Raw genomic sequence first — 64,858 nt, 5'->3', positions numbered from 1 at the left:
AAAACTCTCTGTTTTTTGTAATAATTTAAATGAATAAAAATCATTTCTTTGAAAATTTTGTTTGTTTGGTTTTATCGTCCTTCCTTGTAGATATGTAATTTTGAAGTGTCGTTAAACGTAGAATTGATTCTGGGCGGACTAATATCTAAAATGTCAGAACCTTCATTATAACCATTTCAGTAATGTTTGGGACTTTTTGTATAATTAATTTTTGACGACCTGAACATTTCGAGAGACATTAGACGTCCGTTACTAATCTATAGACATTTGTACATAAAAGGAAGAGTGTTGCATAACTGATGAACGACCATTGTCTTGATCATTGATTCTAACGAAATGCAATATTGTTTAAATGGAACTATATTGAGGCAATGCATATTTTATGAAAAATAAATATACGTGACGTGCTTTCAAATGGTACTAGTTTGATATGATCTGCAATAATACAGCTTTAGGATGCATTCCATAAACTATTCAGATAGCGGCGTTGCTTAGCAGCTAGACTGAGAACAAAGTAATAACTCTCAAAGAGGTGGGAGGTGGGGGAGGGGCAGTGGTGGAGCCCGCGATCGCTTGGTTTGTTCCCGTTTTGCACACATTTGAAAATTAGGTATCGAAAAAATGTGTGCAAAGCGGGAATTTTACCAGGTGAGTTAATTGCTTAATTGCTATAGTCTATATCACAGTTCCAGTGAGGACAATTGACAATAAAATAAATAAAACATATCTACTCGCAATTGATATTTACATTTATTACAGGTTACAATATAACTTGCATAAAAACACGTTTACATATAATTGGCATCCATGTTCTTGAATTTAATTTCAGACGTCAATTTGGTCACGAACAATTTCATTAATTTATTTAAACAAGAAAGATTACTGCAGAACTATTGTATATGTAGTGCTTTTGTTTAACTTGCTGTCTATATGAAGTACATGTACATGTAACAAGTCTGAAGAGAAAATATATTTTAATGTTCAATTATTGCTTTTGCTGACATAAATGGAGGAAATGTCTTTAGTGAAAACGCTGCTCAATATTTTTCAGTTATGCTATGGCTTGAATAATCGAAGAAAATAGACAAATTGTATGATGATAAATTGGCAATTTTTTATGCTTCAAAAACTGTAAAGATATTTTCACAAAATCTATCAAATGTAGACCTACATGTAATTCATGCATGGTCAACCTTCTTCAGTTTGAAGTTTATCGAATCCATGTTAAAATTATTATTTTTGTCGAAATTTTTTGAGCTTCATGTATTTACATGTAGCTACTGATTAAAAAAAAACCCAGAAAGTGGCCTGTGATATACTAAAGCGGTGATGTCATAAGAACTTACCGTCAATATTAAAATTATTATTTTTGTCGAAATTTTTTGTGTTTCATGTATATAGCTACTGATTTGAAAAACCAAAAAGTGACCCGCAATATATACTAAAGAGGTGGTGTCATAAGAACTACTGTCAAGTTGTAAAAAGAGACACGGAGTACCCCATGACTGTACGTGTAGTTTTCCCCTTCATCGTTTAATTATACATCATATATATAATTATCCATTGAATCAGCTTCCGGGTGGCTTGGAACCAGAATTTTCCCTCAATATTCATTTAATTTTATATTTTAGATAAATGGACAAAAATGTAGAAGTCATATCATCTAATCATTATTTTTCTTATCAGTGAGCGGAAATTAAAGACTAAAAATATCATTATCTTTATTTTATCAAATGAAAAAAATGGTGGGTTATTAAAAATCACACATAAAACACAACAAAATATCTATATTCTTTTTGTTAGCGTTGAGCCACTGAACTGTGAACTCTAATCAGAGGGCCCTCTGAGCCCATTGTCAACAAAAGACACCTGTAATTCTGTGATTCTGTATTAAGACCTTACGCTCTGCGAGTGTGTATGTGTTGTTTCCCTTAGCGGTCAGGCTATTTATTATTAACTATTAACTATGTCCAAATCCAGTGCAAACACCTCTGTTAGCGACACAGCAAATCTGGTGTCCCAGAGTCACGCCATTATTTACGGGAACTCAAATGACAATATAGCAATCCCCGGTGAAATTACTTTAGACAATATTCACTCTCTTCTACTACTTATAATTCAAAAACTAAACAGAATAGACTCTATGGAAACGCGTCTCGGGGTTATTGAAACTCAAATTTCAGACATCAAACAGGTAACAGATTCAGTATCCTCTTTGACGACAAGGGTAAATACGATGGAATCAGAAGTGAATACGGTAAAGAAAACAATGTCGGATGTAGAAAACAGCACAAAAGCTATGAGTGATATATTTGATGATGTAAAGAAAAATTCCGATCTTAAACTCTCTACATTAAGACAGGAAACACTCATCAGATAAGAGACCAGTTTAAGGAAGCAATGGACACAATGGAGTTGTGGACTTAAAGTCAAGGTCAATGCGTGACAATCTTGTCTTCAGTGGCATCCCCGAACACGATGATGAAGACTGTGAAGAGGTCATTCAGAACTTCCTGAAAACCAAGCTCAAGCTAGACAACGACATCTCGTTCGAACGAGTGCACAGAATGGGGAAACGAGACGAGTTCCGAACGAAACCGAGGAGAATTGTGGCTAAATTCTCATTCTTCAGGGATAGGGAACTGGTACGTCTACAAGCACCAAAGAAACTAAAAGGATCCAACATCTGGGTTAATGAGCAGTTCCCACCGGAGATAGAGGAGAAGAGAAAGACATTATACCCTGTTATGAGGACGGCCAGAAAGAACGGTCATCGAGTTAAACTTGTGAGAGATAGCCTCTACATAGACGGGCGTCCTTATGTGTCACCAGCGTTGACACAGGACGACTCAGATCAGGCGGAATACACAGGACACAAGACCGATTATGCATCAGTGACTAAGGCAGGTGGGCATAAATACGACCCCAAAAGCATCCCAAAGGCAAAGATACAGTGAGTCCGACTCGGAATATCAGGACCGCAAGAGAGCATGCCGCCGTCGAACACCGAACAAAACATAGGGGCGCGTAGGAGACCAGCCAGATCGTGATCTCAAAATACTGACTCTGAATGTCTGCGGAATCAACAAACGCCTGCAGTATCCGGAATTTACCGATTTAATAGCGCAATACGATATTGTAGGACTAGTCGAAACCAAGACCGATGACTCTGACACTACTCATCTACCTGGTTTCACAGTCTTTACGAAAAACCGGTGTAAACTAACAAAGGTGCGATCAGGAGGCATAGCCGTGGCCGTGAAAGATACACTTATGAAACATGTAAATATTATAAATACTGAGTGTAAATATGTATTATGGCTCCAGTTGAAGAATGTTTGACTTGCTGATGTTGATAATATTCTTTTTGGTATTGTCTATATTCCCCCCGAAAAAAGTAAATATTCGTCACCTGATTGTTTCTTACAGTTCTTGTTACGAAAATATTGATGTTATCGAGCGTGTACATTTAAGGTTTCTTAAACACATACTTAACTTGAAAAGTAGTACCCCCAGTTTTATGGTTTATGGGGAGACAGGTCGTTTTCCATTATATATAACAATTTATACGAGAATGATTGGATTTTGGGCAAAGATGATGTTATGCCAGGAGAATAAGTTATGTAAAACTATGTATATGTATCTTTACAATTGTTACATTAGAGGTGAAATCAATAATAAGTGGCTAGTTTGTATAAAAAACATTCTTGATAGCTGTGGCTTATCCTTTGTATGGCACCAGCAAAATCCTGTTTGCGTAAAACGGTTAAAAAATATTGTCAAACAAAATCTTAAAGATCAATTTGTCCAAAAATGGAATAGTGAATTAGATCGTTCGTCAAAAGGTGCTATATATCGTATTTTTAAATGTAATTTTTGTTGTGAAGACTATTTATTAATACTTTCACGAAAATTAAGAAACTTGTTTGTTAAATATAGAACTACAAACCATCACCTCCCTATAGAAATTGGTGGAAATTGGTAGGTGGAACAATACTCCACGTGAAGACCGCAAATGCGGCTTATGTGAAGCCAATCAAATTGGCGATGAATTTCATTATGTTTTAGAATGTAGTGCACTGTCACGTGTAAAAAAAAAAATTGTTTAGTAATTATTATCTTAAAAACCCAAACATCTTAAAATTTAGAACACTTATGTCATCTTCAAATCATGTAATACTTATGAAAATGTGTACTTTAATTAGAAAAATATTTGATTTGGTCGGTCATCCTACGTAACAACTACAACAAATTCATTGTTTACCTTTATTCTGTTTCTTTTTGTAAATCCTGCTTTTCTTATACTTTTGTATATAATTCTTCTGCATCTCATGTAACATTATATGTTATGAGTGAAAAATAAATGAACTTGAACTTGAACTTTTGGTTTTTCCTCATCACTCAGACATATGTTACAGAATTTTATGCTCCGTGTATATATTTTGTTTATATTTTTATATATCACTTACCCTGTATATTTTGTGTATATTTTATTCATATCAAATGCTATTTTAATAATGTTATGTTCTTAATTTGTAGATAAATTATTTTGTATATACGTTTTTAAAATAGAAAAAAAAAAAAAGAAAAAAAAGGGGAATATTCAAATGTCACAATAATGATTTTACTTAATAATTAGTCAATATTATTTTTTATGTCGAAATCTTTAATTACTTATTTCTTTAATTTTCAAATTAACGTCAATTGTTAAATAAGCCTCACAGGACCGCTTAGTATTTTAATTACATAATTCAACCTGTTTTGACATCTTACCTGGCACCTGTGAGCGTTTTAATTACATAATTTGAACAGTGGTTATTAACACTAATTATAATGATTGTTACCTGTTCGTTTCATTTTTATCCACGCCCATAAGTAATTAAATATCCAATTATATTTTATATTTCGGGATTAACTTTATGGGCGTGACTTTGTAATTATCGTCGAAATAAAACCAAAAGCCAAACGCAAATTGTCACCTTTGACATTTGCGATCTAAATTAATAAACTTTATATTTTGGCCTTATTTCAATATTTGGTTTTATTTCGAAGGTAAATATATTTTCATTTTATGTTATTTTTAATTGTCAATTTTAAGAACTGTTTATATTGTGAGATAGACCTTTGACATTTGCGATCTAAATTAATAAACTTTATATTTTGGCCTTATTTCAATATTTGGTTTTATTTCGACGATAATTACAAAGTCACGCCCATAAAGTTAATCCCGAAATATAAAATATAATTGGATATTTAATTACTTATGGGCGTGGATAAAAATGAAACGAACAGGTAACAATCATTATAATTAGTGTTAATAACCACTGTTCAAATTATGTAATTAAAACGCTCACAGGTGCCAGGTAAGATGTCAAAACAGGTTGAATTATGTAATTAAAATACTAAGCGGTCCTGTGAGGCTTATTTAACAATTGACGTTAATTTGAAAATTAAAGAAATAAGTAATTAAAGATTTCGACATAAAAAATAATATTGACTAATTATTAAGTAAAATCATTATTGTGACATTTGAATATTCCCCTTTTTTTTCTTTTTTTTTTTTTCTATTTTAAAAACGTATATACAAAATAATTTATCTACAAATTAAGAACATAACATTATTAAAATAGCATTTGATATGAATAAAATATACACAAAATATACAGGGTAAGTGATATATAAAAATATAAACAAAATATATACACGGAGCATAAAATTCTGTAACAAGGGAGCATTGTTACAGAATTTTATGCTCCGTGTATATATTTTGTTTATATTTTTATATATCACTTACCCTGTATATTTTGTGTATATTTTATTCATATCAAATGCTATTTTAATAATGTTATGTTCTTAATTTGTAGATAAATTATTTTGTATATACGTTTTTAAAATAGAAAAAAAAAAAAAGAAAAAAAAGGGGAATATTCAAATGTCACAATAATGATTTTACTTAATAATTAGTCAATATTATTTTTTATGTCGAAATCTTTAATTACTTATTTCTTTAATTTTCAAATTAACGTCAATTGTTAAATAAGCCTCACAGGACCGCTTAGTATTTTAATTACATAATTCAACCTGTTTTGACATCTTACCTGGCACCTGTGAGCGTTTTAATTACATAATTTGAACAGTGGTTATTAACACTAATTATAATGATTGTTACCTGTTCGTTTCATTTTTATCCACGCCCATAAGTAATTAAATATCCAATTATATTTTATATTTCGGGATTAACTTTATGGGCGTGACTTTGTAATTATCGTCGAAATAAAACCAAAAGCCAAACGCAAATTGTCACCTTTGACATTTGCGATCTAAATTAATAAACTTTATATTTTGGCCTTATTTCAATATTTGGTTTTATTTCGAAGGTAAATATATTTTCATTTTATGTTATTTTTAATTGTCAATTTTAAGAACTGTTTATATTGTGAGATAGACCTTTGACATTTGCGATCTAAATTAATAAACTTTATATTTTGGCCTTATTTCAATATTTGGTTTTATTTCGAAGTCCCCGAAGATCCTTTATTCCCCGGTACCTCAGCAAAGCGAGTACATACAGAGAAAACCGTTATAACACATACTACCTCAGGTGTTCCCCAAGGATCTGTTCTTGGTCCATTTTTATTTTTATTATATATTAATGACATGTCTTATGATATATCAAACAATCTTCGTCTTTTTGCTGATGACACTTCTATATATGTTATTGTTGACAATGACACACAGGCTGTAACAAATTCACTTGTTTCTGATCTTGACAAAATATGTAAATGGTCTGACATATGGGCAGTTGATTTTAATCCCAGTAAAACCAAAAACCTTGATTTCAGTAGAAAAAATATATCTCATCCCCCTGTACAGTTTGGTGTCCATGGTCCATTTATACAAAAAGTTGATAGTCACATCCATCTTGGTGTATATCTCCAATATGATGGAGGTTGGAAACAACATATTAATTCTATTCATGAAAAAGCTTGTATAAGGTTAAACCTATTGAAACTTGTTAAATATAAGCTATGTAGATGCTCTCTAAAAAAAATATATTTTTCATTTATAAGACCAGTTTTAGAATATGCTGATATAGTTTGGGATAATTGTTATGATAGAGAAGTCAAACTTCTAGAAGATATTCAAGTAACTGCTGCAAGGATTATATCAGGTCTTAGAAGTAACTCATCCAGGTCAGCTCTATATGATGAATTGGGTATTGATCTACTATCAGATAGAAGAAAGGTTCATAAACTCACATTATTTTATAAAATGGTCCATGGTCTTGCTCCCAAATATCTACAGGATTTACTTATGCCATGTACACCGCAAAATAATTACTCACTAAGACACCAAGATGATTTTAAATTTGTTATACCCCAGATAAAAACAACTGCCTTTATGAACAGCTTTCTACCTTCATCTATAAAATTATGGAATGAATTACCTCTTCACATTAGAATTTTACCAACTGAGTCTTCATTCAAAACAGCCTAAAAACATATTCTTTAGAAAGCCAAACAAACTTTATGACTTTGGAAACAGAAAAGCAAATATTATACATTGTCAGATAAGAAATAATGCAAGCAATTTAAATGCTGACCTATTCAATCATTTTTTGTGTGAAAATTCTATTTGTGATATATGTGGTTATGCATCTGAAAATGCTTATCATTATTTTTTTGTCTGTCCACATTATGATGCACAGAGGCAAGTATTTATACAGTCAATAAGTAATTTACACTTAGATATCCCCATCTCTCTGGACTTATTGTTATATGGGGACAGTAGTTTGCCTTATAACGAAAATGTTGCTATATTTAAGATTGTACATGATTATAAATTAGCTACCAAAAGATTTAAGTTTTAATGCATTATTCACAGTGTCACTCAAACAGCTGAACTGCTAGCTTTCTACAACTATTTTTCATTTTGTACATAAATAATACCCGGTACCAAGCATTTTGATTCCACTTATTTTTTCCTTTATTTTTCTCTACTATATTTTATTGTTACATTGTACCATCAATGTTTGTCAAATTGACTGTTAAAGGAGAGGGCTCAAATAGGCAGATTGCCTGCTGCCCAATCCTATTATGTGATATTTTTTACATAATAAAATATTGTTTAAATAAAAACTTTTGCTAATTCATTGTAGGGCGCTGATAAAACACAGGTAAAAATCCAGGTAAATTCTTTGATTGAAAGCAGACTATAATTGCTATCACAACACAGATCACACCTATTGTTCTTTACCCAATTATCAAATGTGTGCAAAACGGGAACATGGCGATTATACATATAATTGTTACGAAAATGGATTCTATCGAATAAACCAGTCTAAATATATATGCTATTATTTCGAGCTCCTTGCAGAAGGAATGTATAATACTAAGAATCATAGCTCGGTGACGATAAAAAATATGTATGTATAATTATACACATTAGAACTGTGTCAAAAAGGGAATATATAACGTTATCACAAAGTTCTAACTTTTCTATAAAAAGAAATCAGTGTTTGTTAAATATGCTTAATCATCTCACCGACTTCAAATAGCACAACGTCGCAAAATATCCAGACTAAAAACAATGTATAAAATGTATAAAATTGACCGAAACCTTTTACCCAGTTATGTAATGGATATTTTTCCAAATAAGCGTGCTAATGTATCTAACTATTCTACCAGAAATGCACATAATTACTTTATACCAAAATGTCGTTTGGAATTGTATAAATCTTCGTATATTTCCTGTTGATGAATGGAATGCGCTTTCAACGGATGTCCGTGGAAGCGACTCTGTTCGCATTTATAAGGAAAAAATACATGTTTCTGTCAAAAATGAAAATGTACTTACATGTAGAACTATACCTAATTTTTTTTACATATGGGGATAGATTTTTGAATATCATTCATACTAAACTTCGTCACAATTGTGCACTAAATAATGATTTATTTCGATGTAATATTATCAACAGTCCACTCTGTTCGTGTGGTAAGACAGAAGATACGTACCATTATTTTTTCACATGTATAATAAATATAAAGATGCTAGAAATGTTCTATTTAATGACGTTTTTCAAATTGTAAATCTTAACATTGTCAATACTCATGTTTTACTTTGGGGTGACAGTTCAATAAGTGACAATGAAAACAAGCATTTATTTGCATTAGTTTATAAATTTATAAAAAATACTGAAAGATTTAACTGATCTTATAACTACTAGTACACCGTTTTTAATTATATACGTGTCAATTGCATATATGTATACGACCATTCTATCCACTGACCTTTATTTATGTTGCGTACACATATATTGTATTATATCTTTGTATTGGGAGAGGGCGGTCTAAGTTATGGAACTTGTGTCCAATCCCAATTGTATTTTTGTACAATAAAAATATTTTCAAATCAAATCAAATCAACGTCGCATTATCGCAACTTCAAATAACGCCGCGGCACAAATAATTAATAAACACCATCGCACTTGAACATCCGAAGATAGTTACAGCGCAATGGCGTTTTGTGCAAGTATTGTAATTGTCTTTTGTAATTAGTCTATGAGATCAATAATTTACAATATGTAGTTTCGATTAATACATAATGAAAATGACCGACATCCTTATAACAATGACACTGATATCTTTATCAGAATGTGACGGACGCTGTCGGCGACGTTAGTCCCCCCCCCCCCCCCCGCCACTATTTGCTTTTCACCATGAACCTACATGTATATGTCCTATCACCTCCAACTCAGAGGCTTTCGTTCGAAATCTTATTAAAGCATCATAGATATGCATTAGCCTACAACATGTACAGTTCTACAAAAACAAGAAACGAAAGAAGTATGTGCGTGTTGTCTCATCAATGAGTGCTTAACTTACTAACACGTGTGTGAGGACCAGAACTCGATAATATGCTTTTATGATATCACTTGCGAATTTTGTGAAATCTGATAACCTTGCAAATGATAAAAATTTTACTTATGTGGACGAAGGAAAAATTTACTTTGCTTATCTTACCACATCATTTAAAATTGACGTGACAAAATATAAATATAATATGTAATTCCATTTTCCTTTGGGGCTCAGCTTTTAACTGTCATAATAATTCAATTTTGGATAAAAAGTACATGAAATTATATACCAATATATAAATTCCTTGCCAATGTTATTGTGTTGGTACGCTACAAATGTACTTTTACATCTTCCTATCTGGAGCTGTGATTGCGGACATCGAATTTCAGAACAATTTACTGCCGACTACAAATCTTTCAAATGATACCATCAGAACTGAACTCTTTTACAAATGAAAAGACTGGTGCATTACCCTGCAATTCAATGAAGACGAATCAGCTTGGGTTTCTTTAACACTAATGATGACATGAAGTGAATTACGCCAACGGGTAAATTGTAAATTAAAGATTTAAAATTTAAAAAATGTTAAAATATACAAAAATATTGTTGATATTCATAGTTTTCAAAGGAAAGCCAAAATCAATATTTTCATTTAGCGATGTCTTACATGGCGACCTTTGGGCAGAGAGAACAATAAATCCCCTGGTTAATCAGCCCACCCACGCGTTACCGACACACGGAATACTAACCAGGTCTCCCCGAGCTGGCGGATATTATAGGACGCCCGATCCGAGAGAGATACCTTTCCCCGAGGGAGTAGCCCGAGCTGCTTCAATTTAGAATACTTTCGACTCAATCTGATCACAAGATAATAAAGATTTACGATTGGAATGTCTATTGAGTATATTCTGTAAGGAGTAGAATTTCGACGCTCAGTTAAAGTTGTTCCTGTCCAATAAATGATAAAGCAACAAATCTTAAAGATGGTTCTTTGTAGAATTCCGTTTCTCTTTTTAAAGAACATCCGTGATTTCGAGTAGACCGTTTACATGCATAGACTGACAGCATATTGTGATTTGAATAACATTTTCCCCCAAGAGGCAGTTTTGCAACTAGGAACACGACATATTCAGTCAATAGAGTAACGTTTTATTCTGGATTTATCAATGGAATATTTTGTGATAGCTGGATTCTTGGTGCGGGTCTTTTAGAGGTTGTAATAACATACGACCAATGGCAACCTGTGAAACTTTTGAGATGAGCCCACTTGATAATTATACTGGAGGTTCTAAACAAACCATATGTAACATTTGTTAATATTCAATAGAAAAATTCATAGACCTAATGCGTATTATAAGCCTAGTTTGGACTCCGGAACGTGTTACAAATATCCTTGTACCAACACGTTACATTCACCACTTGTTTAACGATGGACGGCCTAGGACATGATTTCGTAAGTAGAACCGTTAACATTTTCATCGCCATTTTCGCTGTCCTGATTATTATCGGCACCGTGTTTGGAAACAGTTTGGTGATTCTGTCCATCCTGATGGACCGTCGCCTCCATCGCGTGGGCAACATCTTCATCGTCAGTCTCGCTCTCAGCGACATCCTTGTGGGTCTGTGTGTCACCCCCTTCGCCTTGGTCTATCAGCTCCAAGGGGTTTGGAATTTTGGCTCAATCTTTTGTGACTTTTGGATCTCCATGGACATTATCTGCTGTACTGCAAGCATTGTGAATTTGTGCGTCATTAGTTACGACCGATACAATGCAATATCACAGCCTCTTCACTACGCACAATTTCGGACCGTCAGACGAGCGCTCTGTCTAGTCATCCTTGCCTGGACCTACTCCATTGTTATTGCCTTACCCCCTCTTCTTGGGTGGAAAACGCCCAATCAAATGACGATAAACTCCTGTGTTATTTCCCAAAACGTTGGTTACACGTTCTTTTCCACTATCGGGGCCTTCTACCTTCCCTTGGTCATCATGTTGTGTTTTTACTGCAAAATTTTTCAAGTTACGTGGTTAAGAGGTAAACAGTGGGTAAGAGGCCCTGGGAATAGTTTGATAATCAAATTCCGTCAGAAAAAGGGACTTAACTCCTACAATACTTTTCGATATTGTTGTGACAATGGAAAGAAAGAAGGTAAAAACTTGTCTATCGAAAAGAACAGTGATGAATCCAAAGAAAATCATATTGAGAAAGTGACTGTCGACAACGGTATGCAACCAAGCTTTGATCACCAAATTAATATTGAGAAACCTACATGTACCAAATCAAAACGACCGACTCTGGTTCGTCAGATTTCCTACCTGTCAAGCACAGATTCAGGATACACTACTTCCGGTGAAGCTTCAGTATCAAGTGATGCGAGGGAAGACCAAGGGTGCATGCCGAGCATAGCAGAGGACGAAATTATTACAGAAATAGTTGACATAGAAACCGGAAAACTGATCATTAAAGGTCGGGATGGTCAGGACACTAACGGCGTCAATATTCCAAAGAGCATTCCCAAACCCAACGTCACGGGGAAAAAAGGTCACGTGACAACTGCTCGCAAACGGCGCCGCTTAAAGCGCAAAGATACCATATCTCTGCCCCAAGAGCGCAGGGCAGTCCGTACACTCGGGATCGTTGTGGGCTGCTTTCTGGTCTGTTGGCTTCCGTTTTTTATCATTGCCATTCTGGTACCGTTGTGTCCCCACTGTGTGTTCCCAAAGGCTGTGCAGAGTTTGGCTCTTTTCCTTGGGTACTTCAACTCGGCCTGTAACCCTGTCATCTACACCTTCTTTAACAAGGAATTCAGGGCTGCCTTTAAGAAAATACTCTGCTGCAAGTTCAACGTATCTGCACCAACTTATTTGTAAAACTTAAATTCAGTTAGTATATACGTCCCTGCTCTGCCTAAATGTACATGTAATAAGAACAATTATTATTTAAACATGAATATGAAAAATCAGTTAGCTAAATATTTACACACTGGCAATATAACGACAACACTATATCCCCTTTCATCGACAAAATCAATCTTTGGTATGAAAAAATGAGTTTAAATTCCACAAATGTAATTAATAGACATGCTATATACTAAACATCATATGATAAAAGTATTGACGCTGCCCCACTATCCTTATTGGTGGAGGGGGGCCATATTCATTGCTGTATTGAAAGAAATAAATGTTACAAGATGCAATATTCCAATTCTAATTTACCTTAATAGGTAAATATCACTGTAACTACTGATATATTGACAGATAATGCAACCATGCAACACTATACATATTCACTGCACTCCAAGTTTTTTTTTAAGGAAAACTGCTGTCTCTCTCAAAATAGCCAAACTATATATGTTTTTATCTGTCTGCTGTGTATCATTCCGTTGCAAACTTTTTGATTCCATGATGTTTGGTGTTGTTATTACATTATGTACAATTATTGTAAATAAAACATTAATTTTTATTTTTGTATGAGTTTTCACTTTGTATCAACAAATCTACAACTGTAAATACTGTATACCCAGGTACATATAAATTAGTCTTGTAAAATATTTATATGAATCAATCTCAGCTGACAAGTTAATGCTTTCTGAGTTAGCAATCGCTTTCACTGAGTCTTGATCAATGTTTGTATCAGTCAACCTGATTCACACTGAACAATAATTTGGGCACTGATTTCGTTTTTGTCCTCCTGGTCACAGATACTGAGAATCCTTGCTGTGGCCAAATCGACTGTTCAGGTTCTGAGATTTCTTTATTATTGCCTTCCTCTGAGCATCATCGAATCTGTTAGCTTGTAGGTCAAGGTCACGATCAAATGGCCTCCGCTCCTTTGGTTGGCTGCTTTCTTCTTTCTATACGTATACAGACACACACTGAGTAACTAAAAATCACAATTTGCTTTGTATTTTGGTCAGTAGATAGCTATCAATTAATGAAAGTAAAAGTGAGCAGCCTCACATACCCCAGGCTCCAACTTTACTTGGCAAGGCGATATGTAATAATGAATGGCAGGGTATCCATTTAATAATTATGAAAAATAATTAAAATGCATGTGAATACAAAATGTCTTAACACTTACCTGTTGTTTTTTCATCTTCTTCTGGTGCGTATTAAGCAATGACTCTGTTCCACGTGCTTTCTGTTAAAAAGATGAAATCAAATGTTAATTATGCATGCTTCTGAGAAATTAACTTTGTTGAGATTGCTAAATATTTAAAAGAAAATAACTTCGTGTAGCAATAAGGTAAACGAATAATTATATCAATATTTCAAATAGCTGCAGAACTGAAGCTTAATGGGAAAGAGGTATAGCGCCTTTTTCCATAATTTTCTTACACCCATGTTTGAACGGAAAGTAACTGTTACTATAAATAGATACAGGTACATGTACCTGTTGCAATTTGATTTTCTTAACCTAGGTACTGATTTTATAATGTTGTCTATAACCACTGATTTGTTATAAACTTTGGAAACCTGCATCAATAAATAAAAGTCAGTTAATAATCTGAACCATAACTTCCAGCAATCAGTGTATTAGTGTAAATAGAGTACATTTTGTATTATATAGTTTTAGTGAAGTGCTTTGGATTATTGGATTTGCTTTTACATGAACTCAGAATTAAACAAGAAAATTTTAAGAAACAAAAGATGTTTGTAAAACACTTATGCCCCCCTCCCTTGGAAACATCTGTGAAGAAAATAAACAGAAAGTACAAATAATTGGAATTTTTCTACGTTCAAGGCACATAACTCTGTCAAAAAATGCTTGACCGTATGCAAAATTAAACTTGATCTAGATATCATTATGAGAAACCTGTATACCAAATTTCATTTCAATATATGCATCCTACGCGAAAGAAAATGAACTAAAAGTTTTAGTCTAAAACTGCAAATAATTGGAATTTTTATAAGTCCACGGCGCATATCTCTGTCAAATATTGTTTATTCGCACCCAAAATCAAACTTGATCTAGACATTGTTATGATAAACCTGTATATCAAATTTCATTTCACACGACATGCAGACTTCATAAAAACATTTGTAAAATCTAATCTATACACAAACTTCAAGATTTGAAGAAATATGAATTTACAGCACATAATATGACATGTGTGTTACTATGAACAGTTGAACCCTGTGAGTTGAAGAATTGCATTATGTTACTTACATTGTAGCTTTCCAGCTCTGACCGGATTTGCTGATCCCTTCCTGAGGGCCCAGAGCCTGGGTGTGGTCTTTTTCTGGTATCTGTATTTCCTTCCTACAGCAATAGACGTCAATTCAAACCCAATTAGTTCTTTATTTATATCTCGACATACTGTGATACAAACAGTATTAGTCAGAGTAGTAACACAGCTAATACAACGCAGTTTTAAACTCTGAAATTAAATCATATTCAGCATGAATCTAATAATTTGTTTATAAAATTGATTTTCAATTAAATATTGAAGCCAGAGAATACTGTATGATACATGCAATATATAATTGTTTCCTTACCAGTGCATATATGTACTATAATTGGCCCAATGTATTTTATTTTTTGTATTCTTGGACTTTTTAACATTACTTATGTCCAAAAACAAATATTAGTAGTTCAATCAATGAATATATGGCAATCAACAAAAGATGGACTAAACTGTGATTATCAAATGAACTGACTTTCTCTTTCCTTGCTCTGTCAGCCGGACTGTCCGTCCACATGGACCGATCACTGAGGTCCGGACCAGCATTGACGCGGAAAGTCCGAGCTGTGAGTCCAATGTTCTGGCCCATACAGTCTGGTAACTCCATCATCCATGCCTCACGTTTTGGTTGACCATCTGACTGAGTCTGAATAAAGAGAGATGTTATCGTACATTTTTAAAGAGTTGGAGTCTCGCTCTAAAGGCATAAAAATGTGTACTTTAACTTCTTTAGTTTACTATGAAAATTACGCTTTCAATCAAACATAAAAATGATAAAAGCAACAAAAATCAAAAGTAAAATTTATACTTTTCCATCCAAGTGATCTTTCATTTTGCGGGCTCTTCTTTCAATCTCAGCAGAAAAATCTGACCCAGAGTTCCCAGCTGACATCTCTGAAGGAAGTGGTCCAATGACATCATTATCATCATCAGCATCATCATCCTTGACATCATGAACATTTTCTCTATATGATGCTGAATGAACATTTCTCTGCAAGTGAGGGGGTAAACTGGGGCCAATAATACAGTCCTGTTTTGAACTTTGACCTTTGGATACACATGCCCCACTTTCATTGTCCTTTACATCACTACTTTGAAATTGTTTCTTGTATAAATGTGGAGGAAGGGCAGGGCCGATCACTGAGGAGCTGTCATCAGACTTTAATAGTGAGGTTCTACAAGGGCCAATATTAACTGAGCCTTGCGTTTGGTTCAAAGATGACTTCATGTGTGGGGGCAGGGAGGGCCCAATGCATGGTCCCTCCTCTTCTTCTGATGTGGAATCTGGTGATAATTCTTGAGAATTCTGTAGGTGGGGAGGAAGCTGAGGTCCTATTCCACTGACACGTTTCACAGGTGCCTCTTTCTGTAGATTCTTTAAAGTGCTTCTTTCATTCAAACCTGGAGAGAATAACCAAAGTACAACAATGAAATCATTCTGTTTTAGTGATTTCTATAGACAACATGTACAGACGGAGGAAATTTGAGTTGAAATCTGAACATTGTTTAAAGAAATTTAATAAAAAAAAATTGAAAAATTCTAAATAACCAATAATACTTCACGGTGCATAGCAATATGGTGGAAAAAAGATAAGATTTCTAAGGAAAATTTTAACCTGTAAATTCAATTTTTATCAACCAAGTTAAAAAATTCTAAATTACAAATAATACTTTGTAACACTGCATTAACATAGCAACACAATGGGGAAAAAGATAGGGTTTCTAAGGAAAATTTTAACTCATAAATGGTATATACATGTATCTTAAGTTAATAAAAATTGCTTTAAAGATATTTAAATCAGCATTACAATATCATATTCAAAAGATTTTGAGAATACAGCAGATCTTGCACAAAAAGTTAAAACTTAAATTCAAAGTAGGTTGCCATTAACATTTGGTGGCTCTCGATCTCCAACAGTCTACTTTGAGCTCTGTCTCTAGACTTCTCATACATTTTCGGAACATTTCAGTCATTATATGGAGAATTTAAGTCATTCAAAAGTAAACTTCTGTTGCTTTAGCTAAGTTTGGCAAGTATCTAGTACATTTCGGAATGATGTGTTTATTACGCAGCATACAGATGTTGTCAGATGATAGGGATAAGTCATTGGATCATTTTTTAACCTAGATCTCATCAGAAATTGCTGGAGAAATTGGAGAACTTGTTTAAAACATAGCTTGAAATGAGGACCCCCTATAAATCCAAGATGGTGAGTATCATCCCTTTACCATGTTTACTTTTTTTTTAATATAAACAGGTATCTCATAATATCGCCATACTTATTTTTTTCCCTAAAAAAAAAGATATTCCAAGTTGTCATTTTCAAAAGTCATTAAGTGTTGTTCAAAGAGCTTGTATTATACTAGCTTTTCTGAGGAATATCAATTTCCCAACTTACTTATTTTGTTATTTTGTGTGTTATTTTTAAATCACAAGTCTTATTCACCTTCAAAATTAAAGAGTTCCAAATTATAGCAGCATTGAAAATCTGGAAGTCTAGTTCAGTTATAACAGACAGTTTTATTTTTTTTTAAATTAAAATATGATTCTTCATAAAAGCAAAGTCACTTGTTAGGGAATAAAATTTGCATTTTATTATACTTTTTTTTTTTTAAATTCTCATCAAATACATTCTGGTCTTTTGAACTTGCTTTTGAAGTTGGTGCATAAACTTTAATTGCAGAATAAAACGGGAATGCTATTCATTCAAACATACTGCGATACAACGGAACCCACAATGTAATCAGATGCACTTTTTTAACATGATTGAAACTGGGGTTTTCAGTGAACTTATTTCTTGCAATACCCAGAAATACACCTAAGGTAATCTTCACTATCCAACTACCAGATCCAGTACAATCACTTGATTTAACTATGTATCTTGATTTACCTACAAAGCTTTTTTTGCCTACCTGAAGTAGGTTTATTTAGCTACTCAATCATATTTTTTGTTAAATGGACATTTGTACTAAAAGTCGCACTCAGGTACAGTAATAATTTTTATCTTTGAACTGATCTGAAAACAATTCATTAAAAATTCACTTTTAAAAATGTTGCTCTTTTTGCGCAAATGTAGACTGTCAAAGTTCTTAATGTTTTGGGGCTATGTATAACTGTTTATGTTACCAAACAGTTACTTCTAAAATGGAAAAACAAAGAAAAACAGTTCTGGTTGAACATGATAATTGATTGGTAATATATATAATTCAGCAGATCGTGAATTAATCACACTTATCCATGCCTGATCGCACACAAGGTGTAATACAGTTACTAAAGCAATAGAAATGCATGTTTTCCGTAGAACAACTCAAAAACAAGCAATGTTTTAACTATTTTTGCTCTGGATTGCTTTCATAAAACTACACAGTACAAATATAAGGCATAATTGCATAAAGGTAGCTAAATTAACCTATTTCAGGTAGGTAAATAAAGCTATGTATGTAAATCAAGCTACGTAGCTAAGTCTAGTGATTGTGCTGAACCTGCTGAACGACCGAGCCCGTGCGTCTTAGAAGACTTTTTCTATTCATAATAAACACTCGGCACTGATAAAAAAAAAATAACTACCTGGAGGTAGCGCTGGACCAAAGCAATCTTCATCAGACATTTCTGAAGCTAAATGACTCTTATTTTATGAGAAATGTGGCTTAGACTGTATTTTTTTTTATTTAACTTGACCAGACGTCATCCATATTGCATTATTTTCCAACACATGTATGAGTCTGACAATCTGATTGGTCAAGGTGACTTACTCTATCCACAGCTGATCCAATCATAATATATATTGCAATTAAATTTTCTTAATCTTTTGAATGTTTAAAATAACATATTACAACGACTTGATGCAAATTCTTATGTTAACATTGATTATGTTGTGACATGTGGATGAATGGTAAAAAACTGTAAACATTAAACAAGAACAACGTGAAAAATGCCAAAAAATAAAGGAGGAGGCGGAGGGGGTAAAGGAGCTAAAGGCGGGGGCGATGACGATTCATCAAAAAAGCAAGCAAAGGGAGGGAACTCTGTAAAGGTGGGACATTAAGTCGATAATAGAACCCCACAAGGACTTGGTTGTTGGATAGTGAACATGGTGAAGTTTCTAATTATTTGTTCACGAAGGCAAAATTGATTAAAATCGGTAATCTTAGGTGTAGTTCTGTGTATTGAAATAAATGAATTCACTGACCCCCCCCCCCCCCCCCCCCCGGTTTCAACAATCATGTTAAAGAAGTGTGTGTATTCAATGTATTCCCGAGTACCAAAATTCCGTCATCATAAGCAGAAAAGTTCCGCGTTTCTCTGTACATTATTTTTGCGATTTTTATCATTTGCAATCACTAAATATAACCTGAAACGTTATAATTTATAAACTTATTAACTAAAATATTTTTATTATTATTCAAAAGAGCCCTCTGAATACGACGTTTATCACACCTGCTATCATAACTTATGATCCTAACTCCGTCACCCACATGATCTATGATACGCCAGGGAATGGAGACACATTAACAATTTAGTTAAAACTCAACTTGAATCTAGGTCAAGTCATAGTAAGTAAAATTGGTGTATACAATTTAAATTGTATTTAAAGCTGCTTGATCTGATTTATTTGTTATTACAGTATAAAATGTTTTCTATAAAAACCATTTATATTAGAAAGTTATAGACTTTCTCCTATTTACACCAGCAGAATCAGTCTCCTTTCAAAGTTAGAAACATTCAAAGTTCTTTTTGGGCAAACAAAAAAAAAAAACCAAAATGCATCACGTGTTTAGATGTTTAGAAGAGGAAACCGTTCGGTTTCGTCCCCCGAATTATTGGGGTTATTCAACCTGCTTGCTATGCATCGATTGTAAACTTCAAAAATATTAGCGAACAAAACATACACGTTTATTTATAATTTGTCTAATCATTTCGACCATTATTTTAAGCGATGTCAAAGTCTTAATACAACCATACCCGTCTGGTCATCAGGGTTGAACTTTAACATGAGGCGAAATAATGCAGTACCCTTTTATGTCGTTTGTTTTGTTGGCAAACTTTGTATGTATTTTTCTTCATTGAAATTTGGTTTAATTGACTGGGAAAAATAACTGCAATGTCTATTATTATACATATACTTTTAATAACCATCGTTTAAAAGCGTGCAAAAAAATAGATATAAAATCGGACCAAGCAGCTTTAATTTCATCAAAGTGAAATGATCGCCAGAATAAAAAATGGGTCCCTGTAACACCAATCACAATGACCTTTTCAGAATGTATGGATGCCGTTTGATTTCTGTCCTTACATATTTCAAATATAACAATATTGATGAGTAAATTAATGATCATATTATTTATTTATTACATTTTTAATAAATGTAGCATGTTCTAAATACCGACATACCAATATACGTTATCTGTAACCCTGTATAAGGCAAAAATTACGGCATGAGCGATTTGACGTTATCATCAAGTGTAGTGCATAAACGCTATTGCGGACTGAAAAAAATGTATTAATAACCTTAATAAAAAATAAATTACATGTGAAATGTTTCATCTTGACCTCTCTTAGAATGACTGACCACCATAAATAATCAAATGGGCCCGCATGTCAGAAATATCATTATTTTAGTGCACTCGTAAAAAAGTGTTAGCTGATTAGGATAGATTATGCAACTTGTGATACTTATGCACTCCACAAGCATGGATGCTGAGTCTGAGCAATAGGTTTGGATGTTGGACACAACATGAACGTGTCCCATACCTCCTTACATGTAAATAATGAATTTTCCAATTATCAAATTAAATCTATTCATTTAACAAATTTTTCAAAAGAGCAGTCCCTATACAACTTGCCTCAGTTGAAATCAGCCAGTACTGGAAATACATGCTTCTAGATTTACTTTTTTGCATACTACGTCATCAAAAAGTGGTGTATAGAGCCACCATAGGTCTCCAAAAGATTGGTTCCTTATTTTTTTTCCATCTAATAATTTATGTGCATGACACTATTCGTATTTCTTAATAAAAGCACTGTGAAGATTTGTATAGTTTGCACAATCATTTTTATTGATTTTAATTAATTAAACATTGGAAAGTTTGTAATCAATATTTGGGGAAACAAGCATCAACATGTGGCAGTCATTTAATGATCGTGTTACCGGTATCTTTTTTTAACAAAATGGCGGTCAATGTGGTGGCACCCAGGGCTAGAAGAAATTTTTTTGGTTGATAGTACCGCTGATTCAACTCTCATTTTTCTCTTATTTTCCTAAATACTATATATATGTGACCATTAAGCTTCACATCGCGAGTCGGGCTTTGCCCGTCATTGCGTTCATTTTATTCATATCTATTAGCCAATGACTAGACAGTAAGTCATGAGAAAATGCTGCCTTCATCAAATCAGAGTTTGTCATTTATTGCCCAAAGTCCAAGCTCTTGTTGAAATGGTTCTATGTTATATGCTGCATCCATTTGGGAGACGGCAACTTATGTTGTTGAATACACCCAGGAGCTAACGTACTGTCATTATGATGAATTAAGAAATCAAGTCGGTTTACCAAATTGATGCAACATTTTTCGTAAATAATTTAATGTGTTGATAAACTAGACACGAAATGGTCATATCCTAGATAGAATGTTCTATCATTAAAATGACACGTCCTACGGTCCTGGTTTAACGATGCAATTCATCCCCTACACTTGCTTTGTAGCAATTGAAAAAAAAACTATCACATTGTATCTTCCCTAAATTTTCATATGATTGGTCTAAAACACCTCTATTGTTGCTCTTATTTTACCACATATATTGTTTTTGCAAAAAAATCACTTCTGATTAACATTTTGTTTGAAAATTCTCTGTTTATAATTGCAATTTTAAAGATAAAATCTGAAATATTCTGTGTGCGATTTCCAGCAAATTCAAATGTATAGATCATGTACATAGTAGAAATATATCCACTTTGGTATGACCAATTAAATGGATATTTTATCATGTTTATGGACTTAGATACATGAACATGTTCAAAAAGGTTTGTAATGTATATCTATACTGTACATGTTTTCCCCCTGCAGATTATTTTTAACAATTAAGCTTAAAATTGACACATAGCAAATCCACTTCGAGGCTGCTAACATTGCAAGTATATGGGGCGAATTCTTACTGTGACCTAAGCCCAACCTGGTCCCAGTTAGACTATTCTTTCTAGTCACATCCCTGTAGATCGACCTATGAAAGTAAAATTTAATATGACTGTATTTCATCCTTTTTATCAAATTGGTAAGTCTGGTTGCTTTTTATTTTTTCGTTTGTTATATGAGGTATTTTTGGGGGATTTCATTGTGTGCCAAGATGTTTTTCTACATTATTATGGGCCAGATAGTGTACTTTATGTATAATAAATACTTTTTATGTAAAATTACAAGGACTAAACACATGCACTATTCAATGTAACTGTGAAATAGTGAAATGCTATCTTCCCATGATGAATAGTCATTGCATGAAACTATTCACCAACTTCATTAGATCTCCCACATTGTAAAACTCAGAGAAGAGTAATTCGATTTGATTCAAAGTCCGATAACTCTAATTTGATTACCATCAAGAAAATCTGCACGAATTAAGTTTCCATAGGTATAATAAAATAAAGCTATTCGGAGGATAGCATGTGTAGATGTTTATTGAATGTGTAGTATATATATTTACTCAGAGAGTTCACAACTAGGGCCATTCATAACAAACAATAGGAAATTTCAGGTCATACCAATAATGTCAATACCGGTAATTGAATTTAATCAAAATTGAATTGGATCGAAATGGAGAACACAAGAGAACGTGACTGCTCTGTCACAGTTTCAACATTATACTCGTGCTTTATTTACATATACAAAGACTATTGACTTGGTGCATTGACCTCGCACGTAGACTATTGAGACAGTGCACTGTGCTTCTTACAACACAAAATGACCCTAACTTACTCTTGCAGTCTTGGCAAACAAAATGAATGAATTGAAAACGCATCTTGTTAGACAAGCCAAGTACTTGGTAAACATGAATTAATGTATTTAGGCCTACATTTTCCTCATTGTCACTATAAAGAAAAGCACACACAAGTGAACACAATAAGTAATGAACTCATTTTTTATTTTGCTATCTTTGCAGTAATGTACTGGTATTTAATTATATTGTTTAGCAAACAGAATGGGTTGGGGACCAGCTGTTACCTTTCCAACATCTCCAGAGTCATCATTGCTCTAGAGAATATTTACTCAGGTTAATTGTTCAAGGTTACACCTTTTTAAATATGTTAAAAGCTGTCTAGCCAGTGAAGCTAAGTGAAGGGAATACCTACAAATATAAGACTGTCAAACAATTGATCAATAGATGTTGAAATTGGTCATGGTATTAAAATAACAATACATAAGGCTATGTAAACTGTGTATGTGTATTGAGACTCAGTATAATTCATAAGAATTATTAAGATATTAGAAGCACAGTATGTAGACCATATTAAGAAATATTATTTTGTGAAACCAAATACATTTAATTTATATAGCTATAGCTACTATGTACACAGAAAATTAAAGGGTTGTGTAGCATCTGTAAATTTTTATGCAAATTAAGCCAAAGCCAAAAACCAATTTGTAATTTTTCAGCAGTTATATAATTATAATGCTTGAATATAATTGTCAATATCCATATATTATTTTACATTACATATCTGTATTCAATGACATGTTTTATATTTTCAAAATGTTATGAAAATTAAAAGATATCTGCAAATCCGATAAATTGATAAAAATATTGATAAACTAAAAAAAACCTTCATAACATTATGCAAATTACATGTAAGACTCTGCTATTAAAATAGATAGATAACTCAGATTTTCATTGTAACTGAACACCTGTTTCCTTTTCATATATGATTTATATAATGTTATGATTGACCTTAGTTATTTTTAAAATATCACTGGGTTTTTTTAGTTTTCTTTGAAAAAGTAAATAGACACACAAGATCTTTAAGTACATACATTTGTATTAAGATAAGTTTTTCATGAAAGAGAATTAATCGATGGATTTGAAAAGTTTTCAATTAACTTGTTTTTGTTAACCCAGGTATATTGGAGTATAGTCTAAGATTTTTACTTCTGTCACATTTTATTCTGTTTTTAAACAATTTATTAGTAATTATCAGAAACAGACCATGAGATAGAGAGTATGTGACAAATTGATTGTTTTTCAAATTGAACATTTTTAATGTACATACTTTCCCTGTAATTGTTTATATATCATCAAAATTAGTTTTAAACTTTAACAAACTCTGGCAAATCATTTAAACTTGAAGCTTTATGCATGGGCATGATTACTTTTGACCAAGTTTTTCGCCAGGCTTTGTGATGCCGGTACGCTGATTATTGAATTTGCTGTAGTGGTTGTTTTTTTGTTTCAGGTACGACATATACTGTGTGAGAAGCAGTCTAAATGCCTAGAGGCTTTAGAGAAAATCAAAGGAGGAATGAAGTTTAACGAAGTAGCTGCTCAGTACAGTGAGGATAAGGCCAGATCAGGGGTATGTAAATATGCTTCATGTATGTCAAATGTATAGCAGGTAATGATTAATGAAGATGATGATTTATTGGTTTGTGTCAATAAAAAACCCTTCTGCCTGTATATGTACATCAAGTTTAATGTCTTTTACAATCCATTTTGATAAGGTTCTCCGATTCTTCAGCCTCAAAATTTTTTTTTCATGAAAAAATGTTATCTGTCCTTCAAACTGTATAAAATAAAATGAAAAGAAATTAATTGATGGTATCCATGCATTTTACAAAGTTATTGCAATTTCGCCCACTATGGATATGATGAAATAAATATACAAGTTGAGATCAAGTTAAAAAAAATTAAAAGGTTGTACTGGTGCATCAGTGACCCAAACCCCTTTACCTAGATGCAATAGATTTCTGTGGTACCACTAAGCCAAGCATTTTGTTGAATAACTGATTGTAAATTAACACTAAAAGACTGAATGAAATTGTTTGTATAAAAGGCAGATTTATGGTACAAATAAAAAGATTCCAGATAATTTAAAGGACTAAAGGCGGTTTTATGCAATTTTTGCCCCCCAAAATCAAAGTTTTAGAAAGAGCTTTAAAATAAGGTGAAAGATAGTTAAAATCATATTGGAAATAAAGGTGTAAAAGATTATCTCCACAGTGACGTCAAAATGTAGAAATGACGTCATGAAGATTGCATTATTTTGATAAATTGATGTTTTGTAGCAAAATATGGGTGTTTTCCGATGGTTATTCGACTGGGAAACATCGAGCGCAGGCTTGCTCAAGTACCATTTTTTAGTATAATATGTATAACTATCTGAAGAAAAACATATGTTAAAATCGCACTTGAGCAGATCTGCACTCTATACTTCCGAATGCAAAATATAGAGCAAAAATGAGAATATCTTCATTTGTTTGCAAATTTGCGGGAATTAGGTCATTTAGGTGACGTCATAGATAAACAGGGAGTGAGCAATGATGACTAAAATCATTATTAAAGTTATAGGCATCCTCTTTACAATGATTTGTGAAGATTTCATTTTTATACGATACTATTTAAAAATTGGTTGAAATCGGGGGCAGATATTTGACCATACCGCACATAGTCCTTTATGGAACACGGCTGAGAAACCATCCTCTAAAATTTGCATCGTTTCTTATAACCTGTAAATGTATTGATATATTGCAAAGACATGTAGGTATCTGTGTATTGAAGAGAGACAATTGGCTGAATTGATTACCTGGATTTTTACCTGTAGGGAGACCTGGGATGGATGACCAGGGGCAGTATGGTGGGGCCTTTCCAGGATGCGGCGTTCGCCCTGCCCACCAGCTCGCTAGCCAACCCAGTGTACACTGACCCACCCGTCAAAACCAAGTTTGGTTATCACATCATCATGGTGGAAGGGAAGAAGTGAAAACTAGAGATCCATTTTTATATCAGTATATATGAAAACCTATATGAATGATGAGTAAAACTTGAAAAGGATTTTCATATGTTAATGCAGACTTTGTTTATATCATGTTATTGATGTTTATACACATTAAAAACATTCAGATTTATGTGCTAGTGATACTTGTTTTGGAGAATTTATGTGACGTTGTAATTTTCTAATCTGGTTGATTATGCCATTACCAATACTCTTGTGATTTTTTGAGAAAAACATTTATGCCCATACAATGCAAGACAATGAAATAAATTGACTGATGTAGGATGTATAAAAAACATGATTTTACTTGATTACAAATTTTGAGAACATTATTCAAATTGAGAATGAACTGGGAAACAATCAATTTAATTTCCTTTCCATTCCATCAAAGGGGAAAACTAAATGAATGTCTTTATACATTATATTTACCTGTGTTTGTTTAATAAACTGTAATAAATACCAGTTGTAATGGAATTTGCATTAGGAGTTATGACTCTTGTGCGAACACTGTGCACCTTAACTTACTTGAATTTATTCATTCAGAGTTTTTTCCAAAGACATTGATACCAGGTATCAGTACATGTAATAATTATATAACAGAATACTTTACTGTAGCATAAACTAGACAACACGTTCAACTATTGACACATCTGATGGTTACTTTTACAGTTAAAGATGTTGGCACATATGATAGCGTTGACCGATTTGGACATGGTAGCCCTGGGTTCAAGTCTGGTCTGTCGCTATTGCTGTAACATTGTAACCTTGGGCAAGTTACTTTACTCTACTTGTGCTCTCTCTCCATCTGGGGTTAAAATGGGTACCTGGCACATGAGATGAGCTGGCTAAATGGCAGCTTTGCTTGTATGCTCCCATGGTAGTTGAGGATGCTATGGATTGTACAGGCCTCAGCATCATGAAGGAATTTCAGCATTAAGTCAAAATTTCAGTCAATCATTAAATTATTGTTTATCATAATATGACAATTGAAATTTTTAATTAACAACTTTATACTTAGACGATTTTAGTAGCATTTTAATTTTGTCAGTGTTTTCAATCTAGAGACATTAAGACAGTGTACAATGTTTTAATTAAGAGTGCTATTATCAACAAGTTTGTTCAAAGAGTACAAAAACCAAATGATAGAAATTATTTGGTAATCACATTGACATTTATGGGCTCTCGGTTATTTTTGATGATTTTTGTTTTCGGTATTTATTCATAGAAACTGGGAAAAAATGTTTTAGTGCAAACAAAGTATCTTTGCGCCTAAAATTTCGTATCAATTAATACAATATATAAATTAATCTGATAGTAAATGCTAGGAAATCTTTGTTAAATACAAAACAGAATCAAAAAAAAAAATCTTTCCATGTTGATAATTTAAAACCCATGAATTTTTTTTTACAAAATACTAGACAAGTACTTACCGCATAAATCTATTAGTAATTACTGATTTGAAACTTGTGAATGGGGTGTTATTACCAGTGGTAAGCCATGACCCTATCCCCCCCCCCCCCAACCCTGATCCAACAGTGGAGTTCCGTGGGCCTCTTGTTTTATACGCTGATAAAAAAAAAACCCTCCTAAACGTAAACTTTGTTGCAAATTAGTGAAGTTCTCAACCCAACAGCAACACCGTGTTAGTTTGAAATTACATAACCCGCGATAAACATGATAAAAGTGTTCATACACTTTTATCATGTTTATTGCGGGTTATGTAAATTTTTTCTGCAATGATCGCCACCTTCATAACCCGCATGAATCATTAAAGAAAGCATTTTATTGTTTATATTAACATCTTTCTTTTAACCAATCAATTGAATAAATTGAGCGTAAAAAGTAAGTAAAATTCACTAAATTTAACTGTTAATGTACATATGTACGTTAGCTAAAAGAAACAGCCAAATCGTCTCTTGTGAGACTGACATCATCATAGTTATTTCGTTCAGTCCGTGTTTTTTCTTAGGTATTTGTATGTCTCTGTAGATTTCAGTGTGGCTGTTTTTATAATGCTATGAATTAACTATAAGTTTCTGTAAGAAATAGAGGTAATAATACTTGGTAGATGTAAATATAATGATTTTACAGTGACAAATTGTCAATACCCATATATTTTATAAAAATAAACATCATTATGAATATAAATATAAGCACTGATTGCTTATTTTTAGATGTCGTCGGTCCTATGACACGCCAATGCGGCGCAGACAAATTATCATTACGCGCGGTATTCAAATTGTCAGCATCGCATTCACGGTGTGTCATAGGACCGACGACATCCAAAAATAAGCATTCAATGCTTAAATATTGTATATCTTAATAAACTAGTAATAATAACAACAGAAAATAGTGTTCATACGACAGAAATCAATTATGACATATTAAAATATACGGTAATCTATAAGTGAACAAAATGTTATATCAACATACATTTAAAAAATGTTTTAAAAAAACAGTTTTCACCAGTAGGATTTGAACCCAAAGCTCTGCATGCTTGTATTCAATAATCCAGAACGAAAAAAGTGAACCATGCAAGACTTAGCAATATGAGGTATAAAGTAGTGTTTGAAACAACATTGTCATATTAATGGACTTTGGGGGTTTTTTCCTCCAAAAAATATTTTGAAAAAGTACATGATTAGTCACCCCTCCTTTTTTTTTTTTTTAAGCGACATTTTTAACGTTGAAATGTCATCTTCACACGTTTCAAATTTGTGGAGAAAAGACCCAGGGACAACAAAATCATTTAAAAACAGCTGTAAATAAGAAAGATTTTGCATCAATTGCATCGCTTTGCTATATTTAGACCCATATTATGATAAAATCGTTTGCATTACAAACATTTTTTTACCCATTCCACGTCCAACAGAAACAAAATAACGGTTATAATTTTAAAAATGTGCAAAATTAATCGATGAAATTTCTACTCACTAAATACAGTCTTTATGTTGACATTTTTAAGGAACAATGACACATTCTTTTGGTATATTGTGTGAAAAGCCCCGACAGTTATCACCTCCTAATAGTCAACGAATGATTCCTTATTGCTTATATTTACAGCAATTGTACGATTGAATATTAAAATTGTTATTGATGAAATGTATTGGACAATATATTACAAAAATCGATTCGTATTTTTATCTTAGACAAAGACGCTGGAATATGTATTTCTTAAGGAAAATGGCTGCAATTCATAGCTCTGCATGGAGAAACTGAAAGGACTGAAATCTACACGCCCTGTTTATCGATTATTTGAAACCTTCAGCAACCTAGGATAAATCACGAACGATATTGGATTTTTTTAACTTTACAAGTGTAGCACTCGGCCACGAAGAGGTTGTCTCTGGTGTCCACACACAAACCCCACGGACCTTGTAGACCACAGAGGAATTGTCCGTCCTGATCCAGGATGTGGATACAATTATTGTTGAAATCTGCTATCAAGATCTGACTTTGGCTGTCTCCGGTTATGCCGCGCGGACTGAACGATTGCTTGGTAGTAGAGGGAGAACCTGTGTACATAAATCGGAGTTCCCCGCCCTGATTGACGACCACTACTAAATATGCGTCACAGTCTGACACACAGATATCCAGATTCTGATTCTCACAACAACATAAGATGCCACCGGATGAAAAGAGAGATTGGCCTTTGTCATTAAATTGAATTTGTTGCTTCTCTGTGGAACCAGAGTAGCGCACCATTTTTGTTTTCTCATCATCAGTGTCCATGATTACCAAGAGGTCACCAGAGACGGTACTACAGACACTGCGAGGACTCCACCCTTGTAATCTGATGTAAGTGCAATCTGTTAGTGTATTCTGCACTATGTTTACAGTTCTGTCTTTGTAATCGATATAAATAAGATCACCACCATGGTCCACTGCAATGTCTTCTGGTCTGTTGCCCGACTTGGTTTTTACTGAATTTACCTGTTCTCCCTGCAGGTTGTAAAGTCTTATCATTTTGTCATTGCCACAGGTCCAAATATTTTCATCGTTCAGACAAGCCACACTATTTAGATGGCCATGCCCTGTATCTATCACTGCAGTTACCTTGGATGTATCTATAGCTGCAAGGACCTTGGATGTATCTATAGCAGCCACAACCTTAGATGTATCCAGAGGTGACCTGTTTGGGTGAAAGAACTCAGCGGCTTCCTGTAGGAACGGGTTTGTATATACGTCTGCTGTTGAAGATGACGAGGACGACAGAGAATCAGTCTGCTCAGGAAGTCGGTGTTTGATAAATTGTCTTTCTTTTCTTGGAGGTTTTCTGAAAAGTCGACAACACGATGACCAGAATGCTGTTGTGTCACACATTTCACACAGATAGGAACATCACATTGCTCACAGTGAAGCTCACATGGTTTGGTGACGTGTTCTCCACATTTTGGATAATTTTCAGTTGTACAGTGTTGTTTTAGTGAAACCACACTGTGAACGTTTGATGCATCAAATAGATGACCGTCTGCACATTTTTTACATAAACTAGAAAACTGACCAGTCAGGAAGGGCCCCGCTATGACAATTAATATAGAGAAGTGAAAAAAACTTTGAATTCCATCCTCTTTATATTAACAATGATGAAAAATAAATGCCCGGCAGAAGATGTAAAGAACTGGAATATATAGGATCTCGTGATTTGTAGTTGGATATGATTTTCATCCAACAATTAAAGTGTTTTTTTCTTGAGCCTTAGTGAGGGGATAAAACACACAAGTTGGATAAAAATCATATTATACTACAAATCATGAGATTCTATTTATCCCATATTTTATACACCGCAATCAATGTTTACACTGTTTATAAAACTCTACATTATTTTTACTTCATTATGCCTAGGCAAATCCCATTGTAAAGTCACAACTGTGGAATATCAAAAAAATATCCAATGAGTCATATCCACGGGATAAAGTGGGTTAACATGGGATGAAATAAGATTTGTTAAAAAAACAAAGAATTGATACCAATGCAATGATACCTAGGCTTTGCCTCTATTCAATAAAACTATCATAAATCATTGTGTACGGTATTTTAACCAAAAAAAATATGAATATTATATTTCAAATCCATATTTCAAAGAATGTACACAATACTACACATCATTCAAAATTGACCTTAACTTCAAAACAAAGTTCATTTGCAGACACAGGCAGTGCAGTAATTAATCTCAATGTGACAGATAAAGATAAAGCTTAGGATTTTCTTCCTGTGGAAGGTTAATTAATCCCAAAGGACAAATATTGCACAGCCTTCCATGTATACAATGGTAACATTCTCAGCAGTTATCTCTCTTTGCCCATTCATTCTCAGCAGTTATCTCTCTTTGCCCATTCTTCTTATGCATAGTTAGGAATCTACCCCACCACCCCAGCTCCAAACCAGAAGACATAGAGAACCAAACTTAGCATCAAAATATGTATTTCTGCCTACTGAACTACCATACCAAATTTGAACTTGATTGGGCAACCATAAAAAAAGTTATTAGAAAAAAACAGGAAATTTGTGGACGGAAGAGTGACAGACGGACGGACGGACAGAAGGACGGACGGACAGAGTGATTACTATAGGGCACCCGCAAATCCTTGCGGGGCCCTAATTAATGTCACAAACTTCACAGAACAACAAGGCGGCAGTTTCACACAGACTGCAGTGTGCAACATCTTGGGCGTTGTTAGGAAGGGGCTCCATATGGATGGTCAGGCGTCGACGCCAGACAAGAGAGCTTAAATTAAAAAAAATATGCAATAAATAATGCAGTAAAGTCGTTCGTTAATTTTAAACAAAGTTAATCTTAAAAATCCACCAAACAGGACACCTTAATTAAAAGAGATGGAATATTGTCATTTTCGATGTTTTTGGTAATCAAAAATCAGTTAACAAATAGTAGTTACTGTACATACCTTCTATTTCAGCCATAATATGGCTAAAAACATATTTACCATCACCTGCCCGACTAAATACCTTAAACATATCACATTGCTGATTTCTTGATGTGGTGTTATACGGATTTAGGTCATGAAATGTAACACAGGGTAATTTTTACATACCTGGGTAGACTTGAGCACCCGTACAAAGTGCACTGACAAAAAACACTGACTTTTTAAAACATCATCACTGGTTAACTGTTGATAGCATTTGTATACAGCCAGACGATGGACAGAAAAATTGATATGTTCACTTTGAACATACAGATAGTAGCCATTTATCCTTTTGTATTCATTTTTGTATACATGTATACAGAATAACAATGGCTACAACGCATGAGAACAGCAAGGCCAAACTCCTATCAACGTAGCTTACTCGCTTCCATATTCATTAAAGATCAAATCAAACCCAAGCATTTGGCTCCACGCTTTAATTTATTTTTACTCTATTATGCTTCAAACTATTTTGCATACACATACAATCATTATATATGTTCTGATTTCTTCAGAATTTTTTTTTTATATGTTGTTCTGCAAAATTTGCCACCACCTGTGGCCTTTGAAGGACGTTGGACTATTCTCACTACTACATACATCTAGCTTTGAATGTGGTGAACAAAAAGGGGGTTACTGTGAGAACAGTTTTAATGTTCACGTCTGAAGAAATGCGATAAAGGACAGACATACTGGCAATGTGCTTTCTAAGGAACTCCTGTGATGATTTTTTACGTTGAAAGCTTTAAATTTATTCTAAAGGACACAATTTAAAAATAGCACAACACGCTATTACCAAAAAATGGCCATATGAAATGATTTTCTATCATAAATTACACCCAGCTGAAGTATACAACTTCCCATATTAATAGACTGTAAATGCTAGGCGTAAAGTAAAATTATGCGTTTTAACTAAATACGCATTTTTGCAAGTTCGTGATGGTCACTGCCTCATCTAAAAACTCGAATTTAACAACATTTGGGATGGTTTCCATATGTTGAATTTTTTTTCAAGGAAACTAAACCGACATCATTATGAGAGAGAAAAAGTATCTCAACAAACGAATATAATTCAGTCTTTGTTTGAGATGACCCCTGACATCTGATATTATCCCTCGATTCGGAAAATTCGCTATGTATATGTACACATGAACTGTACGCCGTCATGAAATGACACAACAACATTTCTGCATTCGAAGAAGACCACATTCTTGTTGAGAAAAAATAACGCTAGGGGTACAAAGTTAGTCTACCTAATTTACACATTACACTTCCATATCATATAACCGACAGCGACTCCTAGCTTACGGTCTCACACAAGTGCCCCCGCCCCCCCCCCCCCCTCTTCATGTATAATTTGCATTTTCCTAACAAGCTGAGACTTTTCTTTTACACTCTGGATGTGGGTTTTATTCATATCGTCCATGTATTTTTGCCTCATATTCATTAAGCTGTCTTTAAAATGCATTAGGCATGCTAGAGGGGATAGGAAGCGTTCACGAGAGCTGTCACCATTTATTAGTCATCTACCGATAAAACCGGGGGGGGGGGGGTACTACTGTATACAGAGTCATTCTATCCCAAATTCGTTTTCCATATTTATTTGATATGGTTTGGCAAATTGATTTCAAACATCCTGTGTAGCTTCACAATGACGCTCTGCTGATAAATTTTGATTTCTGTTTCCTTGAATTAACAGGTATTTACGTTAATAATATTTCATTTGCGATCGGATACCGTTAGACCGTTAGTGCTACACTCGACAAGTGTTCCAAATAGTGCAGGTGAGAGAGGAAAATGTACCAAGCAGACCCCACTGTTCCATTCCATCCAACACATAAAACGTTATCCACGTGCACCAAGTTCGACTTTTGGTACTTTTTTATCAAAAGGTGTTAAAGTTATTAATTTTTTTTTTTAAATCTCTCGTATTTATGATCGCGTTAGAGCTATGCCAGTGCATCGATTTACCGAAATGTACCCATATTATACTTAGCCACTGTCAAAGCCCACTCATACTGTAAACAATTAAAATAATTATGTTCTCCTGCTAATATATACCGGTATTTAAGGTACCTCACTACACCAACACTTATACTTTTCAAGACACTACGTCACAAGATGGCGATTTAAATGTTTTGTTAAACTGTTTATATCGTTCGATTGAGTAGTATATCGTCGTAGCTCAATATCAAAGTATTGGGCTTCTGAACCGCAGATCATGAGTTCGAATCCACCTGGAGCTTTTGTTCATGTTAACGTAATTACATTTTTGAAAATGTAATTTTTCATCCAAAATTGCACATTTTTTGCATATTAGATTTAAACACTTCTCATCCATTATGATATTTATCATAATCAAGTAAATTTCTGCTGATTTGAGAAAATATTTCACGGTGTAGTTAGCCACCGTAAGCATTGGATGCTTATTTTTAGATGTCGTCGGTGCTATAAAACAACATGCAGGCCGTGCAGACAAATTGAATACCGCGCGTTAGTTCGGTATGATGATTTGGTGTGTTTTGTAAGACCAACGACATCCAAAATTAAACATACAATGCTTAAATATCCGCCTTTTGTCAAGGATATGAATACTTGTAATAGCTGGAACATCTATAAGACATGTTACATAGTTCACTCCGCTGCCAAAAATATAGTAAGAGATTGAAACTTTGACAAGATTAGATAATGATAAATATGATTAAACGATTATTATTTTTTACAAGTACATATCAAATTGGTAATGTAAGTTTGAACTTGAATAATATATTTATTCAAAACGCAGGATGACGTTTACTTGTGCTCATACGCCGTGATAAGGTTTAATATGTTATTGAAAATTGAACCTCACAGATTTCCAATGCAAAGATAAGTCTAAGGGAAATATACAAGTGTACTGAGTGTAAATATTTAAACAATAAATGCATTTTTTGTGATTCATGCGGGGAATGAAGGTGGCGACATCGCAGAATTAAAAAAAAAATCTGAAATGATCGCTTCCTTCATAACTCGCATGAATTACAAAAGAGAACATAATTATTATTGTTTATATTTACATCTTTCTTTTAACAAATTTTAAACAGTAAGTTAAATTTACTCTATAACTGTTGATTTACATCAGTACGTTAGCTACAAGAAACAGCCAAATCGTCCTCTATAGGAATTTAAGCGTGTCATGATTATTTTCTGCAGCCCGCTATTTTCTCAGGTCGCTATAGGTTTCGACCAATCGATAAATCATGTCAGTTTCAGTTGATGTTGGTTTCAACCAATAAATTAACAGGATGTAGATTTTACAAACTAACAATTAAATTCCGTAAGAAATAGAAGGAATCACACTATAATGGAGATAATTGCTGGTTTTCTCTCTCTCTCTCTCTCTCTCTCTCTCTCTCTCTCTCTCTCTCGCAATCTCTAACAGAATCAAAGTACTGAAGTACTGACGGGAGTTGATTTTTTGATTTTTATCGATGATTATTTATTTTACAATCAACGATACGTTATTTTGCATGGCAATTAGTTTTTATACCAGAGACATAAATATTTATGTCTCTGCTTATACATGTATGTATTTGAATTACGCACATTTTTATAATATGAATACTCGGACTTTTCAGAAAATAATTTCGATAAAACCCATATGAATCATGTCGTGTAATATTTAAAGATACTATTAATTCCATCAACGTACATGTTTGTATCAGTAATCGAAATATTTCTGAAAAATTGTATGGATCCAAGCAAAATACTGGACTCTAGTTTCGTTCAACCAGACGCTCGGCTTTCTCCGTTAATCTCCGACAAGCAAGAGAGATTCTCTGCTTGTCGAAATTTTACGGAAACCACCGATCGTCTGTTTGAACGAGACTATAGTAATCTCTAGCGTAGGAATACATACCACCACAAAAAGTATCTAAATTGTTCCTACCATTTATAATCTGACTATTTTCACGGTATTTATAAATAAGTTTCCTTGAAAAACAGTGCTTCATAATTCATTACAGCGAATTTATCGATTATTTTCGAGAACTAAGTCTTGTCAGCGGTGATGATTTGTGCTTAGGTCCAAACACTGTTTCACTTTCGGTTTGCCAGAGTAACTGCATAGGAGAGTTGATTAAAATCAACTCCCAAAAATGACGATCTAAGTAAACCCACAATTGATTTACTTTATTCTCGACGAAAAGAAAAAACCCTCTTTAATGGTAATAATTGTTTTCCAATCTAATAACCAATGAATTTGAAAGTTTATCCAATGAGTGTTGTATCAAAGAGTCTGAAAAATGAAAAGAGAAACAATATGACTACCGAAGAATTCGCTTATTTCCGAAGATTTTTTTTTTAAATCGCAAAATCCAAAAAAGGGTCTGTTTTCATGAAAAAATGGGTGCTGCTGAATTTCGTTACACAAAATGACTTCCTTTACTTATGGCTTTCTCTTAAATTCACAAGACAGACTTTTGCATTCTCGGTATAACCACACTTTCATAATTATTAAAAAAAAACTCGTTATGAAATAAAAAAAAAAATACTTAGTAAATAAACCGTTGATTTCGAAGCAAAAATTGTAAGGACTAGAATATAAAACTAGTAATCAAATTGTACGTCATTATGAAGTTTGACGATAAACTACACAGAGAGAAAGAAGCCTCACTCTTTTTCACAGATGAAGTGTTTGAACTCTTCACAGTCGTCGTCATTCCACAGCCAGTGGTGGCCCGCCTCCAGCTCCAGGCAGTGCTCGTCTAGGTGCTCCACCCCATTGTCTGGCTGCCCTGGGCCCCAGTGAGAGAAACCCTGAGAGCCAATCACACTCCCTGTCTTGGTCCAAGTCCACTCCCCCTCCTGAAGAAGGTCACTACCCCCAACCCAGAACCGGGGAGGGTCAAAGTTGGCTAATTAATTTGGAAAACAAAATTTGAGTGGATAATTATAATTTCTTTTTACTAGTTAGATACTTTCCTGTTGTGTAATCAATGATAAGTATTATTATTTTAGGACGGGAAAATATCTATTAATAGAAATGATTTCATCATTCTGTCGTCATGTTGTAAATTTTGAATTTACTGAGTAGGTATAAATACAAAATTTACAACATGACACTGTGCCTGCTATGTGGGTTAATTGATGTAGTACAACATGTAACTAGTACTAGTAACAATTACAAGTTCTTGTAATATTTCGTTTTAAGATAAAAGTGGATAGATCTAAATACATGTATATACGATTGTTTTAATTTCTGACCGTACATCCATGGTTCTGTAGAAAGTTGTGGAGAAATGTATCCTCATCCTTGGTTTCTATGGATACAAGTTCTGCTTGGATTGCATGACAGTAAATCTATTTAAACAGAATTAGGAAATGAAATATTGAGACTAATAATGCGTGTGTACTCGTGAGTACATATTGTCAGGCTGTTGACAAAGCAGAAACAATTTAAGTGACAATATCACGGTTTCAAAGAACCGCTTTACTATTACAAAATTAAAAGTATCTCAAAATTCATATCGACATTTTTTCCCAAATGAATACAAAGGTATCTGTACCAATTATATAATATTATATAAAAAAATTGAATTTTTCAAAGTCTCATGAAAGTGTGGTACATCTATTTCACCTAGTTATCAAAATGACGTCGCTGCTAATTTAATTTATTATTTACAGCTTGCATGGATATTATTGCTCTCTTAATAACACACTAAACTGTGCAGACAGACTGCATACATACCGCCCTATTGACTTATCTGCATAGCCTGGTGTGGTTTAGGGCCGACGGTATCCAAAAATAAGTACATGTTCTAATATTTTATTGCATGGTTTGTGGCAACGCACTTTGAAAAAATTACGCACTTTGAAAAAAAAATCAAGGGAATCCTTTAAAATTAATCTTTACTCAGGGAAGAAGGATATAATCTATACGGATTATTACGACCTGTGCTACATCAGACGTGCTACCGTTTTTCTGATGGGATCAGACTTTTGTCATGTAGAATAATATTTCCTCTGTTAGAATTTCAGACGTTGCAATGGCAGTATACTCGTCTCTGCAGTTTGACCTTCAAAAGGTTGGAATTTTTCGAAATTTGTTCACTTAATATTCCAAGGATTTTTGCCGATTTAGAACGGTATAAGCATAAGAAAATTATCCATACAAACACGTCAACCAGACATTTTCGCCACGTCACTGTCGTGTACCTATCTAAATCAACAATCTCATGACGTTGTTTACACGATTTACGCCTACTTGGTTGTAGACTGTAAATTCGGATTTTGAGGTTCGTGACATGAAGCATGCAAAGGTCAAAATATATTTATTGTTCGTTTGGAATTGCCTCTCGCCTCATTGAAATATCCCCCGCTAATGAAATTTTATTAGCAAAAAATAAAGAACTTTTTTTTTATATGGATAATGTATATTTATTTTTCCAAATTTCAATCAGTTAAATTTCAAGTTTGAAAAATTAAAAAAATAAATCCCCCTCCCTATTGGGTCTAGTAACCCCCAAGTGACAATTCCAAGCAAGCATTTTTTAAAGGATGGTCCAAGATATTGAATTTAGTAGTGTCACAGGTAGGACTTACGTGGAATCTTAGGACCTGCATAAGTTATACTTAAGTTTGGCTTATACCGTAACATAAAGCAAACTTAGCAATATCTTGGCTAAGTCATGCTTATGTAAAAAAAATTTAAAAATAGTTTTTCATGTCTTATATCGAATTCAAATGTATTGGTAATAAATCATTGTCTTAGGTTAATATATTGTTTATACATAGATGCAAGCGATTGATATCTTTGATATTAGATGGGGATAAAAGTCAATGTACGGACACAAAATTCAAGGTAACATAAGAATATTTAGTACCTAACATTTTTAAAAAGCTTAAAGCGACGAATCTCAGTCAATGTATTTACTCTACTACTACTTCTTTTTTGACGATTATTCACTAGTTTAGTGTTCTTGAAGACTGCCTGTGGCGTGGTGATTTAGGTAATGGATTTCTTTCTATCTTTTGTTCTACATCTTACCTCACTTAATATAAAGATATTTCGTGTAAATTATGCGATTAAAATCCTGTATTCAATTGCTGAATCATGAGCAATCATTAGCAATAAAACTTCTATATTTGTGTAAACTTAAGCTAAGCTTTTAAAGTCACCTCTACCGGTCGCCTAGGTGTTAGGTAAATTGTCCTAGCTAAGCACTCTCCTAGTTACAGACTTAAGTCTAGGAATGTACCCAAGTCCTACTTAAGCACTGTCTTATACCTAAGTACCAATTATGTTACGAGCCTCTGCATAATGGAGAAGTAGGTCGAAATGTACTCACACTTGCTTGAGCCCAAGATGCCTGGACACGGTTTATGACGTAACAGGAGTTGCCATGTTGAGTGTAACCACTAGGACAATTTGCAATAACTAAAACAATAATGCATCGAGTACTGGAATCCATGCATATACAAACATCAAACATGTGAATGTATTTGAGGATTAGATTTGGAAACCCCTGGAATGTCATTATATACATACTTAGTATATAATTATGGTCAAAGGGATTCGGTCGATTTTATGTTTGAACACCTCAAAGAAACTAGAAATCGTTTTAAACAAAATCATCTTTTTTGTCACACCCTTGACTGCACTTCCTAAAAAATTAATTTAAATTCATTGTTATCACCTAAGAATTTGACTACAAGGCGTTTCCTTTATTTCTCAAGTGGTTACATGCAGTTTACATACCTCCTGTTGCCCAAACCAAGATAAACAACAGAAAAGAGACCCCGCTGGCCATATTATTCCTTTATGATAAACTATGGATTCCATCTTATCACATTGACCCATATTCCGTAATTAATTTCGATTCTTTGTATAAAGTCATGCCCGGTTTTGCTAGTCCCAGCCAAAGTTTATTTAGATAAAAGACATTAAGTTTGACTGCAGTACAGTCAATTGGATTGTGTCGTGTCGAGACACCTCGCGTTTCGCGTTTTCGGAAGTTTGAAGTGTGCAATGTACAAAGCATCAACAAATGTAACATTCCTCCCCTCCCCTATATTCCTTATCAGCCATATAAAAGTTATCAATATACAAAATTTAGAAAGGAAATATTGTACATTGATAAAACAATTTGTGATTTGTAATGTACATACGCTGACCTGGATGGAGGAAATATGGATTGTGAAAACGATGTTCAATACATGTATTTCTCATTAATGTTGTAGCTTTAATGATCAAAGAAAATTTACAAACTTTCTATTGATTTTATATTCTTTCAAGACCTGTTAAGGTTTTACACAAAACCTATCAAATAAAGACCTAATTCATGCACATGAATATATATATATATATATATATATATATATATATATATATATATATATATATATATATATATATATATATATATATATATATATATATATATATATATTATATATATATATATATATATATATATATATATATATATATATATATATATATATATATATATAGTCAAAGGCATGGATTGTGATATCTTTACTGTTTTTCGAATGTAGAGAAGTAAGTTGAACTAATTCGTTTACATGTACTATATTATTTCTATTGGACTGTTGTGCCAGTTGAGCTACTAATTCGAAATACTCGGAGGCAGCACTGCAGAAAAAATACACAATCCGCATTTTGTAATTTTTTTTTCTGCAAAGATCGCTACCTTAATAACCCGCATGAATCATCAAAGAAAGCATTTTATTGTTTATATTTACATCTTCCTCTAATTATTTGAATTGATCGTACATGGCTAATTTATTGTTATTGTACATCAGTAGGTTCTATAAAAGAAATAGCCAAAATCGTCTTATGTGGGAATTTGAGTCATATATCATCATGATTATTTCTTTCAGTTCGTGATTTTTCTTTGGTTTCTGAAGCTTTCGACCGATTGATAAACTTTTTGCGTTTTAATTATTTTATTAAAATACAACAGACTGATGAACACAACTTTGTAAATATGTCTGCAAAAACTCAATCTTTTCCAGTTAATTTTAAAGAAATCGCTCGTGGTCGTTCTCTTGACGCTTGCGTCAATCTTTTCCTATTCGCATGTTGATTAGTATCTGTTACAAACAAACGTCTGTTTAGATTATGACAAATGCTTATCTGAAAAAATGAACTTTCGAACTTTTACTAGTCTGGTCTAGGACCAACGCATTAAGTTTTTTCTCGTCCTTTTGCTATAACGGTTGGTTTCTTTACATGTTCGTGAAGAAATAACGCCGATCGAAACTTCTCAAAATAGCTGTTATAATTGGTAAAACTGGAAAATGAACTGGGAAGTTTCGCTTTTTCATTAATGTCCATGAAAAAAATGATTTTAGCAAGTTTGGCCATTCCCAGTAAGCGTCGGCGAAACTTGCCGTGGTTTTCCAAAGATGAGATAACAGAAAAGCCGATTCTTGATTCTATGATAATGTTATTTATTGGTTTTTGTCTTTTCTTTGCTATATCAAAACATCCTAATATAACGTCGATCATAAAAAATCTTTAAAACAAAATGTAAAATAAAAGATTATACAATATGTAAATAACAAGTTGTTTGTTTCTTGCTGCAGACACGTACACTATGAAAACTGCAACAACAAAAACGGAAAAGTACACTCTTTCTGCTCATTCATGCGAACAAAATATCAAAACCACGCAGGACAAAATTTTAGCAAAACAAATTGAAGTTGATTGGATCATTGGATCATTGGATTCAGATCGCTAGCAAAGAATTTTTAATGAATAAATAAAAACACAAATGAATTAATCACGATTAAAACAAAATTATTCTTGATATTACATGCAGTTCTATAAAAAAAACATTGAGGTACAGAAACATATGAAAAATGCTTTCATTTTTCTTCATTAGACTCATACAAAAAATATAGAACACAGATAATTCACATTTATCGTTTATACTGTTTGAACAGTCGTGTCACTGCATCAGTTGATGAACCACCATCACTAACAAGCAGACGATCATGATCGGTGACGTCAGTAGTTTCTCTATAATCATACAGAAATAAAGGTAAATATCAATAATACTGTTTATAAAATCGTTAAGTAAAGGTAATATTTATAAGGAACAGTCCTCACAAGCGTGTATATATTAAGCATTTATGAACTTGTACCATATATCCGATATATAAAACGTTACATATTAATCCCAATTTGCAAAGTTTGTACATGTGACACGCTAAAAACCACGAATTTACGGCAATTACTTAGTATTTATTAGTGATCATAAATTGTTATTTTTTACTCTCTGTGTACCTGAACTGTTTTCTGCACATTGAGCAATGACAGCTCCGGGGCAGCCGGCATATCCGGTCGTTTCGTCACTTCCGTCATCACAGTCTGACGAACAGTCACAGATAAATGCCTTGTCAATACAAGTAATTCCCCCCGATTTACAAGTAAACCATCCGGTTGGGCAAAGCTACAATAGAATAAAGCCTCCACCTTTTGAAAAAATCTGTGACATGGAAAGATTGTTGGTTCCATATTTGTATAAAGATGATTAAATATTTACCAAATGCCCTATACAATACACGATCGTGTTATTAAAGTTACCAGTAAAGTTATTGTTATAGTTATAGTTATTTATAATACATGTACAAGCAATGATCAATGTAGACTTCATTTATGTCTTCTGTGATACTGATCAATATATGTAATAAATTATCGACGATGATGGCTCCGAACAATCTGGAATTTATATCGGAAAAATATGATACTTGATATGATATTTGAAATCTACAACTTGGAACATTTCAATCTGTTGTAACCACAATTTGCGTTGTTGATGACTGAGTTAGGTTTTGTTGACACATATCTCACCTGAACGTAAACTCCAGCTGCTGGTGTTGGACACAGTTGTGGGTTACAGTCTCCAAGGTCACTTAGTGCACCAATACACTCTTTCCCTCCATTGGCTGGTGTAGGGTTGCTACAAGATCGGGCACGTGACCGTTTCCCTCCCCCGCACGAGACAGAGCACGTGCCCCAGGACCCCCACTGACTCCACGCACCGTCAACTTAATGAAAAGCAAGATGGTTAAATTGAACATGTCTTATTCTATATATGATTTATATGTATACATGATTTATGATTTACAAATTAAAATTAATTGTTTTGACACATGCAGTTTATGCATGTAGTAACTTGTGATGCATTTATTAATTATAGAAAACAATGATATATGGAATGTTCAATAACATGATTCAAGGATGGCATTAAATATCAAAACATTACATGTGTTTAAGTACATTTATAAATGTTAAAGTTCTAACAGGACAAATATCTTGTTTTGTGGAAACATACTTATGCACACTTGGGTATTGCACGCCTGATTCTGAGAAGTGGTTCCAACACAAGTAGCACCGCCATACTGTGGAGCGGGATTGCTGCAACTGCGCGTGCGCACCTGTGTTCCTCCGCCACAGGTTACGGTGCAGGTGCCCCAGGATCCCCAGTTTGAAAAACCGCCATCAACTGAAACACATAAATAATGTCCGATTCATAACTATGATAGATTACCACTCATTAAAATTTCTATTTCATATATAACCTTATTAGATTGAAAATACATGATATCACTTAATTAAATCCACGTATGCAATTTTTCTATCTGTGAATTATTCATTTTTAACCTATGCTTCGTCCAAGGTATGCATTTGATTGGCCAAATATCTTCTAGCTTTTGTGTTTTTCCAGTATGTTCTTATTTGAAATTTATATACTCTCTGTCTTATGCAAGGCGGTAACCATACCCATCTAAAATACTTGACTAGTTGGATATTGTATATAATAGGTCGACATCTTTAACATTATTTTTTTCTCAAAACATTAGGCCATCACCAATAGGAGAATACTATCTAATGATGTATAGTTATGGTGGTAGCTATCTTGTACATTTGAGAATAAGAATATAAACATTTCTTTAATTGCCTTGTTTCTGCGCTAATCTTGATGATGTGAATGTGAGGCTTTATATGTTGTTTTACATGCAAATTATGCATACAAGAACAGAACAATGCCTTTTTAATCTCTTACAGCTGTAGAACAGCTGTACAACTGCATAGCTGCAGATTTATTTTGAAGATTTAAAAATCTGAAAAGCAAGTGAGATTCAATCATATCCTCTGTAAGACCATTTGTTGAGAAAAAGGTTGAATCTTGCACATTAATGACTGCAATAACTCTGCCTCAAAATAGGGTACCCTATTTTTATCAGTCGGCATGGGATCTATTTTAAGAATAAGAAAATTCCAGGCTATACTAATAACTCCTGTGTCTATGTAGGCATACTGGCATTATATTTTCATAAAAAAATTAATTAATTTCAATTAAAAACAATCTTTGTTGACTGTGACGGACATCTCTATACAAGTTCCAATGGTTTGGTTTTTTCTATTCATTCTATATTTTTCTAATTAATCAAATTCAAAAAGCCGCGTGGGGGTCCAAAAGATTAATTGCCTTACATAAAAAATGAACATATATTTTCAATGAAAATATAATGTACCTCCACAGACAAAAAATATCGTGCATTTATGTTTTTGGGATCCATTTTAAGAATAGGGTATCCTCTTTTGATACAAAGTTACCTCTTAAATAAGCAGGTTTTTGGCCCTTTTCTGGGCAAATGGTTGTAGAGTGGACACTAATGAACTCCTTTCATATATTTCTGGAATATTTTTGGATATATAAACCTGAATTTTATTCTGAAGTTGCGCAGTTCTAAGTGATTAAAAAAAGGCATTGTTCTTCTTTTGTATGCGTAATTTGCATACAGAACAACATACAGAACCTCATACTTACTGTTCTTTTATCTTTTTTACAATAGTTTTTGTCTGTTTTGGCCAGAAAGTTAGTTCAAAAGATGTTTACATTTTTATTTTCAAATGTACAAGATGGCCACACATCCCCCTTCTATGAATAAATAAATATTCCTTGCAAAATTTGAAGACTTACTACATGTATAACTTTTCATTTTATCAAGCTTTATCAAATTGAATATGCGAAGATAAATGACCAATGAAATAAAGTGGCAAACACTTTTTCATATCAATGTATCTTATTCCCGTATAGACCATGATACATAAACGTAATGGGCACTTAACACAGAAAAAAAGAATTTTCTAATGCAAGCTATATAAACTTGTCTAATGCTAGCTATATAGTATTAATTCTAGACCTTACTTGGACAGTGCTGTGTGTTGCAATTTTGGGTCGATGTCGTGGATCCCGTACAACTCAAGCCACCATACTGAGGGGCGGGATTGGAACAGCTTCGTGAGCGTGTCTGTGTACCTCCCCCGCATGTCAGTGTACAGGAGTTCCAAGACGTCCACGTACCCCAGCCACCATTGACTAAACGTTTGGTAGAAAGCTTATCTTAGCCAAACCGAAATACCTTGTACATGTATTGTATGCAGTTGAATTTGAATATAATGTTGTCAGAATAATACGTTCCATGTAGAAGTGAGAAACAAGCACATGGTTGATGATGTAAAAATATGAGAAACAGTTCAAAAGGTTAGATAGAACACTTACTGGGACAATTTTGTGTGTTACAAGTTTGAGTGCTTGAGGACATTCCGGGACAGTTAGCGCCACCATATTGTGGAGCGGGGCTGTTACAAGATCGGGTTCGGGATTGCACTCCTCCTCCACAAGTCTCGGTACACGAGGTCCAGGATCCCCAGCTGGCCCATGATCCGTCAACTACATGAATCAATTAAAATACCTACGCTACAGTCCCTATTGTTGAAAAGCGCGTTTACATAAACATGTAAAAGATACCAAAATTTAACATACCCGGGCAATTCTGGGTGCTACAACTCTGTGAAGACGTGGAACTACCCACACAGTTGGCCCCTAGATATTGGGGGGCGGGGTTGGTACAGGTTCGACTCCTTACTTGTGTTCCTCCCCCACATGTCACGGTGCAGGCGCCATAGGACCCCCAGGACGCCCATCCACCGTCAACTGGAAGCGCATGGTTTAAGTGTTCACATTGAATAATGTCAAAATGTGTTTTAAATTTATAAACTCATTAACTCATCAAAATGAGAGAAATCATAGATGACATGCATAGCTGCTTACTTGGACAGTTATGAGCGTTGCAACCCTGATGGGAAGAAGAGGATCCAGAGCAAGAAGTTCCACCATGCTGAGGGGCGGGGTCGGAACAGGTGCGCGTCCTGGTCTGTGACCCTCCCCCACAAGTCACCGTACAGCCGCCATAGGATCCCCATGTGGCCCAATTACCATCAACTGCACATATGATGCTTAAATTATTATTTGTGGAAACTGTTATTTGTTTTTTTTTCGCAAACTTCATTAGTTTGAACTCGAAATCACATGGAAAAAGGGTGAAAATGGAGAGTTTTTAATTGTCATTTATAATAATTTTTTCTTTAAAAACGTTTACTATGGTTATATTATACAATTATTTAATGCTTGAGCAGTCAATAGACCGGAATATTTTTCCCGAGGTGCAGGGAACAGCTCAGTATGATCTATTGCCCGAGGGCAATAGATCATTGCCGTAGATCATTGACGTTGCAGTTCAAAATAGACGCAAATATTCAATTTGTAATAAAACAACAAAATCCCTTTGATAAGGTAATAAAGTAAAATATTTACATCCATCCAGTAAATTCAATATTTACAATGAGACCATTCTGAACGATTTTTGTTTTGAGTTTTTGTTTTTGTTTTTGATATTTGGTTTTAAGACTTACTAGGACAAGCTACCATTGTGCAAATGGTAGTGGATGTGGAGCTGCCCACACAGTCACTTCCGCCACCTGTTGGAGCAGGATTATTACAGGATCTTGAACGCGTCCTTAAGCCGCTACCACATGTTACAGAGCATGCTCCGTAGGACCCCCAAGATCCCCATTGTCCATCAACTGTAAGTACAATATACGAGTTGTAGCAAGATATTTGAAACATTCAAGGTAGAAATTAATAAAAGTAGTCTTTGGTATTCAATGTTAAAAAATAAACATGGCAAATTGTAACAACTCGTCAACCAAAAAAGAGGACTAGTTCATACCTCGACAAGGGTTTGTAGGTGTACAGGAAACAGTTTCACTTCCGGTGCCAACACACTGTTTTCCGTCATAAGCCGGAGCTGGATTTGAGCAAGATCTGGTTCGAGTTTTAGTTCCTGATACCGTGCCAGTAGTTGGTTGACAAGTCACAGAGCATGCGCCGTACGACGCCCAAGAAGCCCACTGTCCGTCAACTACATGTATATAAGAAGCAACGACACTTTTAATATGTTCATATTCATTTATACAATTATTATCTGCATAATTTCCATGACTTCTATTTCATGTAAACAATATGCCAACCAGGTGGGGGTTTTGCACAGTCTTCATTCACTGACCCATCTCCGTCATCGTCTGAAAAAAATCTTTAGAGATCAGCACACAGAAACAAAGGTATAATATTAGTTTAATGCATTATATAATATTATTTGGTATTACAAAAAAGGCGATTAAAAAATAAGAATGATACATTCATATGATAAGCTGATCGAATTTGCAAGTCTACAAACTATTCTCACCTTTGTTTTGGTTTTCCGGGGTACATAGCTCCTCGTCTATTTTCCCGTCGCAATCGTTGTCTATACCATCTCCTGTAACTGTCGGGGAAGGGACGCAGACCTAAAAATACGTAGAGTATAAATGTTGTGAAGTTCCACTTGTTGGTTGTCCAATTGAAGGATACCCAACTTTCAGAATCTAAATGAACTGATTTCAATTACTTACGGCATTTACTCTCGCCATTCTCATACCAGTTGTAAAACCATAGGTCTCCAGGTGGGCCTTTCCATATAAAAACCCTCCAAAAATAGCGATAGGGGAAGTGTGTCGGACTGTGTGAGTGCCATCAGAGACCGAAATGTACCCCCCAACGAGGCTGGTTCCTGATATTGCTTTATTTATGGTATTGGTAGGAAAAGCTTTACCATCAATTCTTAGACCTGACGCTTCGCTTGCTTCAACAATGAACATAAAGAAGTTTTCATAAGATCCCAATGAATATTTTGGAGTGGAAAATGTATAGTCTGCGCCGTACTGCTCTACGGGAGGAATAATCAACATGGCGGGATCGGAAGGTTCGGAGGAGCTCTGCTGGGACTGAACGAATTGGGTCACCATGATGGCTTTGTCTGCTACAATCTTACAGTATGCTGTGGATGGAATAAGCTTCTGTACCATCCCGCCTTTTTTGGAAATGGTAAAGGTTGACGAGTATCCCCCCGATATCGTAACTGTGGTGCTGTCTTCGCTTGCAATGAATTTGAAATAATCCCCCACTGTTCTTAGAGGGATTGGGACCGTAGCAAAGTTTTTACCCCATGTGTCTACTGGAGTCAACTGCTCCACCAAATGATCTTGGGAACCACCGGATCCAATTTTTGTCTTCTTGTTGCCAGAAAACACGACAACCTTTTTGGTAGATTTGACGTAGCTTCCGGTCAGGTCGCCGGTACTGACGAGCTGCCATGTGTCGTACTTGTTTAGAGTTTCCGTTACAACATTTCCTCTGTAGTAGTTTCTCCCGCCATAATTCACGGCGCCGGACCCGATACTCTGGCCAATGGTAACGCTCACAGATGTTGAGTCTTCTGCTCCTATCACCAACATCTCGCACTGTCTGTACGGAGGGGCCCAGGTGATGACGTAGTACTCGTCCGACATGACGTCAACAGGAAGACCGACAAAGCCGTCATTGGAGTATTTCTCCTTATTTACTCCGTATACGACAACCTCATCGGTAGCCTTGACTAAAACTCCTACAACGTCAATTTTACAAAACGTGAAGAACTTCTGTCAGCTTATCATCTAAAATTAACTTGCAAAGAGTTTAATAGTTTAAAAACTTAGGTTGAAAAACGGCAAGGAAGAAGATTGGTTGTTTCATACCTTTACTTCCTTTCGCCGAACCTGTCATCCTGATTTGATAGTTTAGCATCAGCTGCTTGACTTGTCCCGCAGTAATCGAGAAGGAGGCTGAGATCTTTGGGCTGGAACATTTGGGAGAATCCACTTGAACACTGACCACGGTGGTTCTGGCGGTTGTCACAAACAGCTCACACTGGTAGGCGGAACCAGCAATGTAGTTCTCCATGAACCCAATGATGAACTCGGTGCCTCGGTTGTCTGGTGCACCTAATTCAAGATATTTTCTGATTGCTAGTGCCAAGTTCGTAATTATTTTACTTATTTCGGTTCGTTGCCGGTGATGATATTTAGGACTTCAAATTTTGTGACAACGTAAAAATATTTTATTACCTTGAACTACAGCGGTGCTAGCCAAAGAGGCAATCGCCACTAAGATCAGGGCACCTGCAAAGTAAGACGTCAAAATAACAACCCTTGTGTTGATACATGTATGAATATATAGAGAGCATGTAATTAACTAACAGATAACTTGTGCGTCTCTCTCTCTCTCTCTCTCTCTCTCTCTCTCTCTCTCATCCACGGAATTTTTTTTATTTTTGCAGAGAGGTGGTAGGTAGATTACTAGTTTAGTGATAAACTTAATTGAAAACTAGTAACGGCGACATACATGTATAACTACTGGCATTTGTGAAGAAGAAAAAAAATTGCGATTTTTTTCTCATCTGTTTAGACTTGTCCAGCGATCAATAGTGTAAATTCATAACAATGCACTTAAATTGTCTGCAATATGCAAAACCGTAGGAAAGATTATTTAATTTGCGCCTTTCGCATTTTCAATTTCTTCAAAGCATGCCAAGTATTAGGACGAGATTAGTACTGTTTCTCTAAAAATTATTCAATTGCCATGAATTATACCCTCCCAATTAAGCTTTAATTACTGGTAATCAAGTTAGTTATTACATGTAGGTTAAATAACGTTCAAGGTTTTAGGCATAGATGTGTCATGTTGTAAATTTTGAATTTACTGGGTGGGTGTAAATACAAAATTTACAACATGTGTGTCATGTTGTAAATTTTGAATTTACTGGGTGGGTGTAAATACAAAATTTACAACATGTGTGTCATGTTGTAAATTTTGTATTTACACCCACCCAGTAAATTCAAAATTTACAACATGACAGATGCATTGGAATGAATATAAATGTAATGAACATGCTCGTGTCTATGATCGTTTTCATGATAAAAATATATACCCTGTGCGTAATGATACTGTTCATATTGTTGTATTTTTATTATGAGAAACATTTATAACGTCAGGTAGCTATAGCATTGTAAAATAGCGTCTTGCCAACAACATTCATCCTGTAGTTATTATGGAATTCATAATTTTCGTGGATGATAAATTTTTACAGGTTGGTGGAAAGTAACCTCGTGGATCAATATGTTTCCCACTATCAGTCTAAAATTCGTTATAATTTTTTCCACATGATTTTGCCTTTGTAATAATCATTATTACATTTTAACATTTTCATTACTTTAAGCATATATTACACCTAAGGAATATTTCAAAATGGCTTTTATTACATGTTAATTGCTTTTTTTATGACACTTTTTAAAGACTTTTTTCCAACCCCCAACCCCCCCCCCCCCCCCCCAAAAAAAAAAAAAAAAAACACGGCATTTTACAGCATGATAACGGCTTTTCAAACTGCGATTAAGCGATTTCACTACATTTCTTTTCAATTTCCAGCAGCATAAATAAATGACTTTCATTCAAATGTACACTCCTTAAAAAAACCCAACAACCTCTTGTGTTTAATATATACATTGTAGCCTTTACATGTATATGTATAAACCTAGAATTGGGATTAAAATTGCTAGATAATTTGTAAAAAGAAATTCATTTGTTTTACAGTATCGCTTCCGTGCTGTTTATTTTAAAGAAAATAATGCAATTGCAGGTAAAATAGCTATTACTAATATACCAATGTGATTTTTTAAAAATCGATTTATTATTTTTTAATCTAACATCTTTTCTTATTAACATCAAATACATTACACAGGTTTTCCCCATTTTGCACACATTTGAAAATCAGGTATAGAACAAATGTGTGTGAAATTGGAAGATAAGGTAAAATATTTATCTAATTTGCTATAGTCTGTATCATTATTGATGCAAAATATTAAGAATATATGCACTCAATGATAACGATGTCTTCGTAAATAAAGCGTAATCGATAATCAATGGTTAAACAATTATATTAATAACTTAATAGTTAAAAAATATTTGATATCTTTTTAAAATAAAAATAAAATAATATGTAATGAAAGAGTAGCCTATATTAAAAAAAAAAAACAAGTTTAATTAACTATTAATATACATATTAAAACATGAATCATCTTTTTGTTAATAATTAATTTTTATCTACATACCCATCTAATGGACGATTTAAGTTTTTTGATTACCTGTTAATGCCTTTTTGTATTTATATGCCCTACAAGATATTAAAATTAAATTTTTAAAAATTTAATCTTCTAACCAAGCCCTCAAAGAATAAAAACAATGACCGATGATTAAGCAGTAGGTTAGTAAGGGCAGCGACAGGTGGTGAGTTTAGTGGAGGTCGGAAAGGTCAGAGACAGTACAGAGAGAGAGAGAGAGAGAGAGAGAGAGAGAGAGAGAGAGAGAGAGAGAGAGAGAGAGAGAGAGAGAGTCCATCAATTACACATATTCAAAAATTATATGACAGTTTAAAGAAATGGAGTTATCTGTCTCTAAGTTGAATTCTTGTCCATTTGGAATTTAAATGACAACTGAAACTCCGAATATCCGCTAGAGTTTGTCTGCTCTTTGTAGATAAGGCTTAACACAGATACTTATAACTGTTGCAAATACCCCCTACATATATGTAGTACCCCATTTTCTTTTTATATAGATCATTATTATCACAGCACAAGACGCGTCAATGCCAGGGACTATGACACAACAAGACTTAGTGTTAAAGCCAGAAAGATTAAATTCAAATTCTGCACGTTTGATGACTGTGCCAACACCTTTTAACTGGTTTTTCACGTGGTCGCATTATTATCAAGTTCATTACAAGTATACCATGACATTTTGTTTAAAGTTGTGCATGTTATAGCTAAAACCATTAGAAACTAACGCGCCATTACGGTAAGCCGAAAATAAAGCAATCATTAAAAGGATTCACATGATCGTCACTAAATGGTTCATACAATTAGATTGTCAGCTAAGCCTCAGTTACACTATGAAGGCGACTTGTTCAGCTGCTGTTAGACGTCCACTAATCTTTTTCCTTCCATTTGCTTGCGCAGACCATGATAACAGAACAAATTCATCTCAAGACCTTAGCATCTACTACGTGTACCTATACAAATTATTTTTGGCAATTACTAGTATCTGCTATAATATTCTATTCTTATCAGCTGCTTATTAAAGAATTTTTAGTTAAGTCTGGTTTTAGTTGTTGACTCTGCAATAATGTGCCTGGCCACCGCATCTGAACATCATTAATAAAACAACTAGTATCATTTTAAAAGTAGGACCAGTTTTCAATAGAGCTCAACAACCTTTTATTACATGTATAACCAAAGATAACTAGGAGAAGGTTAATGATCTTTAATTCCTTTCATAAATCAACACCATATTTCTGTCACGTCTGATTAAGCACTCAAGATTTACACATCACCCATTAGAACACTGTTCCCAATCCGCTGGCTGAAGCGAACGCTGTCAGAGCGAAGGCCGCTTGTCTAGTCTCTAATAGAAGCTTGGCCTCTTTCAGCCAATCACCAGCCACTTTTCTGGCCTCTCCCTGCAGCTGGTTCATGTACCTGACAGCTGTCTCGAAATCTCCGCGGTCCATCCAGTAGCTAGCGTTGGCCAAGATTTCGAAATTGTCCATACTCTCAACATCCACTTGGTCATTTAAATTCTTTACGTCATAACTCCTGAGGCTTATAAATACCGACTGTAGATAGGAGATGAAGTATTTATACAGAGTACCACCACATTCATCAATGGCAGCCACTTTTTTACAGACACTGGAAACCTTTTCGAATCGTTCCCGTAGAGTGTCTTCTGTCCACACTCCACGAACGTATGCCTTCTCTGGGATGGTGCTGACAATCATGTTGACAAATGGATGGTTACCTGCGGCATCATACACCGCCACTATCTCGTTACCGAGAGGTTTGAGGCGTTCTTCCCAGGCTAATTCCTCCTCCTTACCGCGGCGGATGGTGCCATTTAAAGCCAGGCAGGCTAACCACAAATCCTGGGCCTCGCGAGCTATCTTCTCTGCAGCGGCTCGATCTGAAAAACAGCATGGCATCCATAAGACAATAGCTTTAATAATATTCAATTGCTTTAATCACTCAAATCTGTTTTATTAGTTTTTAAACTTTAAGTGAAAGAACATTTCCCTACCCCCCCCCCCCCCCCCCAAAAAAAAAAAAGCAATTAAATTTTTTTTATAAACTGTGTCGTCTGCTTTATCAAAAGAAAATTGGGCAAAAAATCTGTTGCTGAATGAAATAATATTTGGCACAAAACATTCACAAATCATTCATTAAATAATTCATAACACCCAAAAACCTTACTTTCAACAGCAGTTTCAATGCCCTTGAGGCGAGCTACCCATCCCGCAATTTCGGCCTGGAACGCCTGTCTTTCTTCGATGAACTTGAGGTTGAACTGTCGTTCGTACTTCTGTAGGAGTTCCTGTTCCTGGACCTTCAGCACCTCCTGTAGGTGGTCACTGTGGGCGGCGGCCTGGCGGGCCAGCTGCTGCCTCAGCTCCACCTCAAACTGGACCCGCGCCTCCTCACCCTGAAACCACAAAACCCGTCAGTCAGATAAAAAAGTGTTTCTTTATTTAATTAATGCAGCAGAAGATGAACATGCTACCTACAAACTGATCTATCAGGATCAGAACTGTGTTGTTGATATTAGTATGAGGAAAAACAAGTTATTACGGTACTTTGAATGTGTTTAAAACTTCACAGTTTGAAGTATTGGTATCTTCCCTACAGTGGCTCTAATTTCACAGAGAATTCATTTTTTGTAATTGAATACCGGTAATCATGGTTTTATCAAATATATTTCTTAAGAGTAATAAAAATTTGTATTACCGGTACTTTTCTTTCCCTTAATGATTTTTTAAATTATTTGCATTTAATAAAGTTCCTATTATCAGAGTAGTCTTCCAACATATAATTATAAATAAATCTTTTTGTATTTTCAATGAGGAAAATAAATTTTATACTACTGCACAATAATTACAAAGTTATATAATCTACGCAGAAAATTGTTTCATGGTTGCGTTATTGAATGACAATGGACCCAATTCATTTCTACAATAGTGATTTTCTTGAAAATTTGATTTGAGTAAGTTACTAAAGATATATCAACATCAACCAAAAAAATTACATAAAAATCAAATTAGGTATCTGCGCAAAGTGAATTAGGGCTGCCCCTAAATCAGTTTCGCATGATTCTTTATAACCATTTACACTTATATTAATTTACATCAACCTTACTTACCCATTTTTGTTTTTCTAGGTCCACGTTGTTTCTAATTTTCTGCGCCTCGTCTTCAATCCTCCTGTCGCACACACTTTCGTCGGCCTTTCGCTGCATCTCCAGGGCCTCCTGTATCCTCTCCTTCTCCAATGCCAGGTGATTGGCCAGCTGATGCTGAAGCTGCTCAATACGCCGGTGAGCATGTGCAATCAGAGAATTCAACTCTTCCTCACTCAGTTTTTTGCCTTTAAAGTTTAATTTCAAGAGAATCAAGAAACGTACAAACAGAAAAGTGTAATTTATGACAAACTGCTACAGATACTCTAACTTAAATGAACTCAATAAATTCAATTTTTTTTAACTGCACTCATTATTACCAAATTAAAATAACGTAGTTTCTCTTTCTTTCTCTTTAGATGCTGCTGTACATTATTTTTCTTAAAGTTCAACAGATAATTAATTTACAGCTACACATACAAGTGTTCAAAATGTCAGCATACTAACCTTTTCCTGGCTTAACATCTGGCATCAAACTCTCCAGTTCTTTCTGAAACTTCTTTTTACCTTCCTCGACTAGATCATTAAACTTGACTAGTCCCCGGTTCTCCGACTCACTTTTAGCAATCTAAAACATTTATTGGGACAAATTACCAAAGAAAGGAACTTTATCTTCTCTCAATTCTTGCAAATGGTTTACAAATTAATATACTTTTAAAGATGTTTTAAAATTGTCAGAATAAATGATCACTAGAACATAATTTGAAAATTAAATGATTGTAAATGTTCCTAAAAATTTATCATCACAAATTTTTTACAAAATACATATACAGGGTAACATACTGCATAATGAATGACATTTCTCATTTACATACAACAGCCACTATAGCGATAAGTATATCAAAATGTTGTATAACCGATGGTAGACTCAAAACCTGTAAACTGTACAGAACTTACCGCAGACTCTATGGCATTAAGTTTACTGCTGACTGTGTTGTAGGCCTCCTGTGCTTGGTTCAGAATTTTGTTGCTCTTAGTGGACTTGTTATTTCTGGCTTCTTCCACCATGGCTTTCAACTTCTCCTTTTCTGACCTACAAAAGCTCTAAATTTCTATTTCCTGGTTGTTTGATAGGCTTATTTTTAGAAAACAAGGTGACAGTCGTTTTTGCCTATGCTGATGACAGGTATAGATTTTCAATGAAAGGACAAAAGACTGACCTGAGAGAGTCCATCACTTTCTTGGCATTATCAGTGACCACTCCTCGTTTCTGGAATGCCTCAGTCACAGCATTCCATTGTCCTTCCTTATTCAAGATCTACGAACAAGAAACCAAATGACTGGTCATCGCCACTGTCACTGTTATCACAGAACTTTCCAATGAATGCAACAAATATCTGATTAGTACTGTTATCATTATACATGTACACGTCTTGATAGTGATAAAGAATTAAGTTAAGTGGAAGCATGCCAGGATAGTTGCAGACCCAGTCATCAGAAAAATTGAAGTTTCAACAGAAGTAAGTGTACATCTCCTGCCTGTACAGTCCCTGTCAAAAAGAGACTGATTATCAGTAGAATCACCATCATGCTTACATCTGTTTTGTCGTCCATTGCTGTTTGCAGAGCTTGTGCATGCTTCTTGACAGCAGAGATGACCTCGTTTTGAATCTCTGAGGCTTCCTGGAGTCCTGTTTTACACACATTCATCAACTCTTGGAGTTTGGATTCTAGAGCTAAAAAGAGGGAATAATAGAATACTTTGTAAACTCTCACCCTGCTTGTTACTGTAATTGATTTAGCAGAAGTTACTTTCTGCCAAAAATGCTGAAAAGAATATTGAGCTAAATGGTATACATCTACTGTATTTTAGATGATCTTTTGTCCTTAACTGTTAATTTCTGAATACACTGTCAAATACATGCTAATAGACTACAGACTTGAATGATTCTTAATTTTAAACATGAAAATAAAATATATTCACATCTGAATATTTATATCCTCTCCTTTCTTTCCTCCTAATCCTCTCTCCTTTCTTTCCTTTATATCTCTGTCTCTCTCTCTCACTACTCTCTCTGTCTCTTTCTCTCTAATTGTCATTCTACAACCTTTTTTTAGGGGGAGGGAGTTATTATCTCTTTTGTTCTCTTAATTTCATCTTAATTTCTGTTCTTTTTCAATTGAACCAAATCTCTACTCTTTCTGGTTAAATATCTTTGTTTCTACTCTGATGTATCTTGTACCTGTATTTTCGGCCTTCTCTTTCTCCCTCTGTTGCTGTAGTTTCTGCTCTATATCTAACTTTTCTCTCTCTTTGGCTGACATCCCAGCTGGCTGGGGCTGTGCAGGTGCTGCTGGGACAGGGCTAGCTGGTGCTGCTGTAATTCATATTGTATGCCATCACTTCATATCATACTTACCGGTACATACTCCAGCAAGCAAGAGCATAACCAAAAGAAATAATTCTGCCCCCAAAAATGTGGTACAGGTTGTTATGAATACATTGTAAAATTTTAGCATTGTAATTCTCTGGCATAAATAATTACAGTGTATCAGCTTTACAAGAATGAAGATAGTAATAATGTCAAAAACATTAGTTTATGAATCGTGTGGCAGAACATAAGAGATGCTTAGTATTAAAGCGTGTACACTGTTTCATTTAGAGCAGTTCCATGTCAGTAGACAAACCTTTCACAGCAGTCTTCTCTGGCTCAGGTTTCTTTTCCACTGGCTGAAATAAAACGTTAATAAAATTAAGAGACCATGTAATTCAACCAAAATTGAAGACAACTGATAGTGCATTTCTACAAAATTACTCAGTTAGGAGCTCATTATCTTGACATATTTGCAAAATGTATTTCTGCTTACTGGTATTAATACGTGTACTTGAAATACTGATAAATTTGCTTAGTGGAGTCATGTCCAGTTAACTAATACCAGTAGAATTTATAAAAGGTCACAGTCATGTTTTATGCAGCACCTGCTTGTTTATTTTTCAAGGTGAGATATTGAAATAGATCATTAATTTAAAAACTAATATATGTGACTGTAATTCAATAATCAACCTATAAATCCTATATCTAAAATTAATTGAAATACAACAGGTTTGATGAATTGTGTTTTACTTAATTTTAGATATAGGTCAGGATTAAGATAATGACAAGTACATGACTTGTGTACCTTGGCAGGAATGACTTTAACAAGTGGCTTTTGCTCCTCCTCTGCTGGTTTCCCAGATCCTGCTATCATATCCATTACTGGTTTATAAACATATTCTTGAAATGGGCTGTATACATTTTCCTCCATCAGTTTCTTGACCTCTGGGTCAACAAACTCTCCGTATGCTGCAACACCTCCCAACGCTGCTGATGGCAGCAAAATAAACCACCTTTAACCAAAACAGAAGAAAACTTTGTTAAACAGACATCTGGGAGTTTATAAAAATAACTTTTTTCCTCCAGTAGGACTATTTCAGATCAACATGAATGTATGAAATATGGATTTTTGCACAACAGAGTTTTTAATACATCATTAAGTGAAATTAGCATGACTTATTTGATTAGCTGCAATATTGGCCTAAGAGCGAATCTCGCAAGTGCATAGTTCACAAAATTTCACTGGCGAGAAAATCAGAGAAATGGTACTTGGCGAGAACTGGTCTGAGGCCAATAGCATCTTTATATCAATCTAATTTAAGTTCGAGTCAGATTATGTTTAGTAAACAATCCATTGGATGATTACTTTCAAATTAATTGTCAATAACTTAAAGAAAGAATAGTGGAAACTCACGTGAAACAGATAATATAATTGTGTTTAAAGTCACATAACATAGACATAAATTAATATTTAACCTACTTCAGTTTCCCTCCCTTCTTCTGTGGCACTCCAGAAGACATACATCTCTGCTGCAGTGGTTTAACAACAGTTGAACTCTAAAACCAGGGGAAAATAGTACATGATCAGATATTCTGTGATATTTCTTTTATCTGTTCGTCTTCCAATTGCGTTGTTAATTCTATTGTTTAGGGAGAATTTAATTATACGAAATTGTATATCAAATAAAAAATGAAAGTACAGTACAAATCGACCAATCGTGAATGTTGCGTTGTGTCGATTGAAAAAAAAGACACAGTTTTAATAGCAAATTACTTTAAGTTACCTTGATACGCGGCGCTACACCCCTCGCTGCTGCCCGCCACATCTTCTTACAGCGGGTGACAGAAAGAAATTTTTGCTTGTGCCGACACCGGCCTCACGTCCAAGGACAAAATGATTTCGTGTATATCAAACCCGACGGGAAATATAAAGTAAATTACCAGTAATTCGGTAGCTATATATCAAAATTTAGTCATCTGATTATGGAAACTTTAAATATAAGTAATGGTTGTGACATACAAACAAAAAAGTCATATCATCCCAAAACGCAAAATGAAACTCTTATATCATCGGGTTTGATATCCCGAGAAAAGATGGCTGCTTCCATGATCAAACATTTTTCCAAGGGTAATATTCTAATTTTATTGTTATTTGTATTTGTTTAAGTGCAATAGCTTATTTAGGGTTTATTTTAAAGTTGAAGTTTACTATGTCTATATTTGATGTTGAAATTTTACAGTATATATGAAGTTTTATGCACTATATGTTAATTGTTTTTTCAAATTCGTGTGCAACAATCATATACAGTAAAACTCGTTTAGTACGAACACGATTATTGCGAAATCTTGTTTATAGCGAAGTTTTTTTTTAAGTCCCTGGCAAAATTCTTAACAAATCTTTGCAAAATTTTAACAAACTCGGATATAAGGAATTTACAAATATAACGAACTGATTTTGAGTCCAGTAGAGGCAAATAATGACAAAATGTAAAACTTTTACAACGACTTTCTTTATGGTATGAAACCTTAGAATTGTCATTTGACATAATAGTTTGGATGAATTTTGTACACATAAATTCTTCACTATACGATCCGGTTATTATAGGTTTCAAAAGAAAGTCTTTTTATTCTAAATCTCAACTTGAAATAATATAGTCTTATGGAAGAAAACATCTACTGGTATATAAATAGGGAATTCGGTAGATTTATTATTACAATTTTGTTCTACATATATAATGAATTACGGATATAATGAAGTAAATACATTGGTCCCTTGGACTTTGCTATAACCAAGTTTTACTGAATGAATAATTCAGCAGACTAAATTTGTTTAAGTAATGAAAACAAGAAGTCAGAATAGAGGATGATGATTAATCTACTTTACAGAATATTGATTTTGGGGGATTTTTGTGTGTGAATTCATTATCAGCCAAATTTGTAAATTCCTGACAATACCCTAGATGTTCCTTCATATTCATTGGGCCTTTGCCAATTGTTGTAATTGTGTTTGTGCCTATAAATATTTGTATTTTTTATGTATGATTATTTTGATATGATTGTTTGCTTCACAATAGGCACTAAACACTGCTAAATCATCTCATTTTATTAGCTTCATATATTGTTGTGTTTAAAAGGAGCCAGAGTGTTAGCTGGACAGGTGTGGAGGTCTGCTCCCAGGGTGAAGGATGCTGGAGAAACCAGTTTAGTACATAAGTTCTCCACCCTAAATCTTGAGACTGTTGACAGAGGAAGCACAGTGATGAGACAGGGTGTATGTGGAGCTTCAACTCAAAGGTACTGTCTGGCAGAAATATGGATACCGTTTACCTAGAGTGTTTGGGATATTATAATTTTCTTTGCTATAATTTTTTTTTTATCAAACATAGAGTACTCATCAAGTGAAGCGAAGCGGTTTATAAAAAAGCGTAAACTGTTTCAAACCATTTTATATCGTATAAAACTAATAAATATTGAATTCATTGCTTATAATTTAATTATTTTTGCTATTAATTGTAGATAAAAATGGTCATTTGACCATCAAATTGATATCAAATTGTACAAAATTCAAACGTAACGTCAGGCGGATTAATACATTTTTGACGTTAGTCTTACTATGACGTAGGCAACATTCTTTATACAATATAAAATAATTTTTTTAGCCAATCAGAAAACGCGTTACAACCAGAATTAAATTATATTTATTTTAAATAAGAACTGTTGGAGTCAGTATTTCCTGGTTAAACACGACAAAGTATTGGCGTGTGTGTTGTTACAATTGTATTTGTAACACGTGATTAACCAAAAAAAATGGCCGACCGTTTGTTTACAAATGTCTAATGAAATTAAACAAGTTTTAATGAGACATATGTATCAGATTTTGTCTTTAACTATATTTTATTTACATGTACTGATGATTTTGCCAAACTAAATATGATAGAGCCATATATAGTTTACTGACAAGTTAGTCTTGACTTGTCCAATTTTCACCGCGATTCTAAGCACGGCCATATTCTTATTCAAAATATAGAGGTGTGAAAATATTATGTTCATTACAGAGCAGGTTCTGCATGAACACACAGAAATCACAAATATAATTAGATGCCGATCAATTAACGGGGTCCGGTTAACAGCGTTCACCCGTACGGTGAATTTACAACTACGATGAATTGATGGCAATTATTTTACAGTTACACATGTGCACTGATTGGTCATACGATGAACAGTACGTTAAGAATACTTATGAAATTAAAATACAAACGCGTTAAACAAGCCGGGAAGTAAGACGTACACGTCGGGCTGATATATAAACAAAATATAATTTTAATTATTTCGTATACTTTCTACATCAAATGTATACGAATGTATAATCAAATTTTAAAAATGGGATTAAAATCACGTGCACCACATGGCTGATTTTGTAATATAACGTATAACTTCAGTAAAATTATAAATAATGCGTATTATATCTTATAACAGAAACATGTGCATGTTTCATAAACATGTATCAATATCTGTGTTTACAGTACAGAAAGTAAATACAAAGTATAGAAATGCACGAATCACATAGGCGTCGAACCGGGGGGGGGGGGGCTTAGTGCAAAGTTAGACTTAACAAATAGGCACATAGCCCCCCCCCCCCACTTTTTCTCGCCGGAAATGTAATTGTTCCTAAATTTACCTTGAAAGATTGAGAAGTTGGAGTAATAGGCATACTAGCCCCCCCCCCCCCCCCCCCCCCCCCCCCCCCGACACGGTTTAGGAATTTCATGATTTTGGGGAAAAAAATTTGGGTAGGGAAATATATTTTCGGAAGTATATAGTATAGGTATACTCCCCCCCCCCCCCCCCCCCCCCCCCACGGATAAGGATTTTCATGATGATTTTGGGAATTAGGTGTTTTTTTTTAGGGTTTTTCCTCAATAATTCTGAGGATTAGTCTAGCCCCCCCTCCCCCCCCCCCCCCCCTCCACTTTCAATTTGCTTCCGACGCCAGTGAATCATGACACAGTCATACATGTAGTAAAGTCTGAAATGCATGTAAATAATTAAACAATTATTATATTAGACTCAACCTCCAAGTGGGTTTTACTTGTTATTATCAACTGTAGAATTTGTAAAAAAAAAAAATTCTTGTGTACATCTGTTGGCGTAATATTAAAAAAGAAATGAATTAGCTCTAAACTTCAGGTTGTACGAATATTTGGTACGATTTGTAAAAATTTACAACGACTTTACCTTAATTTGTTTGCTTAATTAGTAACTGTACCTCAAGGTTCATTCAAATGATAACTAAATGATTTAAGAAGGAGTCTTACAAAATAGGTATATTAATTTATTGAGTGTATTAAGTAAAATACTTCTTCATACACTGTTTGCGATATACAACTAGCTAGATTTTTTTTACTAAATAATTATAATTTACTTATCAGTTTTACTAACTCAGGTACACACAAATTGAATAAAAATTCCCGCCGGGCTCCAGTTATAAACTCACGCTTCGTACTGTGTATATGTTATGTAACAGTCTTTTGTTCACTCCTGACTGAAAAAACCTTGCAATCCACACAGAATATACAGGAAAATCACAGAGGAGGTCACCTGGACAAAGAATGTATACACATGTATACACGTGCCCGAGTACCTAAGATTAATGATTTCATCATATGCATTAAACAAGATCAGACATCAGTTTTTCTTTTCAAATTCAATTAATTACTTAGTAAGGTTCTTAATCGCCTTATTTGCCACATTTGAAGATAGTTACATGTATACATATAGTTTCAGTCACGCTGAAACCTTACTATACGGATTCATTATCATTAGGCTAGAATTAAACTTAAATCTGTTGAAAATAAATGATATCACTATTAAACTCAAATCAATTTTAGTAATAGTTTCAGCAATGCGTAAACCATTTGGAATCTTAACTTAAAGTTTCAGCATACTGAAACCTAGCGAAAATGGTCTGAAACTGATTGATATTTCCATAATAATTTACACAACTTTTCACATGATTCAAATTTAGTTTCCGCATTGCGGAAACCATCAGGAATCTTAACTTAAAGTTTCAGCATACTGAAACCTAGCGGAAATGTTCTGAAACTGATTGATATTTCCATAATAATTTACACAACTTTTCACACGATTCAAATTTAGTTTCCGCATTGCGGAAACCATCAGGAATCTTAGACTAAAGTTTCTGCTGACTGAAACCTAACGGATACTTGCTGAATCGATATAATGGTTTCCGCATTGCGGAAACTATACATGAAACTTCAACTTCAAGTTTCAGCAAGGTTTCCATATAGTTTCAGTTTTGCTGAAACTTGATTTTTCATCCAGTGTCATACTAAAACAATGATATTTAAATGGTGTAACTGTTGGGCCAAGAGTAGATATTTTAGTTTAAACAATGACAAATGGATTGGATTTGCCCCCTTCTCAAATCATACGAAATGATGCACGCTCTATTCACAATTATGACATCAAATTGCATATGTATCCTAGGCAAAGTGATTGTGAGAATATTTTCTTTCTTCAGTACTTAAAATAATTTCATATGTTTAAGAATTAAGATTTGCTAATTATTCGGTATCGAATAGGTCAGTGTCATGTGTAGAATAAGTTGATTTTCCTAATTAAAGCATCTGGTTTGCTAAGTCAATTATATTTAATTGAATTACCAAAGATTGAAACCTTAAAAGTTTTAATAAAGTTAATCAGGAATATGTTTCTATATATAATGTATCATTAATGTTCGAGTTAACATTGTCAAACAAAATGGTGTCTGGAAGAGATAATTTTAACTGATAGTACCGCTGATCCAATTTTCACATATTTTTTACATGCATGTATATTATGTGTTACTGACTTCAGTATTAGAATGCCTTCATTTATACCAGTGCATGGTATCTTGATCATTGCCATATTTTTATAATTTTCATACAATATAGATTGAATTATTTCAGATTGATTGACATGTAACATACAACTACAGTATATATGGACATGTGAAATTCATATTCAATAGTGAATACTTATTGTTACTAATAATTAATATGCTTATTAACTGTATTTTTGAAATTGTGGGATGAAATTTGATTTTCTTATTTAAAGCATTTATGTTGAGATTTAAGTGTATCGTATGTGTTGAAATTTGATTGACAAAAGAAATGTGTACTTGACAGGTCATTGCTGGAAGTTTGTCAGCCATTTAAAACCACAATCCGCACCAAAATACGCTACAGTAAACTGAACAAGGACAAAACAGCTCGGCCAGTGGTTCGGCGATTCTATCGACTGGACTGGGGGGCATGGATCCGAACTCGCTGTGGGCGGGGCAAGAAACGATTCCAGAAGTCAGCGGAACGCAAGAGACGATTGGACCAACATGTGTTCTGTAATAAACAGCAAAACAAACTTCTAGACCAACTTGTTACACCATTTTGGAGAAGGAAAATGTTTTTTGTGGATGACCCTTATGCACCCTATCAAAAAAGACATCATATTCCTAAATATTACAAAGAAAAGCCAGTTTTTCTTCCTTGATTTTAAAACCAGCGTGTTTAATAGTCTAGTTTTTGTATGTTTTGTTTTGAAATAAATTTATTTGGATCCAATTTTCATTGCAGTCATTTGTTTGATTTGTTGATGTACATATTTTGACTCATTTATTACTGTGAAAATGACATGTATAGAGCTCTGAAGCAAACATCTACTAAGAAGAGCAAATGGTATTCATCAGCGGATCATATGGAGGGGAAATTTGTCCTTTCATCCCAATTAATAATTGAATTTCTGTATACACATGCATACGAGAGTTGTCCCAAAACAGCATAGACATGACACATAACTTAAAATCTGTTCACTGCAATTTCATTAGACTTCTTAGTTTTCTTCAATGGCCCATTGTCAAACAATACTGAAAAATTCAAATCTGTACTTTATTTAATTCTTGAGAAAATGAATAATTGGTAGCAAAGGTTTTGTCAGGCGGCGCAATGTGCAACGTCAGAAATTTTCAGTGTTTACATTGTTGCTAAAACC

At 34.2% G+C, this 64,858-nt stretch overlaps 8 protein-coding genes across 11 annotated transcripts; 3 read left to right on the top strand and 5 right to left on the bottom strand.

Annotated features, from left to right (window-relative positions):
* Positions 1–10,985: 10,985 nt before the first annotated feature.
* Positions 10,986–18,772, bottom strand: LOC105341885 (GPALPP motifs-containing protein 1). Of its 3 annotated transcripts, XR_010708667.1 has the most exons (7): positions 18,613–18,772; positions 15,853–16,445; positions 15,520–15,690; positions 15,029–15,121; positions 13,940–13,999; positions 12,175–13,712; positions 10,986–11,861 (listed from the first exon to the last, which is right to left on the bottom strand). XR_010708667.1 is itself a non-coding variant. In XM_066069555.1 (6 exons), exons 1-6 carry the CDS (start codon positions 18,650–18,652, stop codon positions 13,616–13,618), a joined length of 1,083 nt encoding a protein of 360 aa, XP_065925627.1. In that variant the 5' UTR covers positions 18,653–18,772; the 3' UTR covers positions 10,986–13,615. The 3 variants fall into 3 exon arrangements, 2 of the variants coding, with proteins under 2 accessions (XP_065925627.1, XP_011446944.3); XM_066069555.1 differs by having other exon boundaries at positions 10,986–13,741; XM_011448642.4 differs by having other exon boundaries at positions 10,986–13,712.
* On the top strand, positions 11,287–12,729 carry LOC105341884 (5-hydroxytryptamine receptor 1A-like). The gene has a single exon (XM_011448641.4). The coding sequence runs from the start codon at positions 11,287–11,289 to the stop codon at positions 12,727–12,729; it is 1,443 nt and encodes a 480-aa protein (XP_011446943.2).
* A 125-nt stretch (positions 18,773–18,897) lies between the features above and the next one.
* On the top strand, positions 18,898–26,302 carry LOC105323122 (peptidyl-prolyl cis-trans isomerase NIMA-interacting 4). Its single transcript, XM_034471635.2, has 3 exons — positions 18,898–19,078; positions 24,485–24,604; positions 25,850–26,302. Exons 1-3 carry the CDS (start codon positions 18,977–18,979, stop codon positions 26,006–26,008), a joined length of 381 nt encoding a protein of 126 aa, XP_034327526.1. The 5' UTR covers positions 18,898–18,976; the 3' UTR covers positions 26,009–26,302.
* Positions 26,303–29,302: 3,000 nt separating this feature from the next.
* LOC117689755 (tripartite motif-containing protein 2-like) lies at positions 29,303–32,128 on the bottom strand. Its single transcript, XM_034471636.2, has 2 exons — positions 31,927–32,128; positions 29,303–31,748 (listed from the first exon to the last, which is right to left on the bottom strand). Exon 2 carries the CDS (start codon positions 30,341–30,343, stop codon positions 29,303–29,305), a length of 1,041 nt encoding a protein of 346 aa, XP_034327527.2. The 5' UTR covers positions 30,344–31,748; positions 31,927–32,128.
* Positions 32,129–36,083: 3,955 nt separating this feature from the next.
* On the bottom strand, positions 36,084–39,734 carry LOC105323123 (perlucin). Its single transcript, XM_066070017.1, has 3 exons — positions 39,683–39,734; positions 36,599–36,839; positions 36,084–36,220 (listed from the first exon to the last, which is right to left on the bottom strand). Exons 1-3 carry the CDS (start codon positions 39,732–39,734, stop codon positions 36,193–36,195), a joined length of 321 nt encoding a protein of 106 aa, XP_065926089.1. The 3' UTR covers positions 36,084–36,192.
* A 1,663-nt stretch (positions 39,735–41,397) lies between these two features.
* Positions 41,398–49,365, bottom strand: LOC105323084 (SCO-spondin). The gene is made up of 15 exons (XM_020065174.3): positions 49,286–49,365; positions 48,917–49,162; positions 47,756–48,786; positions 47,551–47,650; positions 47,336–47,386; positions 47,035–47,226; positions 46,718–46,888; positions 46,077–46,247; positions 45,789–45,959; positions 45,525–45,695; positions 45,171–45,341; positions 43,290–43,460; positions 42,806–43,002; positions 42,239–42,404; positions 41,398–41,971 (listed from the first exon to the last, which is right to left on the bottom strand). Exons 2-15 carry the CDS (start codon positions 49,119–49,121, stop codon positions 41,901–41,903), a joined length of 3,039 nt encoding a protein of 1,012 aa, XP_019920733.3. The 5' UTR covers positions 49,122–49,162; positions 49,286–49,365; the 3' UTR covers positions 41,398–41,900.
* Positions 49,366–52,520: 3,155 nt separating this feature from the next.
* Positions 52,521–58,750, bottom strand: LOC105323085 (MICOS complex subunit Mic60). Of its 2 annotated transcripts, none has more exons than XM_011422048.4 (12): positions 58,597–58,750; positions 58,293–58,369; positions 57,618–57,825; positions 57,126–57,168; positions 56,681–56,815; positions 56,034–56,173; positions 55,658–55,755; positions 55,395–55,530; positions 54,945–55,065; positions 54,462–54,685; positions 53,519–53,747; positions 52,521–53,231 (listed from the first exon to the last, which is right to left on the bottom strand). In XM_011422048.4, the coding sequence occupies exons 1-12, from the start codon at positions 58,636–58,638 to the stop codon at positions 52,609–52,611; spliced, it is 2,076 nt and encodes a 691-aa protein (XP_011420350.3). In that variant the 5' UTR covers positions 58,639–58,750; the 3' UTR covers positions 52,521–52,608. The 2 variants fall into 2 exon arrangements, with proteins under 2 accessions (XP_011420350.3, XP_011420351.3); XM_011422049.4 differs by having other exon boundaries at positions 56,681–56,812.
* A 43-nt stretch (positions 58,751–58,793) lies between these two features.
* On the top strand, positions 58,794–64,442 carry LOC105323086 (large ribosomal subunit protein bL35m). The gene is made up of 3 exons (XM_011422050.4): positions 58,794–58,940; positions 59,947–60,106; positions 64,000–64,442. Exons 1-3 carry the CDS (start codon positions 58,796–58,798, stop codon positions 64,358–64,360), a joined length of 666 nt encoding a protein of 221 aa, XP_011420352.4. The 5' UTR covers positions 58,794–58,795; the 3' UTR covers positions 64,361–64,442.
* Positions 64,443–64,858: the final 416 nt, after the last annotated feature.

Source organism: Magallana gigas, chromosome 8 (assembly GCF_963853765.1).
Source record: "Magallana gigas chromosome 8, xbMagGiga1.1, whole genome shotgun sequence".
NCBI classification, from domain to species: domain Eukaryota; kingdom Metazoa; phylum Mollusca; class Bivalvia; order Ostreida; family Ostreidae; genus Magallana; species Magallana gigas.
The sequence above is the reverse complement of the archived record's forward strand: the minus strand, read 5'-3'. Positions and strand labels throughout refer to the sequence as shown.

Excerpts from the sequence above, each read along its gene's own strand:
- LOC105323084 (XM_020065174.3), bottom strand. The coding sequence starts at position 49,121 with ATGGAGAACTACATTGCTGGTTCCGCCTACCAGTGTGAGCTGTTTGTG. Across the intron at positions 45,960-46,076 it reads CAACGCTCATAACTGTCCAA|TTGACGGTGGATGGGCGTCC; the intron begins GTAAGCAGCTAT and ends ATGCGCTTCCAG. Across the intron at positions 45,696-45,788 it reads TAGCACCCAGAATTGCCCGG|TTGACGGATCATGGGCCAGC; the intron begins GTATGTTAAATT and ends TGATTCATGTAG.
- LOC105323122 (XM_034471635.2), top strand. The coding sequence starts at position 18,977 with ATGCCAAAAAATAAAGGAGGAGGCGGAGGGGGTAAAGGAGCTAAAGGC. Across the intron at positions 19,079-24,484 it reads AGGGAGGGAACTCTGTAAAG|GTACGACATATACTGTGTGA; the intron begins GTGGGACATTAA and ends TTTTTGTTTCAG. Across the intron at positions 24,605-25,849 it reads AGGATAAGGCCAGATCAGGG|GGAGACCTGGGATGGATGAC; the intron begins GTATGTAAATAT and ends TTTTACCTGTAG.
- LOC105323123 (XM_066070017.1), bottom strand. The coding sequence starts at position 39,734 with ATGGCCAGCGGGGTCTCTTTTCTGTTGTTTATCTTGGTTTGGGCAACA. Across the intron at positions 36,840-39,682 it reads CTTGGTTTGGGCAACAGGAG|CCAACTTTGACCCTCCCCGG; the intron begins GTATGTAAACTG and ends CAAATTAATTAG. Across the intron at positions 36,221-36,598 it reads CACTTCATCTGTGAAAAAGA|ACTCTTTGATACAACACTCA; the intron begins GTGAGGCTTCTT and ends TTCATTTTTCAG.
- LOC105341884 (XM_011448641.4), top strand. The coding sequence starts at position 11,287 with ATGGACGGCCTAGGACATGATTTCGTAAGTAGAACCGTTAACATTTTC.
- LOC117689755 (XM_034471636.2), bottom strand. The coding sequence starts at position 30,343 with ATGTGTGACACAACAGCATTCTGGTCATCGTGTTGTCGACTTTTCAGA.
- LOC105323086 (XM_011422050.4), top strand. The coding sequence starts at position 58,796 with ATGGAAACTTTAAATATAAGTAATGGTTGTGACATACAAACAAAAAAG. Across the intron at positions 58,941-59,946 it reads GATCAAACATTTTTCCAAGG|GAGCCAGAGTGTTAGCTGGA; the intron begins GTAATATTCTAA and ends TGTGTTTAAAAG. Across the intron at positions 60,107-63,999 it reads TGTGGAGCTTCAACTCAAAG|GTCATTGCTGGAAGTTTGTC; the intron begins GTACTGTCTGGC and ends TGTACTTGACAG.
- LOC105323085 (XM_011422048.4), bottom strand. The coding sequence starts at position 58,638 with ATGTGGCGGGCAGCAGCGAGGGGTGTAGCGCCGCGTATCAAG. Across the intron at positions 58,370-58,596 it reads GTGTAGCGCCGCGTATCAAG|AGTTCAACTGTTGTTAAACC; the intron begins GTAACTTAAAGT and ends CCCTGGTTTTAG. Across the intron at positions 55,756-56,033 it reads CAATGGACGACAAAACAGAT|ATCTTGAATAAGGAAGGACA; the intron begins GTAAGCATGATG and ends TCTTGTTCGTAG.
- LOC105341885 (XM_011448642.4), bottom strand. The coding sequence starts at position 18,652 with ATGTCTGATGAAGATTGCTTTGGTCCAGCGCTACCTCCAG. Across the intron at positions 15,691-15,852 it reads AAGATCACTTGGATGGAAAA|ACTCAGTCAGATGGTCAACC; the intron begins GTATAAATTTTA and ends CTCTTTATTCAG. Across the intron at positions 15,122-15,519 it reads ACAGAGCAAGGAAAGAGAAA|GAAGGAAATACAGATACCAG; the intron begins GTCAGTTCATTT and ends CTATTGCTGTAG.